Source organism: Borostomias antarcticus, assembly GCF_949987555.1.
Source record: "Borostomias antarcticus genome assembly, chromosome: 17".
Lineage (NCBI taxonomy): Eukaryota > Metazoa > Chordata > Actinopteri > Stomiiformes > Stomiidae > Borostomias > Borostomias antarcticus.
In genome coordinates this window covers 1,183,386-1,255,474 of record NC_140250.1, presented here as the reverse complement: position 1 = coordinate 1,255,474, position 72,089 = coordinate 1,183,386, and the positions used below count along the sequence as shown (strand labels likewise).

General features: G+C 45.9%; 1 protein-coding gene and 2 long non-coding RNA genes across 3 annotated transcripts in view; 2 read left to right on the top strand and 1 right to left on the bottom strand.

The window, feature by feature from the left end:
* Nucleotides 1-39,816: 39,816 nt before the first annotated feature.
* On the top strand, nucleotides 39,817-42,346 carry LOC311320056. Its single transcript, XR_014630835.1, has 4 exons — nucleotides 39,817-39,938; nucleotides 40,111-40,135; nucleotides 40,350-40,390; nucleotides 42,254-42,346. It is a non-coding gene; the product is annotated as an uncharacterized lncRNA (long non-coding RNA).
* A 9,738-nt stretch (nucleotides 42,347-52,084) lies between these two features.
* LOC311320494 lies at nucleotides 52,085-53,158 on the bottom strand. The gene is made up of 3 exons (XR_014630845.1): nucleotides 53,035-53,158; nucleotides 52,827-52,883; nucleotides 52,085-52,708 (listed from the first exon to the last, which is right to left on the bottom strand). It is a non-coding gene; the product is annotated as an uncharacterized lncRNA (long non-coding RNA).
* Nucleotides 53,159-69,320: 16,162 nt separating this feature from the next.
* The window catches only part of LOC311319911 (prostaglandin reductase 1-like), a gene marked incomplete at its 3' end in the record, with an annotated part of 4,548 nt that continues 1,779 nt past the window's right edge, over nucleotides 69,321-72,089 (top strand). The window contains exons 1-5 of the mRNA XM_084451541.1: nucleotides 69,321-69,438; nucleotides 69,733-69,778; nucleotides 70,406-70,465; nucleotides 71,014-71,181; nucleotides 71,809-72,082. Coding sequence (XP_084307667.1) covers nucleotides 69,333-69,438; nucleotides 69,733-69,778; nucleotides 70,406-70,465; nucleotides 71,014-71,181; nucleotides 71,809-72,082 — 654 coding nt within the window. The 5' untranslated portion in view covers nucleotides 69,321-69,332. The remainder of the gene's footprint in view (nucleotides 69,439-69,732; nucleotides 69,779-70,405; nucleotides 70,466-71,013; nucleotides 71,182-71,808; nucleotides 72,083-72,089) is intronic.

The window sequence follows — 72,089 nt, the reverse complement described above, 5'->3', positions numbered from 1 at the left end:
TTGGTAGTTCCTTTTCACTGGAATATATGTATTTGGTATGTTGAATACTCTGTATTGAGGACGTACTGTGTGGTAACACTACTAAAAGCACTTTAATTCAGAGCATGGTACTGTGCACCAAGGGACTAACTTCATGACTTATTGAGCTGTTATGTAGGGGTGTGTGTGTGTGTGTGTGTGTGTGTGTGTGTGTGTGTGTGCTGTATGACCGATAGTGCCCATATGATTGCATGCAGTCCATCTGCCAATTTTTATTTTATTTTTTTTAAAATATTTTTTAACACATGCCTGTTTGTGTATATACAGCACAGTCTGTGTACTTAGAAAATAAACTTTAATCCCATCCTCAAGACTGCAAGGCCATTTGGAATTGTACATTTCCTACGGGTGTCGTTGTTATATATATCCAAGTCATCCTGCACGCCCAGATAGCAAGCGGATCTGGGCAATAAACAGGCCAGATCTGGCCCTTGTGGCTTAGTTCCGGCCCATATATGGCCCAGATCCGCTTGCTACCTGGGCGGCTTCCTCCGCCAGCACCACCGCCATCACCATCATCATCATCGCCACGGAGAGAGAGGACCCCTCTGTTATGACTTTCCTACTGCCTGTATGACTGTGTGGATACCGTGTTCTCGAATGTCTACTGTATATACATACTGTACAATGCTGCTCACTCGGCTCACCTGCAATACCAGGGGTCCACCAGCCTAACTGTTAACACTACCACATGCCTGTTTTAATAAAGCTGCAGCCTTTTAAAACAGCTCGGCTTCGATTGGTCCTCTTTGAAGACTTCTGGTCACGTGACGTGAACTTCCCGCCTGCCCAAGCGCTCTTGCCCAAATCTGAAATGTGCTGTTGCTAAGTCTCTTCTCAAATTCCCTGACGTGATTTGACCTGTTCATGTTTTTGTAAGTGCGTGAATGATTTCTGAAGAATTCACAGCAATCTGCTCAGTGTCTCGCTATTAGAAAAGTGACTGCTGCAGTGCACTCGAGGTAGGCCTACTACATGTTGAGATCCGGGGTGAGTTCAATCTGAAAATGGTGTGCACCGTTTTGCTAGGCTACGGTTACCGGTTTAAACAACATGTTTCCTTGAAATGGTGTGCAATGGGCTATGAGGTACGTTTTCTCGTTTGGTGGGTGTGTCAGAGGTGTCGCCCAATCAGCAGACTGATAAATAAACCCCGCCGTATCTTCTCAGCTTCCACACATGTAGGCATGCGCCTACACCATAGAGCAAGCAAGCAGAGCAGGTGCATCTCCACTTTTCAAGGTGGGGGTGCAACAGTGTGTCCCCACTTTTTTCATCATCACTTTGCTTTTATGTAGTTTGTCTGTTTTTTGTTGTTGTTTTTTTTCTATTTGCCAATTTGTTTAGTCTAGAAATTACATTTATAGCATCCTCGTAGAAGACGCACCCCCCATCATGGACCTATTATTGACGGTCCCCATGCACGCGCTAGACGCTTTAAAGAAGTAAAGGGAAAAATCATGTTTAGCCCTGTTTTAAGGTTACTTAAAACATTACCCACTGTATTCATAAGTGTATTGCTGTCCTCACTGTAGAATGAGAAGGTGACCGTTACCGGTAAAGGAAGAGAGTTACCTGTAAAGGAAATATCAGCTGAAAGTGTAGGATAACATAAGAAATTAAGCCACATATACTTATATTAAATGCCCCCATCTTCTTTACAGAGTAGCACAAGTATTGTGTAACCAGTTTAGTGTATTTATAAGTGTATTGGTCTCCTTAATGTAGACTGATGAAGTGACCGTACGTAAAAGAGGCAGAGAGACCCAAGAGTCAAGGGTGACAGCACAGCCTGAGAGGCAGACAGACCCAAGAGTTACAGGTAAGAGAAATATCAGTCAGCTGAAAGTCTAGGACAACATGAGAAATCAAGCCACGAACAGTAACATGCGCCCCTCTTCTTTACAGAGTAGCATAAGTATTGTGTATTCAAACCAGTTTAGTGTATTCATAAGTTATATTGTCACTGTAACCTACGAATAATAGAGGAATTACAGTCATTGGGTTCTCCCTCTACACCGGCTCACATCCATTACTGTCAACAGGAAGTGCTGCAGACGTTTCCGGCACTGCATCGGTCGCGGCCACACAGCTGGGTTTTATGTATTTGAAGTTGCTGTTCGTTTCTTATTCAGCAGATGGTAACTGTGCGCTGTTGTGGGTCTTCTGGCAGCTTCTTCAGTCGTTATCACACGAGTGGGAACATATTTTCAGCAGTCAAAACTATATTTAGCCTATTGAAAGGGTCAACAAAAATGTTGAGTGTAAATATGTAAATAATCAGTACAACTTACTGCATGATCATCAACAACTTTATTTCTATAGCCTACTGTAGCACCTGTCATACAAAAATGATTTACAATAAAGGAATGACATGCATATAGTACTTCACGTAAAAATGGACGTAAAATAGCACAACAATGGGGGAAATAGGATGGACGATAAAACCAATACTGTAAAGTTAAGATAAAAAATAGTTGACAGGAAGAGCTAGTTCGCCGTGTGCATCTAAAGTTAAGTCTGTAACATGGCAGTCAAATCAGGCTTTTTTCCACACACCTGTTACTCACAACAACAGTTTTGGTTTTCATCAGGTGTGAATTATAGGGGGAACTAGTTTCAGAAGCATTTCCATTTCGTTTTTAGTATGCAAATCAGCGGGACACTTTTTTTCTTGTCTGGGGATTCACTGGTTAGATTTGTAAGTGTAAAGATTCTATTATTGAGGTAAACCCCCTCATTGTTCTTAGTATTTTTATATAAATTCCGATGACATTTGGAAACCATAAGTGGAAAATCTCACACATTGTGTGTGTGTAGGCTAGCCTACTGAGGGCGTGCCACAGAAGTGTCACAAAGAGACAGACTGAAAGGTGAGGAAGGAACATCCTGTTTGCCACTTGAAAGGTGAAGAATGAACATCTTGTTTTGCCAACTGGTCTTTTGTATCGTCGCAGGTAAGCTGCATTAAAATAAAATAAAAATATGTTAGTAATAATAATCATGGTGGAGTACAGGGTTGTGGTCTATTCTGTTTAAATTTGATCAATTCAGAGTGGAATAACAATTTGGCATTTTGAATTGGAACATAATTCACTTCAACCTTGGTGGGGTAAGGTTAGAGCCTTCATTGTAGAGAAGAACTGAATTTATTATTATTGTCTTTACTACTTATTTTTGTGAAGTAGTTAGCTCCAACTTCATACCCTGTTGTTTACATTATTTTCCGAATGTGTTCTGGTTAGGGTTAGAAGCCTAGTTCAAATATATCTATACGATTAACACAGTACCTTGACTGTCTGAATGTGATGAACAGCAGTAACAGCAAAGCCTCAATTCAATCTATATTTCTCCAAATGGGCGATTTTATAGGGGGGGGGGGGCATGGGGGGCAAGTGCCCCCCCTGATTGGCCAGACCAACTCTGCTCAAATTCACAAAAAAAAAGAAAAAAGAAAGAAAGAAAAGATATTTGTTTTTTTTAAACTAATTAACACAATTATTAAATACATAATTGTGGTTTGTACCAGTTTGTGTTAGGTCATCATTCATTCTAAAAGTGTATTTATTACTTAAACTAGGCTACCTTTAAAAAATATATATATTCATAATCCACCAATGGCACAACTCGTCCGTCGATCTCAACAATTTACAGTTTGATCTGTTACCGCAAAAAGAGAGATCTGACTACTGCTCAGTGCTCAACAAGGTACAACTAAGCCAACCTGCTCACAATGGTGAAAAGACCTATAAAAACAATTGACCACTTCTTCTTAAAAAAAAAAAAAAAACTGGCAATGAAGAAGCTACCACTGGAAATGACAGCGCAGCAGGTGCAATCGAATGCATAAGTGCTCCAGAGGCTATCGGAGCTAGCACTAGCACTAGCACTAGCACTAGCACTAGCACTAGCACTAGCACTAGCACTAGCACTAGCACTAGCACTAGCAACATCACCATCGGCGAGGAAGCTAGCACCAGCAGGCAGTTGTAGTTTGATGTTGTGATGTTGGGTATGGCCTAGTGCTCGGTCATAAAGTCATATTGACATGCTCGTGGTGTCTAGATGAAGTTTGATGCGTTGTGCATATTGAATTGTCATACGGATTTCTTATTAGCATACTGTTCACAACTGGTATTCTTTGTAAATAGATGGGACGAGACGGCAGAACTGTTTTTTTCCTCACATCAAAATGTTGCCCCCCCTACTCTCAGAGGGTAACATGTTGCCCCCCCCCTACTCTCAGAGGGTAACATGTTGCCCCCTCTACTCTCAGAGGGTAAAATGTTGCCCCCCCTACTCTCAGAGGGTAACATGTTGCCCCCCCTACTCTCAGAGGGTAAAATGTTGCCCCCCCTACTCTCAGAGGGTAAAATCGCCTATGTTTCTCCCTACAGGAATGAAAGCAGAGCGCCCCCCAACAGCCCAGTATGGGTTGAGGGGAAACACAGCCTGTCTGCCTCTTCCAAAAAAGGACCTCAAAGGGATCAAATGGACAGTCAATAAACATTCAAACCTTTCCACCTCTGTCATTGTCAGAGATGGAAAGGTCATTCAAAAATCTGGGAATAATTTTGAGCATACTGAGAGCCACGGTCTGTGTGTTAAGAGTTTGAAGAGTGGAGACAGCGGTATTTACACTGTGACGGGAGACCTAAACAACATGGAACTCAGGACCACTTACAGACTGACTGTGGAGGGTGAGTTAATGCAGCTTTTCTGGACTGACAATCTGCATACAAATGTTTGTATTTGGCTAGGGTATTGTAAGCCTAGTACTTCTTTACTGAAAGTTAGACAGTTTGAAGGACTGTTAATTGTCCACAAAAAAATATAGGGCACATTCCATCGTCTTTTGATGAGAGGTGTGGGGCATTTTTGGAGACTCAAGTGAAACCCAAATCTCTCTAAAGCTGGGTTGACATAGCCTACAGTTTTAGAACCGAGAAGGCATTCCGTTCAAAAACTGCTTAAAGGAGTAGTAAATGGAAAAATCATGTTTAGCCCTGTTTTAAGGTTACTTATGATCATATACAATGGTTCAGATCAAAAAGTTGACAAAACTAGCACTTTTGAGAAAGTCTGATAATTGCTCTACCACCGTTTAGGTCATACAATGGATGGGGATGGGCACATGTCCGCGGATATTTATAGTCTACACGTATGTGCTGCGACTAAATAGTTAAAAAAGCCTTTCCAGATGAACTAGAATCTTACTTTATGGCGAATTATATACCAGAACGCCAACTAACACCTCGGTGAGTTTCTTGTCTTTGAAATTGAGAGTTTAACATGTTTTTGAATGATTTTTCAAGGTGCACACCCACATCCATTGTATGACCAAAACGTTGGTAGAGCAATTATCAGACTTTCTCAAAAGTGCTAGTTTTGTCAACGTTTTGATCTGAACCATTGTATATGATCATAAGTAACCTTAAAACAGGGCTAAACATGATTTTCCCCTTTACTACTCCTTTAAAGCAAGTCTTGGCTGTTGTACTTCTGCCTATGTGAACTTGGCGTTAACTTCGTTGGTTCTCGTACTGTAGAAGCTGTCCATGTACCGGCTGTGAGGATGGAACATCTCCATTTCAACTCTACCACCGGGTCGTGCCGCTTCTCCGTCAACTGTTCCGTCGGAGCGGACTGGGGGGCCTTCATCTGCGACGAGCGACGCTGCGCACCCTCCCAGCGGCGATTGGCTCCGCCCACCATCGTCAACATCACCGTCTCCAGGGGCAACGGGACTGTCCAGTGTACAGCCAATAACCACGTTAGCACAGAGACGGACACACAACTTACCAATGACATATGTGAGTTCAATATCCATGCGCTCTGTTGTGAATGTTGTCTGGTTGTCCCTGTAGGGAACTCTCTGAAGAACACTTTAAGAAGGTTTGCCTGGTTCCTGCTAGAATCTTTTAATGGTCAAATGGTTCTAGACGGAACCTTTTATTGATAGTTCCACCTGGAAGCAAGAGTTCCCTTACAAGGACAGACGGAGAATCTAAAATAAAACACGATTCTGAGTGCATAAAGGAAGTCGGCTACATTTAAATATCTGTTCTTTGTGTAGACATTTGCGCTTTTCTTGTTTTAGTTAACTTAATTCTCTGTCGTTTTCCTCTGAAGAAGTATGGTCTTGGTGACTGACCCTGTTTAGACTTGATTTTTTAAACTGCGTTTTGGACGATCAGATCACAAGTGTGACAGCGAGACACATCATCGTTTACACCTGTGTGTGTCATGCGTCTCCAAATGTGTCCGGCTGACCACTTGTGTTCGTATATAGTAACCATAGTAACATTTCTGCCTGCGTGTGCAGCTGTTCCATGTAAACAAATCAATAATCTGTCAGTTTGACTGATTCAAAAAAATTGCACATGAAAGCAACCAAAGATGTTTGAAGAACTAATGTACATAGTAGGACTCTACCAACTGTGGATAGGACGGGAAGGAGAAAAATTAGCCTGCATTTTTTTTGTCGGGGACGCATCAGGACGCATTAGCGTTTAGTGCTAAAGATATTAGGCCTACTGTATGTGGTCAAATGCGTCCCAGACCACCTTGGCAAGTGGATTGAGGACCGTTTACACTTGCATTTAGTGCCGTCCACTTTGAATCGGATCGTCCAAAACGCACACTAAAACCAATTCTAAACGGGGTCTGCGAGACGTGGGCCTCCAGTTTAGCTGTGTCTCTGTGAATTTCTCAGGTGCAGTTGGAAACAGCAGCCTAGCCACGGCCACACTCTCGCAGGTCGGGCTAGTAAGGCTGCTTATCAGTGCGGTACTCCTGCTTCTCTTGGTCCTCACGGCGATGGCGCTGGTCATAAAGAAACGATGGCTATCTTCTCGAGACTCACCCCCACAGGTAGATGTAACCGTCACTGTCGCACACCTGACCCAACTCCAACTCATAGTTTTTTAAGCATTTTGAAAAAAGGCTGTTTACAGTAGGTTATACTGTAGACCTACCTCTTGTAACTTTATAACTTGCTGTTGGCGTACTGTGGTCGTTGAATGTGTTCATAACAGGAAGTTGCAAACCACCCGCTTCTCTCATTTTTGGAAACAGGAAGCTACGTCTGACAGGGACGCATCAGCAGGCACAAGGCCAGAGGAAGATCCGGTCTACAGCACTGTGAAGGCAGTCAAGATTAGCATTGCGCCTGACGCTGAGCTGAGCAACCCTGACTCTCAAGTAACATCAGTCTACAGCATAGTGCGGCGCAAACAAGCAGAGTCCCGACCTGGGCACAACCTGAAAGCTTTACCCGGAGAGAGGTCCGGACCGATGGAAACTGTGGACTCAGTGTATCACACTATACAGGCAGTGGGGCCACAGCGCCATCTAGTGGCTGAAGCGAGTGGTTCAGCAGGGGAGGCCGTGCAGCAAGAAATACCTGTGAAAGGGCGCCACCCTGTGGAGAATGTGAACAACTCGTCAGCGGATTTGGCCTTGCAAGGAGAATTGGACTAACTGTAGGCAGAAATGATTTACAGGTGTAGGCAGAAATGATTTACAGGATTGTTGAATGACCCGAAAGTGGAAGCACAGCACCACTAAAGGGAAAAGTATAGATATAGAAAATAATACAGTTACAGTCATTGTGCTGTGATGGCTCTAGGCTGAAAGTTGTGTGTGTGTGTGTGTGTGTGTGTGTGTGAGAAAGAGAGTGAGAGAGAGTGTGTGAGTGAACAGTGTGTGTGTGTGTGTGTAGGCTCTGCTGTATCTTCCTCCTCTCTGCTGTAGGGTGGCCTGGGTTAACATTAGCATCACTAAGAGACAACGAGTAGCCTACCACAGTAGCCTACTGGTGAAGTCTTTGCTGGCGAGGACTTGACATAGCTGGCAGCCTGGACCACACACTGAGGCTTGATCAACCTTAGGGTCGGGTCACCTGGGAGAGGTCGTCTGATATTCCGCAACGTCACGATTGAGACATGTATTAATCCGTAACCCCCGGCTACCACCGACGTTACAATAAAGACTTGACCTACCAGGAGACTGGACAGAAGTGCAGTGCGTTTCCGGGTCAGAGGTCAAAACGTCCGTGAGCAACTGAACGTTGATTCAATGATGGCTAGCTTGCAACTGAATAATAAAGTCACTCTGACCCTTTTTCTAGAAGCGTCTTTATTTGGTTTGAAAACCAGGGTCTTATTTACAGGATATAAAGAAGCAGTACAAAACAGACCATGTCATTATGCTGTACATGCTACATTGAGAGTTGGCCGTCCACGCAAGGACTCAAGGATCTTTATTTTGTCATAATGTATGTATATACATTATATATACATTCTGTTCTGGGCATTTAGATCAGGCAGTAGAGAGAGGGTGGGAGAAAACAACATGGGAGGCTATAGAAAGTAAAGTAGCTGAAGATGAGATTCAAATACCTGCAAGGGGAAACATAGCCTAGCCTAGCCTAGCCCAGTCCAACCTTGCCTAGCCTAGCCCAGTCCAACCTAGCCTAGCCTAGCCTAGCATAACCACCACCCAAAGGCTGGCTCTGGGAATATATTTTCTGGGTGGGCACAGGAGAGTTAAAAAATTCTAGACTGATTTGAAGCACATGTTTACAGCAATATTTCTATATTACAGCACGTGACTCAAACATAATTACTGGCATGGGCACCAGGAAACTTGGTGGGCCGTGCTCAAGTCTGCCCTCTCCTAGAGCCGGAGTTCTGTCCTCACTCTCAGCCACCTTGACTCTCACAGATCCTCTTAGAATCTCTGTTGCACCTGTTGTCAAAGATGCAATTTATCTTGATATTGCAAAATTGTCCTATTCTGGCGCAGTTCTCTGCTAAGTCCTGATCATTGTTGTTTGGTTCGCCATTGTCCCAGTACCTGGAATTAGAGAGATTGTATGATCTGTTTATCTCCTGTAATGGGAAGAACTAGCAAGACAGCTGTAATCAGTGAGACATATTCACAGACTACTGTAATGCAATGGTGTGTGTGTGTGTGTGTGTGTGTGTGTGTGTGTGTGTGTGTGTGTGAGTGTGTGTGCAATGCGTCCTTACTTCTCGGCGTCAGGTGCCGTCAGAGTTGTATTGTCCATCCAGACCCACTGGCCCTCATGCCCCTCATCCGTCATGCCAATCCAGTAACTGTTTCGGAAATCGGCATTTCCTACTTTGGATCTTATGAAGTCCTGAAGAGATGAACAGCACACTTTATTCATGGAAGGCAACTCGGGCAGAGAAAATGACTCAGATCAAACATGTCAGAATCCCAAATTTGAACTACAGTCAGGTCTGAAGATACAGATGATCAGTCAGTATGTACCGTAAACGCATTAAACCACATTCTAACACACAACCTTTTAGTCTTTCTTCCAGTCATTGGGGTGTAAACGTCCAGTTAGCAGGTTCTGACTCCACACACCAGGCTCAAGCCTCTACCGTTAGACTAAGAGTCCACACCAGGCTCAAGCCTCTACCGTTAGACTAAGAGTCCACACCAGGCTCAAGCCTCTACAGTTAGACTAAGAGTCCACACCAGGCTCAAGCCTCTACCGTTAGACTAAGAGTCCACACCAGGCTCAAGCCTCTACCGTTAGACTAAGAGTCCACACCAGGCTCAAGCCTCTACCGTTAGACTAAGAGTCCACACCAGGCTCAAGCCTCTACCGTTAGACTAACAGGAAACCCTCATTGTTCCTTGCATGTGTTCAGGTAGAGCTACAGAGCCTCACGCGGTTGTGGTTCCCGGCCGTCTCTGCCCCACGTTAAGCCCTCGGCCCTGCGTACCAGTTCCTCCGGACTGTTGATGATGACCAGGTGGCCCCCTGCCCGGATGCAGGCGTAGCGGCTCTCGTCCCAGGTCCCCTTGTCCGTAGAAAAGAAGTAGCACGATTTGCTGTGTAACACCCAGCCTTCGGCACAACTCCTGTTTTTCTTGCTCACAACTGACAGACAGGGTCAGAGAGGGGAGTGTTATTCAGTTGTGAAGGCAGAATACATAGGATACTATGCGCTACAATAGATTCTCTTTGCATGGTAATTCATTTTATGTATTTCAGCCATACATTATTATAGGATATAATATGAGATTTGTCAGGATAAGTATTAATACAATATCATACAGTAGGTTTATTTGAGGCATTTATGTGTATTTCACTGAAGAGGAAACATACTGAGTTTTTCCTAGTGTATTTTTGGTGTATTACCCTAGGCTATTGTATGTGGAGAGCAGAATGTGTGTATTACCAGGGTATTTAGGTATATTATGGTAGTTACAGTACTGTATGTGGAGAACAGGAGGTGTGTTTGTATATTTAGGTATATTACGGTAGTTACAGTACTGTATGTGGAGAACAGAAGGTGTGTATTACCAGGGTATTTAGGTATATTACGGTAGTTACAGTACTGTATGTGGAGAGCAGAAGGTGTTTCTTGTGTATTTAGGTATATTACGGTAGTTACAGTACTGTATGTGGAGAATAGAATGTGTGTATTTCTGGTGTATTTAGGTGTATTACGGTACTGTCAGATACAGCACTGTATGTGGAGAACAGAAGGTGCATTTTACCAGGGTACCTATTTAGCATTTACCATTAGACAGGCTCTAAGCAGAGCGGGTGGGTTTTTGGCCGTACATGTAGAGATCAGAGCTGCAGGAAAGAACCACTCACAGGGTAGAACCACTCACAGGGTAGAACCACTCACAGGGTAGAACCACTCACAGGATAGAACCACTCACAGGGTAGAACCACTCACAGGATAGAACCACTCACAGGGTAGAACCACTCACAGGGTAGAACCACTCACAGGGTAGAACCACTTACAGGATAGAACCACTCACAGGGTGGAACCACTCACAGGGTAGAACCACTCACAGGGTAGAACCACTCACAGGATAGAACCACTCACAGGGTAGAACCACTCACAGGAAAGAACCACTCACATGGTAGAACCACTCACAGGGTAGAACCACTTACAGGGCAGAACCACTCACAGGGTAGAACCACTGAACCAATGAAATGGTCACTGACCTGAGGTACAGTTTGACAGGTTTCCCCGGCAGCTCTGGAACATGGCGGACAGAAGGCCCCTCTGCTCTATAACGACAGAAACGGGACGAACAGGTTCTCATCACGTCTCAAAGCAGTAGAGCAGCACAGTAGCCAAGTACCTACTGGATATCTGTGAGCTATCTACAGTAAATGCATCTTCTTTGTTCTTCTTTCACACCTCTCTCTACCAGCTCTCACTAGCGTCACTGAGGCAACGTTCCCTCAGGACAATAACATGGATGTTCTACAAGAACAAACGGAGTGATTTTACGACCATACGGTGGAGATGTTCCTGGTTCACAGACAGTCGAGGGAGTTCAGCCGTTCAGAGGTTTTACCTGTGATGTTGCGGTTCTCCTCCTCCTGGAAACGGAGTTCCGCTGGGGGGGGGGGGGGGGGGGTTCCAAAAAGCAAACAGAGTGATTTTACTACAATGTGGTGGAGATGCTCCTGGTTCACAGAGAAAACAGCTAAGTTCAGCCGTTCAGAGGTTCTACCTGTGAGATTGTGGTTCCTCTCCTCCTGGGAACGGAGCTGTGATTTGTACCCATCCTGGTCCGCCCGGCTCCTCCCATCTGGAGCAGAACAGACATGGAGATGAGACTAAAGCTGTCTTCCGAATCGTTCCCTCACTCCCTATTCCCTATATGGGGTTCACCATGTAGTGAACTACCTAGGGTACGGAGAAAATGTGGGATTTGCTGTTCCCTGCAAATCAAGGTGAATTGTGGGTAATAAATAGTGGACTATATAGGGAACGAAAATTCCGTGGAGAATTCGGACACTACAAACAAAATGTCTGACGCCCTATATAGTGCACTATATAGTGAATAGGGAGCGATTCCGAACACAGCCACAGTACTGCATCGCCTGTCTGTCGAATGAGTTGCGAATGACTCCGCCCCCCCCCCCGGTACTTCACACGAGAGGATTCATGTTTTTTGAGAAACGAGACTGGATGTAGTGTCTATGCTCACACAGGGAGCCCAGAGACTGGATGTAGTGTCTATACTCACAAAGGGAGCCCAGAGACTGGATGTAGTGTCTATACTCACACAGGGAGCCCAGAGACTGGATGTAGTGTCTATACTCACAAAGGGAGCCCAGAGACTGGATGTAGTGTCTATACTCACACAGGGAGCCCAGAGACTGGATGTAGTGTCTATACTCACAAAGGGAGCCCAGAGACTGGATGTAGTGTCTATACTCACACAGGGAGCCAAGAGACTGGATGTAGTGTGTATACTCACACAGGGAGCCCAGAGACTGGATGTAGTGTCTATACTCACAAAGGGAGCCCAGAGACTGGATGTAGTGTGTATACTCACACAGGGACTGGATGTAGTGTCTATACTCACACAGGGAGCCCAGAGACTGGATGTAGTGTGTATACTCACACAGGGACTGGATGTAGTGTCTATACTCACACAGAGACTGGATGTAGTGTGTATACTCACCCAGAGACTGGATATAGTGTGTATACTCACCCAGAGACTGGATGTAGTGTCTATACTCACACAGGGACTGGATGTAGTGTCTATACTCACACAGGGACTGGATGTAGTGTCTATACTCACAAAGGGAGCCCAGAGACTGGATGTAGTGTCTATACTCACACAGGGACTGGATGTAGTGTCTATACTCACACAGAGACTGGATGTAGTGTGTATACTCACCCAGAGACTGGATGTAGTGTGTATACTCACCCAGAGACTGGATGTAGTGTGTATACTCACACAGGGAGCCCAGAGCGACGGCCAGGACCAGCAGCAGAGCACACAGGCCGAGCAGGAAGTAGAGCAGCAGCCTCGTGCCCCCCCCGGGGGTCGCGACCTTTGACCCCGGCGCGGCCGAGGGGTCGCCTTGGGCAGGGTCACTTCCTGGCAGAGGGAGGGAGGGAGGGAGGGGGGGGCAAATTACAGGGAACGAGAGGAGAAGAGATGAGGGAGCAAATTACGAGAGGAGAAGAGATGAAAGGAGCAGAAGGGAGGAGAGAATTTGCGAGGAGCGGGGAGACGAGCGGAGGGGTTGTGCACGGGGAGCAACGCGCAGACGCGCACGTGCAGAAACCCCCCTCCCCTCAAGCTACCCCCCCCCCCCCCAAAATCCGATTCTCCTCTCACAGTTCAGCCGTTCAGAGGTTCTACCTGTGAGATTGTGGTTCCTCTCCTCCTGGGAACGGAGCTGTGATTTGTACCCATCCTGGTCCGCCCGGCTCCTCCCATCTGGAGCAGAACAGACATGGAGATGAGACTAAAGCTGTCTTCCCAATCGTTCCCTCACTCCCTATTCCCTATATGGGGTTCACCATGTAGTGAACTACCTAGGGAACGGAGAAAATGTGGGATTTGCTGTTCCCTGCAAATCAAGGTGAATTGTGGGTAATAAATAGTGGACTATATAGGGAACGAAAATTCCGTGGAGAATTCGGACACTACAAACAAAATGGCTGACGCCCTATATAGTGCACTATATAGTGATATATATATACCCCCCCCCCGGTACTTCACACGAGAGGATTCATGTCTTTTGAGAAACAAGACTTGATGTAGTGTCTATACTCACAAAGGGAGCCCAGAGACTGGATGTAGTGTGTATACTCACAAAGGGAGCCCAGAGACTGGATGTAGTGTCTATACTCACAAAGGGAGCCCAGAGACTGGATGTAGTGTGTATACTCACACAGGGAGCCCAGAGACTGGATGTAGTGTCTATACTCACACAGGGAGCCCAGAGACTGGATGTAGTGTGTATACTCACACAGGGACTGGATGTAGTGTGTATACTACATCCATACTACACGATTCTCCTCTCACCTCTCCCCTTCTCCTGTGGCGCTGCACCTGCTGCCCGGACCTCCGAGTATGTCACGTTCTCTCCGTCCACTCCTGCGGTCAGAAAGGTTCGCATAAAAAATACTTCCCTCTTTCTGTGTGGCTCATCGGTTGCACCTAAAACAGCACTTCCTCATCGCGGGGGGGGGACGGACGGACGCGTTTTTGGAAAGAGTTACAGTGTATAATACACTTCCCCGCCTGGGTATCCACCCGCGTTTCAACACCATGCTCTTATTGCAGTAATTGAACAAAGTCGCCGAGTGTCCTTGCTGATTGGCTGTCTGCCTTTAAGGGAAGGGAAGGTTTTGTCCGGAATTGTCGGAAATTTGCTGTAACAAAGTGTGTGTGTGTACCAACACTCATTTCCATGTAGGTCGACATGTCCACTTACTTTGCATCCAGCTACACACCATACCGTATATTCAAAGTCAACACTCACTAAATCACTCTTGTACCTGTAGAATATCATGGGCAGTTGCTCTTCTAGCCAAATGAAGTACAATCATGAGACATGTTGCTATGGTGCAAGTTAAGAGACCGATCGTATTCGTAGTATAAATTGAAATAATAGACCTACACCTGTCTGAGGTGTGCTTTGTGTACTCACAATACTTGTGAGTGTTTGATCGATGAATTTGAGCCAAGTCTGTCTGTGATCAATACCCTGAGTTAGGCGATGAGAGAAAGAGAGGGAGGGAGAGGGAGAGAGAGGGAGGGAGAGAGAGGGAGGGAGAGGGAGAGAGATGGAGGGAGAGGGAGGGTTGAGTGTACCTTTGGGCTCGCCGCCTCTGTTGCCTACGGCGCCTTGGTCCTGGTGGCGGGTGAAATGGACGTCTGAGTAGACCACCTCGTCTGACATCATCGCACGCCGGGCTCCCCTCTCGCACTGTCAGAAGAAGAGGAAGGACAGAGCCGAAAAGAACAGTTAGTAGTTACCCACCTTCTTTCTCCACACCCACAGCTATGTACACACACACACACACACACACACACACACACACACACACACACACACACACACACACAACACACACACACACACACACACACACACAACACACACACACACACACACTCTCACACACACACACACACACACACACACACACACAACACACACACACACACACAAATACATGATGTATGCAAATACTGTATATTCACACATGAGTGCTTCATGGACTACAAACGCTCATGAATATATAAACACACGCACCAGTGTACGATGTGCACGCACACACGTACGCATGCACACAGTTGTGATGTTGCAAAGAAGAACTATTGACTTCCTATTTCCCCTGGGGTTAGCAAGGTGCGATTTATGAAAATCAGAGGGGAGGGGGGGGGGGGGGGGGGGTATATTTTTAGGACATAAAAATAACTAATTTCATAAAACGATGTGTTGACTGTGCTCATACACTTCTCAGTGGCTTTTTAAAATTATTTTTCGTTTCTCTTCCTCCAGAGTGCACCGTATGGCCTTTTCTATTGCCTCTCCCTCATCTGAGGTGGATTTCCACTCATTGACACTTCCTACTGATTAAGATCAGGACTCCCTTCAGATTGCAAGGTCGGAACTACCCGTCGCTATCGGCCTAATGTAACAAATATTTGGAAATGGACCGTTTTTCCATCAGTGCTGGATAAGACGTGGGTACACTGTGTCTGTGGATAAAGACTCGGAGTGGAGCAAAGTGGCGTAGCCCAAGTTAAAGGAGCGCCTAATTCTCTATAGTACGCTACCCTCGACTATAGGCTCCTGCTTTCTAGTGTATAGGTTTATATCCAGTGACCTAAAGATGTGGGCTAACCACAGTAAATGTGAGAGGATAACAGCCTATGTATAATACATTGGCTACATGTAAACTATTACGCAGCCTATTACAAGTGCTCTCGTAGTAGTGGAGGTTCCCGCCTCTTTCAAATGAGGCTGAGCGTTTACTCCGACTATTTTCAGATAAACTGTATTAATCAATGAGGGGTAACATTGATTACATTGACATTGAACTCAGCTCTGGACAGGGTTTAGAATCACCGTTGTTTCTTTACAGGAAACCACCACAGCATTGCTAGAGAGGTCGAGGTCCCTGGAGATGATCACCCTCTAGTCCAGTCTTGAGGGGTGGCGATGCCCAACCAACCTCCATTGCCTGAAATGCAGGAAAGAATGAGACAGGGAGACATGATAGCTTTTAGGGATGCTCCGATCGGAATTTTTTGGGCTGATACCGATCACCAATTATTTTCCTCAGGATCGGCCAATAACGATTTCTAAAAAAACACACAAAAAACGACTTCTCCTCTTAGAATGGTCTTACCCATATTATTGTATCGATATGATTACAGTCTTTGCTTGCATAGATTTAGATTAAGGTTGCCCATTATTATCACTTATTAACTGATGAATAGGCCCTCCAAATATTATTCTGTATATATCAGATTCAGTAGACTTCATACTTCAGTATAGAGAGTATACCATTCGGACCAATGACAAGTGAGTTGTTGTGTAATTGTTTTCCGTGACTTTTATTTTGGAATTCCTTAAAAGAAAGCTAGCGGACAAAAGTTTAGTTTCTGCTTGAGGGGCAACTAGTAGTGTCCTCTATCCTAATTTTAAACCGCAAAAATATCCAAACTACAGCTGATCAGAGATTTCGTTAACAAGTGATTAGCAGCAGCAGCTTTGGAGATATTTGGGCTGTATGAGGAGATCCTGGGAGAAAACTTGCGCAATTGGAATGGATGTTGGATGCTGTTGACATGACGTTATTCAACTGGAGATCAAGCAACGTTACATCCAACAGGATCTGTATTTATACCCTCGTCTGCTGTGGTTAGTCACTATTTCACGTTCTCACTTGAATTGACCCACTACTCTATAACATTTAGCTTGTAGCATCCAAGTTTGTACTTATATCTATGCCAATAACCAGTTAGTATTATCCAATAAGGTTTATTCTAGCCTGAACGTCAAACGCAGTCATTCTCCCCACCCCCCTTTTTGGAAAACTCCCCAGATCTGCACGATTCATGTAGTCTGACTCAACGGATGTAGGTTTTGGCAATAAACCTTGTCATTCGTTGTCACACTGCCCAATCAGTGGCGAGACTGGCGAAGCAAATTAATCTGATTCGGGCCGAGAGATTCTCTCGGCACCAATCAGATTCGATCCAGACTATTTTGCAAGAGCACCGTCGCTGCGTCCGGGGCTGGCTCCGCCCAAGACGACTGTGATTGGTTTAAAGAAATACTGCGTTTTTCCCTCCCTATTGCAGAATTGTAATATGTCCAGCCAGACCATGGATGTATTAATAGAACCAGATAGGGTCACTCCATTCACTGACTGCTCGAATAAGTGAAGCCCTGTTGAACCGCGCCATCTTTGAAAAAATGATTGAAAATATCAATGACGCGTTCTTGTAGTCCACGAACAGATTGCTCTCCCCACTATGAGTTAGCGATGAAAAGCGGCTTGCTTATTAATCTACTTTCGTCAAATATATCCGTTGGAAAACATATTTTTTTATCCAGGCATCTTAGTTTTAACAGTATAATTGTGACTGAACGTGTTTTGTTTGCTAACTCGCCTGGGACCAGGTCCCCTGGAGCTATTTCGCCTGGCTGCCCATCGCGTTGTTGTGAACAGAATGAATACCACCTGCTAGCAAACAAAACATGTTCAGTCACAATTATACTGTTAAAACTAAGATGCCTGGATAAAAAAAAAGTTTTCCAACTGATATATTTGACGAAAGTAGATTAATAAGCAAGCCGCTTTTCATCGCTAACTCAGAGCGGGGAGAGCCATGAAGGCAATCTGTTCGTGGACTACAAGAACGCGTCATTGATACCTTTGACTGGGCATGTCAAAGGTATCAGTAACACCTTTTTTTCAAAGATGGCGCGATTCAATAGGGCCTCACTTTAGATTTCGAATCCTGGGGGCCTGAGTCAGACCTATCTCCGGCGCTGGCACAGCGTAAATGAAGTGTGGAGATAGGTCTGGCTATGCAAGACTACGATTCATGTGAATGTACCAATTGACAACTTGATTGGGACTGCAGCGATACTCAATTGATTGTGTGCAGTGATTTAGCAGTGGACATTGCCTACACCTGTGCAGCTCTCTGGCCCTCCCCCTGTCCAAATTACACCTGCATGGTGATTCGCTCCTGACTGACTCTACAGCCGATAAAAGACAGAAGTGCGGCAGTCCTCGGCAGTCCAGACAGCAGATTGAAAACCTTGTGTGACCGTGACGGTGTTGGAGCTGGTGACAGACGGCAGCGGGCTACCAGGCAGCAGATTGGAAACTCGCGTGACAGCGACGGTGCGGAGCTGGTAACCGACGGCAACAGGACCGGAGCGCGGCACCAATTTGATGAGCACTTCAAGCGCTAACTCGTCTAGCTGGGCGCAACGCGCAGCGTGTGGCCTGGGTGACCGGGTGATCCAGTCCAGGGGAAGACGCGGCCGACGAGGACTCCATTGTAGCTGCAGTTGATACGCGCTCCAGACGTTAAGTACAGGAACGTCAGCATTCCCGATTATCTTGCGTGCCTGTGTTGTACTTCCCAATTTCTCTGCTTGACCCGAGGCTCCCCCCTCTGCCTGTTGATTTCAGGGCTATTGCAGTGCGCCACGGCAAGGACCGCCCAACTTCGCGCCAAAGACGAGGCCGCCAAGGACTTGATTGTAGCGGGCCATGCCCCCTTGAAAGACTCCTTTGGATTCGGACTTTGGATCCCAACCGTGACCGGTTTGACTGATTCAGTGACGTTCGCCCAGATTATACTTTAGTTCCTGCTTTTTAAGGATTGTTTTAACTAGTTGTGTAATAATAAAATCAACCCCATTTTTCTATTAGACCTGTCTCTTGTGTCTGTGTGGCTCGGTATCCTGAACTTGTGACACAAACACAATGGGTGCTGCAGCAGCTGTGCTGCTTGGCCCCCAATAATAGTGGTTTATGGCGGCCCCTGTTGGTGCAGGGCCCTTGGAATCAGCCTAACTTCTCCCCCTGTTACGACTCCCCTGATCACACCACTAGAGGGAGGCAAAGACCCAACTTACTGTCTGCTTCCAGGGTAACACCTACTGTACAAGTGAGGTGTTTGCCTTGCATAGCATGATGGACAGATTAGCAGTGATCTATTCAGACACTTTGTGGTGCATGAGAGAGGGAGAGAGCGAGGACGAGAGAGGGAGATAGATATATATATAGAGAGAAAGAGCACAGACAAGCCAGTGAGTGAATTTGCATGCATACTGTATGTCTTCGGTCAGAGGTGGGTAGAGCTGAACATGCTAGTTTCTTTTGTGGTCAGTGAGTCAGCAGAACTCAGACAGGCCTGCTATCGTTGATGTGTTGTGGAATTTTTTAATATCCAATTGCATAGACTAGTTCAATAGAGGTGTTTCATGAAAACTGCATATGAATCTATACATTTAGACCCCTCAGCCCTGACCCACACCCTGAACCAATTCTCAACCGTCTTTCAACCTCTTCCCTCTTCATTCTCTTCCTCCTCCTCTCCCATCCTCCTCCTCCTCTCCTCTCCTACTCCTCTCCTGTCCCTACTTGTCCCCTTCTCTCCTTCTCTTCCCTCCTTCGTCCTAGTAGTCTCAGACCCTGTGTAACTGTGATTAGTGTGGTGTGTGTTTGTAGTCCTCAGACCCTGTGTAACTGTGATTAGTGTGGTGTGTGTTTGTAGTCCTCAGACCCTGTGTAACTGTGATTAGTGTGGTGTGTGTTTGTAGTCCTCAGACCCTGTGTAACTGTGATTAGTGTGGTGTGTGTTTGTAGTCCTCAGACCCTGTGTAACTGTGATTAGTGTGGTGTGTGTTTGTAGTCCTCAGACCCTGTGTAACTGTGATTAGTGTGGTGTGTGTTTGTAGTCCTCAGACCCTGTGTAACTGTGATTAGTGTGGTGTGTGTTTGTAGTCCTCAGACCCTGTGTAACTGTGATTAGTGTGGTGTGTGTTTGTAGTCCTCAGACCCTGTGTAACTGTGATTAGTGTGATGTGTGTTTGTTAATGTAAAATCTCTGGTACTTCAGATTGGTGTCAATCATCTGATTGACTGATTGAATAACTGTCATGTATTCATGTATTCATTCATTGGTCAATGATAACACACAACAGAAAGCTGTATCAATGTGTTGTCTGTTGGGTTTTGTCCTAATGAGATGCTTCTCTCTGTCTTGGTTGTAGTGCTGAGTGCTCTGCTCTACTCTGGATGCGCTCAAGGTAATGGTTGATAAACTGCACAGTACCGACTAGATGCTCCCTCACTAGATCAAATCTATAACTCTAATCTCTCACTCTGATTGCTCCTAACCAGGGTTGCAAAGGGGCGGACATTTTCCAGTGAATTTCCATAAACTATCCAGAAATTTCCCATGGGAAGTTAAGCTTGGGAATTTAGGACATTTTGACTTTTTTTGTAGCCTATAGCAGGTTTTTTTCAACAACTTTTTATTTTATTTTATTAATTTATTTTGGGATTCAAGCATTTTCACCCAATTTGGTAGCCAATTAACCCTGACCTAGTGTCCAATTTCCCCCTACTAACTGTAGAGGATTCATCATACAGCCCGGCTGGTCAGCAGTACGAAGGGGAGAGACTCCTTGACTCTCTCAGCTCGCGACCGTAGTTCCCACACCAGACAGGGTTGCTGTTCTGTGACGACCCCTCGAGCCGAGACTAAACTGACCACCCTCGGGGATCCAGCCATACTCAGATCTGGTGACACCACCGGTCCCCAGTGGGCAGCTGCCCCGGAACACGATGCATTAGACCACCATGGACCCCTAGAACAGGGAACTAGACCCCCACGGACCCCTAGAACAGGGAACTAGACCACCACGGACCCCTAGAACAGGGAACTAGACCACCATGGACCCCTAGAACAGGGAACTAGACCCCCACGGACCCCTAGAACAGGGAACTAGACCCCCACGGACCCCTAGAACAGGGAACTAGACCACCACGGACCCCTAGAACAGGGAACTAGACCACCATGGACCCCTAGAACAGGGAACTAGACCACCATGGATCCCTAGAACAGGGAACTAGACCACCATGGACCCCTAGAACAGGGAACTAGACCCCACGGACCCCTAGAACAGGGAACTAGACCACCACGGACCCTAGAACAGGGAACTAGACCACCATGGACCCCTAGAACAGGGAACTAGACCACCATGGACCCCTAGAACAGGGAACTTAAATGTAGCCTAGTTGGGAAAAAACAAACAAAAAAATACCATTTGAAATCTTGCAGCATGATCTTGGTTAAAACAACCTGATCTGATTTAATGCAGATTCAGTTGAATTTCAACTCTGCACTGTGCATTCCCCCATCATGTGCACAGCTAATTCCTAAAATCCTGCACACTAAGAGGGCTGTAGAAAAATTAACAAACAAATAAGGTGACACAATATAACACCAGACTAACTGGGAGTATGAATCGGTGAAAATGGTAGTGAAGGAAAAGAAGAATATATTTTGTTAGTAGAGATGTCCATCCCTAAAGTATCTAAGTCAGATAAGGGTTGAATAGTGTTGATAAGAGTGGTGTGAAGTGTTAGACTGAGATTATACTGTATGTGAGCTGAACCAGACTAACCCTACAGTAGGTCTGAAACATATTCATAACAGCAGTGATGCACAAACTGTTGTTATATTCATGTTTCTCATGTCTCCTCAGCTCCGCCCACAGCATCAGTGAGACAGATCCTTGGTCCTACTGGTCCTCTCTACCCTGGAGACACAGTCTCTCTGCTGTGTGACATATCACAGCATGAAGACTGGAGCTACAGATGGTTTGAAAACAACAAAGTGATTCCCAGTGAGACTAATAAAACCATCTCCTTCAGTCTGACTAGAGGTCCAGTCCAGTACAGCTGTTCTGGGGATAGAAGTAGTCGACCCCTGACGTCGTACCTCAGTGGTGAACATGTCATAACTGCTACAGGTGAGTTACTACTGACAGCACAGTAACACATCAGCAACTAGACCTTCTGAACCTCCTGCCTTTTAGGACGTCACCATCACATTTCACATTACAGTTTATTGTTATGTTTTACTTAGTAAGTAAGTAAGTAAGCTTTATTTATATAGCGCTCTTCACAGCACGGATGCACAGAGTGCTTTACAGTAATAAATTAAAACCAAAGGCAATACAACACGAGACAAAGTTAAAACGACACACAGAACAGAAAAAACAACATTGCGAGCAGCAAGGTGTTATAGATGGCCGATGTCCTGTCTGAACATGTGTGTCTTAAGAGGTTTTTTGAACATGAGTTCAGTGGATGGCTCTCTCAGGGCCTGGGGAAGAGCGTTCCAGAGTCTTGGCGCCACCGCCTCAAATGCTCTGTCACCTTGGGTTTTTACTCTGGTCCGGGGCACCGCCAGGAGACCCTGGTCGGATGACCTCAGTGGCCGACTCAGAGAGTGAGGGTGTAAAAGTTCTGAGATGTAGGCCGGGGTCCGTCCGTGAAGAGCTCGGTGGGTGAACACCAGGACTTTGAACTGGATCCGGAGGTGAACTGGGAGCCAGTGCAGGGAGGCCAGGATGGGGGTGATGTGGCATGTCTTCTTTGACCTGGTGAGTAGTCTTGCAGCGGCGTTTTGGACTAGCTGAAGTTGTCCCACAGAGGATTTGTTGAGGCAGGACATGGACAGACATTTCTAATTCAGTATGTGATACAATGGACCGGAGTTTGGCAATATTTCTGAGGTGGAAAAAACAGAATCGCCTTAGGGATTTGACATGTTTGTCCAAGGGCATAGCTTGATCAAAGAAGACACCCAGGTTTCTAACAGAGGGCCTAACATTTCCCTTGAGGGACCCCATGTGGTTTACCACTGTAGCGGCAGTCTTGTCATTCGCAACGATCAGCACTTCAGTCTTGGAGGCATTCAATTGCAGGAAGTTATCCGCCCTCCATTGGTCAATGGCCGACAGACAGTCATGTAGGATGCTGAGTCCCTCGACTTTACCGGGTTTAAAAGAGAACTGGAGTTGGATGTCGTCAGCATACAGATGATATTTGACACCCTTGAATGTGCTGATGAGAAGACCGAGGGGGAGCATGTAACGGGCAAACAGAGTTGGTGCCAGCACGGATCCCTGTGGCACACCACACGACAAGGGATAGGGGGCCGATTTAAAGGGACCAACAGCCACAGAGAAACTTCTCTCTCTGAGGTAGGAGGCAAACCAACTAAGAGCACTCCCTGTGATGCCCACCCACTCCCTGAGCCTATCCAGCAGGATGCCGTGGTCCACCGTGTCCAACGCTGCGCTGAGGTCTAGCAGGACCAGAACGGAACATTGGCCGGCGTCAGATGACATCATGATGTCATTGGAGACCCTGAGGAGGGCAGTTTCCGTGGAATGTTGCTTGCAGAACCCGGATTGAAATTTGCCTGAGATGTTATGGTTGGTTAGATAGGTGGTGAGTTGGTTTGCCACCACTTTCTCCAGCACCTTCGAGACAAAGGACAGCTTAGAGATGGGCCTGTAGTTGCTTGGTAGGGAGGGGTCCAGATTGGGCTTCTTGAGCAGCGGCTGAACAACCGCCTGCTTAAAAAGGGCTGGAACCGTACCTGAGGCTAGGGACCTATTTATGATGGTGAGAAGACTGGGGCCCACAGAGGTCATAACTTCCTTCAGCATCGACGTTGGTAAAATGTCTAGAGGGCTTGAGGAAGGTTTCATGGAGCACACCAAGACTGTTAGGTCCTTTAGGGAGATACAAGAAAAGCTGCTCAGCTACTTACTGAATCTACGGTATGTTATTGATGATGCATCAGGAAATGGAGTCTCCATGGCGGACACTGACAAGCTGACAGTACAAGACATCTGGACACGAGAGTTAGACTTTTATGTAAATGTTTGGTTGTTGGATTTTGATTCATCTCTGTTTTTCACAGCTCTGCCTAAAGCTGCCCTGACTGTGAGACCAAACCCTGTCTACCCTGGAGAGTCTTATCTCACTCTGAGCTGTTTAGTAGAGTCTGGCTCAGACTGGACCTACAAGTGGTTCAAAGACAACACAGAGATACTAGAGCTCCAGTCTGGTAGATACCGTGTAGCTGGAACCTCTCTCACCATCAGTCCAGCTGACTCTTCTGACCAGGGTGACTACACCTGCAAAGGAGAGATACAGTCCAGATCCATATCCTCAGTCACCAGTGATTCAGTTCATCTTGTTGTGAATGGTAAGACATTAGAAAGAATGTAGTCCAAACTATGTGCTCATATTCGGTATGATTGATTATCCCACTGTGTATATGTGAAGTGAGCCAGACTAACCCTACAGTAGGTCTTGATATTTACTGAAACGTATTCATAACAGCAGTGATGATAACTGTTGTTATATTCATGTTTCTCATGTCTCCTCAGCTCCGCCCACAGTGACAGTGAGACAGATCTCTGGTCCTGCTGGTCCTCTCTACCCTGGAGACACAGTCTCTCTGCTGTGTGACATATCACAGCATGAAGACTGGAGCTACTGGTGGTACGGATACAATTACCCTCGTGGCTATGAGAAAGGGAAAACCATCTCCTTCAGTCTGACTAATGGTACAGTCCGGTACAGCTGTGTTGGATATATAGGAAGTCGACCCAGTTTTGAATACCGCAGTGGTGAACATGTCATAACTACTATAGGTGAGTTACTACTGACAGCACAGTAACACATCAGCAACTAGACTTTCTGAACCTCCTGCAACAGGAAATGGATTCAGTCTCCATGGCTGATACTGATAAGCTGACAGTGCAAGACATCTGGACATAAGAATTGGAATTATATGTAAATATCTGTTCATTTTAGTTTGATTCATCTCTGTTTTCCACAGCTCTGCCTGAAGCTGCCCTGACTGTGAGACCAAACCCTTTCTACCCTGGAGAGACCGTCACTCTGAGCTGTTCAGTAGAGTCTGGCTCAGGCTGGACCTACAAGTGGTTCAAAGACAACGCAAAGAAACCAGTGCTCCAGTCTGGTAGATACCGTGTAGCTGGAGACACCCTGACCATCAGTCCAGCTGACTCTTCTGATAGAGGAGTGTACCAGTGTACAGGGAAGAGAGGGTCCCGACCTCAGACATCACAGCCAAGCAACACCATCTCTGTCTCTGTAAAAGGTGGGCGACAATTACAGCAACTAGAACTTCTGAACCTCCTGCCTTTTGGAGTTCACGATAACTCACATTACAGTTCTATTGTTATGCTTTACTTAGTGTATCTACGGTATGTTAATGATCATGAAGCAGGAATTTGATTTAGTCTCCATGGCTCTGACACACTGAATTATATGTAAATGTCTGGTTATTGTAGTTTGATTCATCTCTTTTTTCCACAGATCTGCCTAAAGCTACCCTGACTGTGAGACCAACCTCTGTCTACCCTGGAGAGACCGTCACTCTGAGCTGTTCAGTAGAGTCTGGCTCAGACTGGACCTACAGGTGGTTCAAAGACAACTCAGAGATACCAGTGCTCCAGTCTGGTAGATACCGTGTAGCTGGAGACACCCTGACCATCAGTCCAGCTGACACTTCTGGCCGGGGTTACTACGGGTGTAGCGGAGAGAAAACATCCAGACCCACATCTTCATCTGCCAGTGAAAAGAGATATTTTCATGTGTATGGTGAGTATTATTATTATTATTATTATTGAAACAAAACAACCCTGACTCTTTAAAACTGTTGTTGGCATGCCTGGAAGATGTCAAAGCATGGTTAGCTTTAAACTTTTTATGTTTTAATGACAGTAAAACCGAAGTCATGGTGTTTGGTCCCAGCAATGCCCATGTGTTTCCTCCTGCTGATCTAGGCCCTTTTAAACATTTTGTGAAGCCAACTGCCACTAATTTAGGGCTGAAAATTGACTGTGACCTAAAGATGGACAAACAAATTAATGCCGTAGTAGGAAAGAGTCTTTTCCAGCTCAGGAGGCTGTCCAAGTTCAAACCTTTTTTATCACGCTGTGTTTTTGAACATGTAATACATGCTTTTATGACTTCTCGTCTCGATTACTGCAATGCTTTGTATGTTGGTGTCAGTCAGGCCTCTCTCTCTCGCCTGCAGTTAGTCCAGAGCGCTGCCGCTCATCTGCTAACTGGTACACGTAAGCAAGAGCACATTACCCCGGTACTGGCTTCGCTCCACTGGCTTCCTGTGCGTTTTAGGACTGATTTTAAAATCTTGCTGTTTACTTTTAAGTGCCTAAATGGCTTGGCACCCATCTACCTCTCAGAACTGCTGGAACCCTATGCTCCTTCAAGGTCCCTCAGGTCCTCTGATCAGCTTCTCCTGGTTGTCCCCATTGATGATAATCTCTGATAATAACATGTTATGACATTGATGATAATGTCTGTTTTCCACAGCTCTGCCTAAAGCTGCCCTGACTGTGAGACCAACCTCTGTCTACCCTGGAGAGACCGTCACTCTGAGCTGTTTAGTAGAGTCTGGCTCAGACTGGACCTACAGGTGGTTCAAAGACAACATAGAGATACCAGTGCTCCAGTCTGGTAGATACCGTGTAGCTGGAGCCTCTCTCACCATCAGTCCAGTTGACTCTTCTGATAGAGGAGTGTACCAGTGTACAGGGAAGAGAGGGTCCCGACCTCTGACATCACAGCCAAGCAACACCATCTCTGTCTCTGTAAAAGGTGGGCGACAATTACAGCAACTAGAACTTCTGAACCTCCTGCCTTTTGGAGTTCACGATAACTCACATTACAGTTCTATTGTTATGCTTTACTTAGTGTTTCTACGGTATGTTATTGATCATGAAGCAGGAATTTGATTTAGTCTCCATGGCCCTGACAAATTGAATTCTATGTAAATGTCTGGTTATTGTAGTTTGATTCATCTGTTTTCCACAGCTCTGCCTGAAGCTGCCCTGGCTGTGAGACCAACCTCTGTCTACCCTGGAGAGACCGTCACTCTGAGCTGTTCAGTAGAGTCTGGCTCAGACTGGACCTACAGGTGGTTCAAAGACAACTCAGAGATACCAGTGCTCCAGTCTGGTAGATACCGTGTAGCTGGAGACACCCTGACCATCAGTCCAGCTGACTCTTCTGACCAGGGTGACTACGGGTGTAGCGGAGAGAAAACATCCAGACCCACATCTTCATCTGCCAGTGAAAAGATATATCTTAATGTGTATGGTGAGTATTATTATAATAATCATAATTATTATTGTTATTATTGGTATTATTATTGGTATTATTAGGTGGGCTAGCTTGTAGAAGCTAGTGATATTCCCACTATTTCTTTCTTTCTTTCTTATTATTATTCTAGTTCTCCCCACTTTTTTGAACCTTAACTATTTCTTCATACTTTGTGCTAGAAACTTCATTCAAACATTAAAATGTTCATGATGTTTAGCTGTTTCAGGGAACCATTCAGATTTTTGATATATTTTATAGTTTTTTAGTAATTTAACTTTTAAAACTATTTTTTGTCCCATTGAAACTGCTTGAAACTGCTTTTGGAATGTTCAGTAACTTTATGTTTTTAGAGTGGTGGCAGCAGTTGCTTTGAAAATATTCACACATTTTGTAAACTGCTGGCACTCCTACAGTTTTGACAGCTCACACACATTATATATCAACATGTTCACGCAACTGTGCTGATTCGTACAATGTAAGTATCTAAGTGTGTGTCTAAGGATCTGTGTTTTCGCTGTATGACGATTTGTTCGGCAACTTCGCTCCCCATTGAAACGTATGGCACCGCACTCTAACCTTTGAGCTGTTAATTTTTCATTTTTTACCCTTTTTCTAACTTGTCGTTATACCTACAATTTTAACAGCTCCTACACATATTATATATTGAAATTTTCACACAACTGTGCTGATTCATACAATGTAAGTATCTAAGCTGTGTGACTTACCGTTTTTGAGGTGTGACGATTTGTTCGGCAACTGCGCTCCCCAATTGAAACATATGGTGCCGCACTAACTTTTGAGCTGCTCCTTTTTCTAGCTTGTCGCCATGCCTACAGTCTTTAAGCTATACAGACATATTATACATAGAAATGTTCTGCAAGTTCTCAGGATTCCTATGGTGTCAATATATAAGCTGTAACATTTATAGTTTTCGCAATAGAGCTGTCTGAAGCGGACCATGTCTAGGATCAGAGTGTCAGTTGGGATTAGAGTGGTGGCAGCTGTTGCTTTTTTTGAATTTGTGTGCATGTGCAGCCTCTCTTAAAGGTACAGGCACCCTTTTATAACTAATGTGGTAGCACCGAACTCAGCCAAAGTGGAATAGAGACACATGATCTTCACTGGTGGGGGCCGGTGGGTAGCCCGGAGAGGAGTACTACTTGTTGTGCGGTACGACTGGGGGGAACCAAGAAGGCAGCAGAGGACAGGCAGGAACCGTTCAGCCCGAGGGCGTAGTATTTTTGCGGAAAAGGGGTATGCGGGAGAGTGTGTGATGCACTGGTGGGCTTGAATATGGGGTCTGTGTCTAACTATGTGTGGGGCGTGTAGGCTATGTGTTTTGTTAACTCTGTGCAAAAGGAGATGGCAGGCAGGTGTTGTAAGATGTGCGTGCGCCGAAAACAATGTCCAAATCCGAGATCCAAAAAGGGGAGTCCGAGAGGCGAGGGTCGCACCTGGAAGTCAGTCCGTGGGGTCCAGGGGCAAGGGGGGGCGCTCAGGGGTTCCGGGGACGGAAGGGGCCGTAGAGACGCGGGAGAGACAGGGATCCAGGGAGACACGAGGAGCGGGGCCGTGGAGACGCGGGAGAGGCAGGGATCCAGGGAGACACGAGGAGCGGGGGCCGTGGAGACGCGGGAGAGGCAGGGATCCAGGGAGACACGAGGAGCAGGGTCCGTGGAGACGCGGGAGAGACAGGGATCCAGGGAGACACGAGGAGCGGAGGCCGTGGAGACGCGGGAGAGGGTCCGTGGGACACTAGGAGGAAAAACCAAAAAGACAGACGGGGTAAGACAAGGCTCAGGGGATACTTCAATACTAAGGCGTTGAAACAGAGCTTGCACCGGGTACATTTGGCTACGTTCTGGCGACGAGCAGCAGGTCTGGCAGGGTCTTATAGCCGGGTGCTAATCAGCATCAGCTGCGTTGATTGCAGATGGGGACCGGCTGGGTCGTCGCCTAGCCAACGCTCTCAGAGAGCGTGCAGAGGTGGAGGGCTAAACAGGTGAGGGGGTAGAGGGGTGAACAGGTGAGGGGGTAGAGGGTGAACAGGTGAGGGGGTAGAGGGTGAACAGGTGAGGGGGTAGAGGGGTGAACAGGTGAGGGGGTAGAGGGTGAACAGGTGTGGGGGTAGAGGGGTGAACAGGTGCGGGGGTAGAGGGGTGAACAGGTGCGGGGGTAGAGGGGTGAACAGGTGCGGGGGTAGAGGGTGAACAGGTGTGGGGGTAGAGGGTGAACAGGTGGGGGGGTAGAGGGGTGAACAGGTGCGGGGGTAGAGGGGTGAACAGGTGTGGGGGTAGAGGGGTGAACAGGTGCGGGGGTAGAGGGGTGAACAGGTGTGGGGGTAGAGGGGTGAACAGGTGGAGGGGTAGAGGGGTGAACAGGTGCGGGGGTAGAGGGGTGAACAGGTGTGGGGGTAGAGGGCTGATGAGGCTGTGTGGGTGAGGCAGGCTGGGGACCCACAACACTCATGTTTATAGTAGCAGAGTTATTTGGATAGTAAACCCATGTCTACATTAGCAGAGTAATGTGTATATAGATATATACAGCTATATTACTGGAGATAGTAAAAATGTGCACACAGAGCTTGACACAATTCACCAGATGACATTGACGATAATGAACATGTTATGACATTGATGATAATGTATGATAATGTCTGTTTTTCACAGCTCTGCCTGAAGCTGCCCTGACTGTGAGACCAAACCCTGTCTACCCTGGAGAGACCGTCACTCTGAGCTGTTCAGTAGAGTCTGGCTCAGACTGGACCTACAAGTGGTTCAAAGACAACACAGAGACACCAGTGCTCCAGTCTGGTAGATACCGTGTAGCTGGAACCTCTCTCACCATCAGTCCAGCTGACTCTTCTGATAGAGGAGTGTACCAGTGTACAGGGAAGAGAGGGTCCCGACCTCTGACATCACAGCCAAGCAACACCATCTCTGTCTCTGTAAAAGGTGGGTGACAATTCAATTGGTTTTGCATGTTTGATAGTGTTACATAGTACCAAATACAGTATATATACAGTACTGTATTCTTTGTTTCCAAATGAAATCAGTATCATTGTAGTGTTCCACAAGTCTTCTTGCTAAGGGCCTCCTCCTGATGTATCAACTAACATTTAGTTACAAACAGGAAAATGTCACCCAGTTTCAAATTCAAGAAATGAGTTTATTCTCTCTCACATGACACAGAGAATCAGCCAATGGCCACGCTTCGTTCAGACAAGACAGACATCTATACAGGAGAGGAAGTGACTCTGACCTGCGCTGTGGGAGGTTCCTCTGTGTGGAGGTTTTACTGGTACAGACACACCAAAGACTCTGAACCCAGGGCCACGTCTTATTCTTCAACCTTCACTTTCACTCCTGCCACTGAGTCAGAGGGGGGTCAGTTCTGGTGTAGAGGGGGGAGAGGAGACCCAGTCTACTACACCCAGTACAGCAGCCCCGTCCTCATCAATGTTACTGGTGAGTCTAAACAGACCGTGAGTCTAGCACTCTAACAGAGTGTTGCTTGTGGTTGTGTCCAGGGAAACAAGATGCTCTGTTGACCCTGCAGCCTGGCCAGCAGCAGACAGACAAACACATACAGTAGGGGCGAATTCACTAAAGGATTGCGCAGCTTTTCCTGACGCAAAACCTGTGCAAATAAGTCAAAAATGACCTTTGCTATTGACAAAGCCCTCGCAAAGGGTGATATACGGTGTTAACTGCGTTGCCTTCGTCATAGCGTTTCTCTGCGCCGGTGTTATTAGCTGATATTTAAATTAGGTAATATGGGCGGACAATGTTCCTCTTTCTATGCAAATGAACATTTTTGCAAAATACGCCCAATTCACAAAGATCAGCGCCAATTGCTTAACGCAGTTAAAGTGAAATTAATTCCGTTTTCAGAGACGTGGTGGTATTTAAGAGCGAGGGGTGTAATGGCCAGCCTTTCCACTGATCATGGCAGCAGTGATTGTTTCGAGGCGAAGACATCGCAATGCCAGGCATGTTGTTCGTGAGAGAATATTTAGAAGAAGAATGTCACTATTTGATTTAACACTAGAACCACCACGGCTCACTATATAGCCTACCTTTATCGGCCAGTAGCCGTTCAATGGACGTACCGTAAGAACGCATATTCTTTTACGGTATACGGTCTTAGGATTGTACTGTACAACTCAAGGCTTAATGTTGTCCTTTCATACTACTCACAAAATGACTGTATGGCAATAAAATAACACAACAAAATGTTATCTTCGCACTTTAACAAGAATAGTACATTATACTGTAGCCTACACTTCACAAAAGGAAAAAAAATCAATGAAACGGCTACAAGAACAGCATTTTGGTCAAGGATCCAAATAAAACAGTAGCCTACTGTACAGATGCAGCATAGAACGTAGATACATAATAATTATCTAATTAATAATTATCTAAGTTAATATATGAGAATGCATCGCTTTTTACGGTAGGGTAGGCCTATACTGTACGTCTTGTGATTACAGATGCAGCATAGAACTTTGATGTTTAATAATTATCTACTAAAATTTATAATTATCTAGTTGATATATGAATAAAACAATAAGCCGTTTTATTGGCTATGGGCTAATAGTTGTAGGCTATACACGAGTTGATGCGCTCTGCTCTTACGCGCGGTTGAGGCGGCAGCTCAAATACACTTCGCACACATCCTCTGCACCTTGGCAGTGCAACTGCCACAGACAGCTTTGGTGCACTTCATGCATTGGTAGACAGTTCTGTTCTTGCTGCAGCTTGTCTTCACCCTGCAGGTATTTTGGGGGGGGGTATTCTTCTGTGGACACTGCAGGGCTTGGACGCCAGAGTGCGCAGAGCTCTTCAGCCAACTGGAGGATGAAGTCGCGTCTGGGGAGGCTCTGTAGACTATGCGTCTCTCCACCAGTCCCCAGCGAGTCCAAGCTCCCTCAATGAATAATACTTATTTATGATAGCCTACATAGCGCGAAACTGTGCATATAATAGGCTATACGCGAAACTGCGCAATCCCTATAGCCGTTCATTGAACGGCTGGCGGCTGATATAGGTATAAATTAAAAAAACATATAAAATATTTTTTTTATTTGAATGGTCTTGAACTTATTTTGCTTTTGTATCATAGGTGACGGCAGGTATCATCTTCAGCCATGGATGATGACTCCCGTGCGTAATCCTTCCAACGTTGGAGAGGCGGCGTACAACCGGGCTCACATCAGGACGCGCGGTGTGATTGAGTGCACATTTGGAATCCTGAAAAGCCGTTTAGATGCCTAGATCGTACCGGTGGGGCAATGTTATACACTCCCCCAAAAGTCTGCCAGATCATCGTAGCGTGCTGCATCTTGGATAACATAAAATTACCATTTTTCCTTTGTTCGTTTTTTCAAATCATTCCACCTTCGTTTGCAGTCTTCCGCGTTTACACACACCAATGGCACTGACTGATTGGTAAATTAAACCCCAAATATGATTTTTTGCTGCAGCCGTGATATTTTTTGCGGAGAGCTGTGAGACATGTTTTTGAACCTCATCCGTGAGGACTTCAAGTTCGGAGCACATAGCTGGAGCAACAGACGCAATGTAATGGTGCAATAAACGTCCGCAATTCCGCTTTAGTGAATTCGCCCCATAGTGTTTTTACAGTCATATGCATTTGATGAAAATGTTATGTATTTACAAAGATCACCTTGTTGTGTCATCATTAGGATGTAAATGTGTATTTCCTCATACTGTGTTTGCTTGAACAGCGAAATCCTATGCCGTTGTGATCCAGCAGCCCAACTGGGACCAGACATTCTCAGGAGAGAGCGTCACCCTCAGGTGTGACATACAGGGGACAGTGGACACAGACTGGGACTATGAATGGTCAACAACTCGCTCCACACAGCCAAGCAGGGGAGGTCAGGAATACAGGATCAGCAAAGCTCTTGTGTCTCACAGTGGTGACTACAAGTGTAGAGGTAAACACAGAATAAACAAGCAGGATTCTGAGTGGAGCACTGTTCTCAAACTGAGTGTTAAAGGTAAGTCACTTCTTTTCTTGTACGTTTTTTCTAGTTTGTTAAATTGTGATCAAAACTTAGTAGTATTTAATATTCCTGAATATTTCGGAATATTTTGCCATGGTTTAATAATGAGACAGATCCCACTGCACAGGAAATAGGCCTGTTGTACGTAGCAACAAAAGACAAGAGGTTTTACCAGTCTCTCATTGATGTTATGTGTTATAAACAGGTTTTGCCAGTCTCATTGATGTTATGTGTTATAAACAGGTTTTGCTAGTCTCTCATTGATGTTATGTGTTATAAATGTTTAGAGCCTGTGATGTCTTACAGCTCGTCCCCGGCCTGTCCTGAGTGTCTCTCCCCCGTGGCTGAATCCTGGAGACTCAGTGACTCTGAGCTGTGAGGTTAAAGACTCGTCTACAGGCTGGAGGTTCTCCTTCTACAGAGCGGTTCCCTACACAGATGGACTACCTTCTCTGTCTGATAAGTCCTACTCTCTAGAGCTCCTCTCTGACAGCGACGGGACGACAGGGACCTCCTACCCTCTCACCTCTGCTGGTCCTGCTCTCACAGGAAGATATGTGTGTAGAGGTGGGAGAGGAGACACAGTCTATCACACTGATTTCAGCGAACCACGGTTTCTCTGGTCTGGAGGTGTGTTTGTGGTTTTCAACCCCAGTTTGAACGCCTGCCTTTCTTTCTATTTCTATCCCTGTCTTTTGTCTCTCTGTCCATCTTTTCAATTCACTTTGGCTTTATTCACATTGCCAAAGCAACTGCATTCAAATCCAACTATCTATCTCTCTCTCTCTCTCTCTCTCTCTCTCTCTCTCTTTCTCTTTCTCTTTCCATCCATCCACCCACCAGATCTGCAGTCTTCAGTTTCTCTCAGTGTGAGCCCCAACTGGTCTCAGTACTTGACCTCTGAGTCTCTCTCTCTGAGCTGTGAGTTGAAGGGGATCTTGTTTGGATGGAAACTGAAGATGTTCTCAGACAGAGAGGAGCCAGGATGTCCATCTAGCCAGGGATCAATAAAAGGATCCACCTGCACCATCAGCTCTTTAAAATCACAGAACAGTGGTGTGTTCTGGTGTGAATCTCTCTCAGGAGAGTTCAGTAATGCTGTCAACATCACAGTGCATGGTGAGTTCACGCGACCTTATTCACTCATTGTTAATTTCTCACTTTGTTTGATAGAGACTGACTTTGAAACAGCACAGTGTGTGTTATCATGACCTCAGTAAATCAACTGATAGGTCACTGTATAGTCATGTGATCCTGTTTTCCAGCCGGCCCTGTGATTCTGGAGAGCCCTGTCCATCCTGTCACGGAGGGAGACTCTCTGACTCTTCGCTGCAAACACAGAACACCCCCCTCAAACCCCAACGTGGACTTCTACAAAGATGGTGAGCTGATCAGGAGCGAGACCTCAGGAGAGATGAGCATCCCTGCAGTATCCCAGTCAGACCAAGGCCTCTACAAGTGTAAATACTCAGACTCTGGAGAGTCCCCAGAGAGCTGGCTGACAGTGAGAGGTGAGTCAACGTTTTCTGAACTAGCATTACACCAATTTTTAAATATTTTAATCGTAAGAACACACACTCCACTATTCAGTCAAGACGCAGGACCGCACACTACACAATTTCAGAGTGACGATTCATTCCAGGGAAATGCGATCTCATTGGCTATTGTGGGTTTCCGCTCAGCATTCCATCGCTGTCCCAAGGATAAATATCTAAATTGTTTGATATTTACGATTCAAAATCGGAGAGCCTCCGATCAGTCGGGAACGTTAAGATTAGGTCGATAAACACCTCACACTACAGGATCATTTGAGCAGATAATCGGTTCCGACAAGCCTTGATTCGGGAACGCCCCCCCTGATTGTCGGGAGGGGTGAATCAGAGCTAAAATCGGGCTTAAAATCCTCTAGTCTGCACCCGGCGTAACAAACACTATTGAATGCATATTCTGTAGGTCTCTCTGATAACCGTGTGGTGCTCTGTATTGATGAATATTGATGAATTTGGTTGATTTTCAGAGAAATGTTGGTTTAATCTGATCCTGTTAGCTGTTCCTAATTATTATGATTGACCTCTGAGTATGGCTGTAGCTGGAGCTTTCTGTAAGGAATGGTGACCCTCTTCCATAGACTTATGAGATAAAGATGACATTCCATGGCTGGTACACTCTGTGCCAAACAGCAATTGTTGTGGTTAGCGCCAAGGCGGCGTAGGTTAACTTGACCAAAAAAGGCCACAGAAGAGACCAGAAAGACAGTCTTATCGGAGAAGAGACGAGGGGGGGGGGGGGACACCCGAACCATAAGAACCTTGCTCGAGCTCCGATGCTTTGATTTGAGTCCAGACAGCATACAGAGGTCAACTGTACATTAGACTAAGCCATGGTCTTTTGTATAGGGATGGGACATGATCTTCGAAAAATCGAATAGTCATTAAATTATTAAAAATCGATTTTATAATTTGATAATCGTTTGTTCGTCTTGTCTTATAAAAAACTAGTTGCCTTGTTTTTTGCAGCGCGAGACGAGAGAGAAAGGCACGCGCGGAAGACAGTTTAACCTAGGATGCGTAGGCGTCGTTACGCAGCGCGTGAGGTCAGGGGAGACTCGAGCGGAACAGACAGCGGCTCACGCAGCCAACGAAAGGTCCGTGTGGAACCTTATACCTCCATGGTGTGGAACGGCAAAACTGTCTTTTTTTTTTCTTCTTTTTTTTCTTTTTATAAATCTTTATTAATCAAGGTACAAAACAGTACAAAATGTACAGTACAAAACAATACAAATTAGCAACAATCAATCAATACAAAGAATGAAATAAAACACATTTAAAAATAATACAAGAGCCAGGGTACATATATCAAGCCTTTCACACAAACAAATCAAAGAAGGTGCACAAACTCACTGTCTTCGTAGCCTTCTTATTATTGGAGGAAAAAATAGTCTTTATGTATTGTTTGGTTACATTTTCTAGAATTTTGAACAGGGGTTTAGAGTTAGTAAATTTGGATTTGTGAATGTGAAATTTTGCTAAAAGAACTATTAGGTTAATAATATAATATTCTTTGGTTTTAACGGCAAAACTGTCGAATGTGTACTTGAGTGAACCCGCAACGTCATACCCTCGGAGAGGGTCTTTTCCGCGGCAGGACTTATCGTCAATAGACTGCGCACCTGTCTCCATCCCGACCATGTCGATATGCTCATATTTCTAAATAAAAATAAGAAGAAATAGGATAGGCCCTATTGGCCGGAAAAGTCGCTCAGACGAGCAATGATGAGATGCGATTTTAGAAGAAAAATCGATTTTTGCCCAGCGATTTTCGAATAGCAGATTTGCCAGAAAGTCCCTACTTTTGTATGTCAAACCTTCTGGAATAAACAGCTTTTGATGTCGCCCAAATCCCGTGTTGAAGAGATTCATTTGGAATGAACCTGAGAAAAGAGACACTGGACTGTGTGGTATTGTGTGAGATTGGGGGCCGTCTTTTATTGAAATCAAAACACAACGCAGAGCTTAATAAGGACAATGATAAAAGACAACGAAAGTCAACAGTATATCTCCAATGGCAGTTGTGTACCGGGAAACAAGAGACTGTTGCCTCTGCAGCCTGGCCAGCAGCAGATAGACAAACACATAGTGTTTTTACAGTCATATGCATTTGATGAAAATGTTCTGTATTTACAAAGAGCACCGTATTGTGTTATCATTAGGATGTAAATGTGTTTCCTCATGCTGTGTTTGTTTGAACAGCGAGACCCTTTGCCGTTGTGACCCAGCAGCCCAACTGGAACCAGACATTCTCAGGAGAGAGCGTCACCCTCAGGTGTGACATACAGGGGACAGTGGACACAGACTGGGACTATGAATGGTCAACAACTCGCTCCACAAGGCCAAGTAGGGGAGGTCAGGAATACAGGATCAGCAAAGCTCTTGTGTCTCACAGTGGTGACTACAAGTGTAGAGGTAAACACAGAATAAACAAGCAGGATTCTGAGTGGAGCACTGTTCTCAAACTGAGTGTTAAAGGTAAGTCACTTATTTTCTTGTACGTTTTTTCTAGTTTGTTAAATTGTGATCAAAACTTAGTAGTATTTAATATTCCTGAATATTTCGGAATATTTTGCCATGGTTTAATAATGAGACAGATCCCACTGCACAGGAAATAGGCCTGTTGTACGTAACAACAAAAGACAAGAGGTTTTACCAGTCTCTCATTGATGTTATGTGTTATAAACAGGTTTTGCTAGTCTCTCATTGATGTTATGTGTTATAAATGTTTAGAGCCTGTGATGTCTTACAGCTCGTCCCCGGCCTGTCCTGAGTGTCTCTCCCCCGTGGCTGAATCCTGGAGACTCAGTGACTCTGAGCTGTGAGGTTGAAGACTCGTCTACAGGCTGGAGGTTCTCCTTCTACAGAGCGGTTCCCTACACAGATGGACTACCTTCTCTGTCTGATAAGTCCTACTCTCTAGAGCTCCTCTCTGACAGCGACGGGACGACAGGGACCTCCTACCCTCTCACCTCTGCTGGTCCTGCTCTCACAGGAAGATATGTGTGTAGAGGTGGGAGAGGAGACACAGTCTATCACACTGATTTCAGCGAACCACGGTTTCTCTGGTCTGGAGGTGTGTTTGTGGTTTTCAACCCCAGTTTGAACGCCTGCCTTTCTTTCTTTTTCTGTCCCTGTCTTTGTCTCTGTCCATCTTTTCAATTCACTTTGGCTTTATTAAAGGATAATGTTCGTTTTTGACAACCTGGACATAATATACACAAGCATATTATAAGACGTTTGACTCACCGAGATAACTTTGGTGTAATTCGGAGGCCTGTAGAAGAAATTTAAAATCCAGCGCGAGCCAGTATATCCATGTAATGGTGGCGGACGGGGCACTGAGGATGCAGCTTCTAAAAAATCTATTTTCTGCCGCAAAATGGTTGTTTTCATCAATCTGTAGTTATGAATCGCTAGTTGTGCTTACATAGAGCGAGAGCTTGTTGTGGTTTTCACATGCCTCTGTAATATGATCTTTAGAAACGTCTTTAGAAACAAAATACAGCTTCCCCACTTGCTCCAGCACACATGCGCACAGCGCGCAGACTGGCTATTCTCCGTCTGTAGGCTACACTCACGGCTCACATTCTCTACGCTACGATCGGCTTGTTGGTGCCTGGAATATTGTGTGCAATATGGCTGAATATTTATCAGATTATAAGGATATAGAAGAGGACTTAGAATATGATGGAAGCCGATCGTAGCGTAGAGAATCTGAGCCGTGAGTGTAGCCTACAGACGGAGAATAGCCAGTCTGCGCTCTGTGTGCATGCGTGCTGGAGCAAGTGGGGAAGCTGTATTTCGTTTCTAAAGACGTTTCTAAAGATCATATTACAGAGGCATGTGAAAACCACAACAAGCTCTCGCTCTATGTAAGCACAACTAGCGATTCATAACTACAGATTGATGAAAACAACTGTTTCGTGGCAGAAAATAGATTTTTTAGAAGCTGCATTTTCAGTGCCCTGTCCGCCGCAATTAAATGGATATACTTGGCTCGCGCCGTCATTTAAAATTTCTTCTACAGGCCTCCGAATTACACCAAAGATATCTCGGTGAGTCAAACGTCTCTTAATATGCCGTTAATAAGGTCCAGGTTGTCAAAAACAAACATTATCTTTAACATTGCCAAAGCAACAGCATTCAAATCCAACAAACTCTCTCTCTCTCTCTCTCTCTCTCTCTCTCTCTCTCTCTCTCTCCATCCATCAGATCTGCAGTCTTCAGTTTCTCTGAGTGTGAGCCCCGACCGGTCTCAGCACTTGACCTCTGAGTCTCTCTCTCTGAGCTGTGAGTTGAAGGGGATCTTATTTGGATGGAAACTGAAGATGTTCTCAGACAGAGAGGAGCCAGGATGTCCATCTAGCCAGGGATCAATAAAAGGATCCACCTGCACCATCAGCTCTTTAAAAGCACAGAACAGTGGTGTGTTCTGGTGTGAATCTCTCTCAGGAGAGTTCAGTAATGCTGTCAACATCACAGTGCATGGTGAGTTCACGCCACCTTATTCATTAATTGTTCATTTCTGACTTTGTTTGATAGAGAATGACTTTGAAACAGTACAGTGTGTGTTATCATGACCTCAGTAAATCAACTGATTGGTCACTGTATAGTCATGTGATCCTGTTTTCCAGCCGGCCCTGTGATTCTGGAGAGCCCTGTCCATCCTGTCACTGAGGGAGACTCTCTGACTCTTCGCTGCAAACACAGAACACCCCCCTCAAACCCCAACGTGGACTTCTACAAAGATGGTGAGCTGATCAGGAGCGAGACCTCAGGAGAGATGAGCATCCCTGCAGTATCCCAGTCAGACCAAGGCCTCTACAAGTGTAAATACTCAGACTCTGGAGAGTTCCCAGAGAGCTGGCTGACAGTGAGAGGTGAGTCAACGTTTTATGAACTAGCATTACACTAACAAACACTACTGAATGCATCTTCTGTAGGTCTCTCCAATAACAGTGTAGTGTTCTGTACGGTATGTCTCTCCACTGACTGTGTGGTGTTCTGTAATGTATATCTCTCCAATAACAGCTTGGTGTTGTGTATATCTCTCCAATAACAGCTTGGTGTTGTGTATGTCTCTCCAATAACAGCTTGCTGTTCTGTATGTCTCTTCAATGACAGTGTGGCTTTCTGTAGTCTCTCCAGGCGCTGGTCATGGGCGTGTCTCTTTCCCAGTATCACTGGTGGTTGGACTGGTCGTGACTGGGGCTCTACTGGTCATCATCATACTGCTGTTACTAGGCTACCGAAAGGTCAAAGGTGAGATCATTAGTGAAGCTGTCTGCCTCCCATCAGTGGTCCAATATCTAGATGATTACACACACGGCCTTCTACTGATTTCAAGATCGTTTTAAATAATTTGGTTTGAGGCAAATTAGACTACATAACGACTATTTAATAACAATGAAACCGGCAACATGTTGTGTTCCAGGTTCCCGGTCTGGCCGAAGCTCCATGTGAGTATCCTTCTCATCTCTCTCAACTATGACTGTAGAATGACAGGTTCCTCTCACACTACTGAGCTGAACAGAGCTGAGCTGACTGTTTACACATCAGTATGGTCAGTACAGCTGTGAAAGAGAGGAACATGTGTAAAGAATGACAGTTTATAGAACATCACCATATGGATCAGGTCGCCACCTCAGTGTGAAAAGATCTCTCTCCTCCCAGGTCCCCCCAGCCCCAGAGCACCAATCAGGACCCTCTGCAAGGTCAGTCTTTCAGCCAATCACATTCTCTCTCCATAATTTTGTCTTGCACAATGGAATCAATGGGCTGTTTCCCAAATATGCAAACCATACCCACTTATTACTCCAGACAGACTCAAGTCAATGCTAAACTGAAGTATTTTGAATCAAATCCAACTTTATTTATGTTTTTACAAAGGCAACACTGCTTCACAGAAAGAAAGGGAGGGGGGGTACTGCTCCTAATCCTAATTTTCCAGGGGGAAGCAGAAGACCAGTACATCCATTTGAGCCAATATAGGAGAACTGAATAGTATTTCCACCCAGGTCTGCAAGACACAGCCGTTTTCAAACAGTTCCACAGTTATTCAATTCATAAAAAAGAATATGTATGGATTGTATTTTGCATGCATGTATGTATGTATGTGTGTGTGTGTGTGTGTGTGTGTGTGTGTGTGTGTGTGTTTGTGTGTGTGTGTGTATGTATGTATGTATGTATGTATGTATTGTGGCAACCCGAACACGCCACGGCCGGTCCTGGCCAGCCAGCTCTGGGGGTCACCACCCCTAGAGGAGCACCCAGCCCTCCAGCACCCTGGCCAGCCAGCTCTGGGGGTCACCACCCCTAGAGGAGCACCCAGCCCTCCAGCACCCTGGCCAGCCAGCTCTGGGGGTCACCACCCCTAGAGGAGCACCCAGCCCTCCAGCACCCTGGCCAGCCAGCTCTGGGGGTCACCACCCCTAGAGGAGCACCCAGCCCTCCAGCACCCTGGCCAGCCAGCGCTGGGGGTCACCACCCCTAGAGGAGCACCCAGCCCTCCAGCACCCTGGCCAGCCAGCTCTGGGGGTCACCACCCCTAGAGGAGCACCCAGCCCTCCAGCACCCTGGCCAGCCAGCTCTGGGGGTCACCACCCCTAGAGGAGCACCCAGCCCTCCAGCACCCTGGCCAGCCAGCGCTGGGGGTCACCACCCCTAGAGGAGCACCCAGCCCTCCAGCACCCTGGCCAGCCAGCTCTGGGGGTCACCACCCCTAGAGGAGCACCCAGCCCTCCAGCACCCTGGCCAGCCAGCTCTGGGGGTCACCACCCCTAGAGGAGCACCCAGCCCTCCAGCACCCTGGACAGCAACAGGTCAATCAGCTTCAGCACCCTGGTCAGCGGTGGAAGGCGGGGAGAGGGAGAAGCCGCAGGCTGAGCAGCTGCAGCCACTCCCGCAATCAGCCTGGCGGCAGGTGCCCTGCATCAGCTCCACAGCACAGAAGGACCAGCACAGGACAGGTGCTCAGGAGACCAGTGACAGGTAGACAGACTGCGCAAGGACTGTGTTTTTTTGGCTGTGTTGCACCGGAGGTCTAACCTTTGTCTCCCTGTGCCCCAGAACGGACCGGAGTAAGCTGAGCCCACCGGAGACCTGCCGTGGAGGACCGGTAACCCCTGGACCGGGACCGTGGTTTTGCTTACCGTCCGCCCTTGTGTTTAACCCCGTCGTTTGACGGGGGGTATTTTTGTTGGACATTATTTCAGTTAATTAAACCGCCCACTGGTTGAGACGGCTTGGTCTCCTCTTCTCTCCCCTGGGGGTCTCTCTCCCCTGGGGTCTCTCTCCCCTGGGGGTTACTATCGCCTGTGTGCTCTCTGGGTTGCCACAGTATGTATGTATATGTGTGTGTGTGTTGTGTATATATCATAAACCTTTTTAATGTGTGTATGTATATACAGTATACAAGTAAGATCCATTCAAAATGTGTAGGATATACTGTATACAGTATATATAATATGATATATACAGTACTGTGCAAAAGTAGTAGGCCGCCACCAAAGAAAATAATGTTGTTTGTTGTTGTAATGTGAAAAAAAGCTGTGTTTTTTTGTCTTTTCATGCCTCAGACACAGTCGCTGGACCCAGTGATGTGACCTCCTCCCAGATTGGGCTCAGAAACCTCCGCAAACCAGAGAGAAAGGAAGGTGACTCAATGTTCAGTCAATCAATAGTTTTAATTACACATTACATTCAAGATTTCTGTTATTCGTCTCATGTACTGTACCCGTGTTGAGCGTGAGGGGGGATGAGGTGTGGTTTCCTACCTTCACCACCTGGGGTCAGGCTGACAGGAAGTCCAAGATCCACTTGGAGAGAGCGTCGTTTTGCCCCCGGACCCTGAGCTTGGTGTTGAGTCTGGGTGGGGTTATAGAGTTGAAAGCTGAACTGTAGGCAATGAACAGCAGTCTCACACAACCCGACACGTTCCCCTTGCTCTTGTCTAGGTGGGATAGGGTGTGGAGGATGTGAGCGATTTCATCTTCTGTGGATCTGTTGGGTCTGTATGTGAGCTGTAGGGGGTCTAGTGTGCTGGGCAGTGAGGAGCAGATGTGTTCCCTGACCAGCTTCTCAGAGCACTTCATCACCACGGAGGTGAGAGCTACCGGGCGGTAGTCATTGAGGCAGGCTGGTCTTGGCCTCTTGGGTACGGGGATGATGGAGGACTTCTTGAAGCATGTGGGGACGATGGACTGGACCAGGGACAGCTTGAGTATCACTGTGGACACAGGAGCCAGTTGGTCGGCGCATCTAACAATCTACAGTACAATCCTGCAAATTAAATATAATTTATGATAGATATTGGAGGATTCAAAGATTCACTTTACTGAACTTTGTGTCAATCAAGAAAAATACATCAGTCCAAACATAACATTCATCATGTTTCTTCAATGACCTCTGGTGCAAATAGCATATAAAAACCCAGAAAAAGTGAAAATAACCATGTTACTCCTTTAAGTCTTTTCAATGAAAGATTTCCTCAGATCAGGACTAGTCCTAATATTTGTTTATTTGTTTCTTGTAAAGTTAATAATAGTATTTCAATCACATCACATACTGATGTGTAGCATGGCTCCAAATGCCTTGTGGCCAATCACAATGTGCTTTAGCATGTTGTATAAGTTAAATAGCATAATGTTAATTACATCATTATACTTCTGTGTAGTATCATGTTAATTTCGTCATATGTTTCATATATGTTAATTCCATCATATTACTGATGTATAGTATATGTTAGTTTGATTTGATTTGATTGATTGATTGATTAATGACATCATAATACTGATGTATAGTATATGTTAATGACATCATAATACTGATGTAGTTACTGTAATCTATCCATGTGGTACATCCTCCAGGGTGGTTAATTCCATCATAATACTGATGTAGTAACTGTAATCTATCCATGTGGTCCAGTATTTCCTCCAGGCTCGTCCGCCCTGGCAGAACCTGATCCAGTCACTCTGAAGTGAGGCCAGGCTGAGGGTCCAGATCAGGTACTGAACTGAACCAATGCTGAGAGAGAGACAATCTTCTTCAATCTTAGTTTTCTTTGTGCAGTGGTGAATGTCTACAATGTGATCATAAAACATTTGTTTATTGGTCATAATGTATTTTATTTATTTAACCTTTATTTACCCAGGCAAGCAATTAAGAACAAATTCTTATATACAAAAGCAGCCTGAGGAACGGGGAAATGGGAGGCTGAAAATAAACATGTTATGTGTACATCATTTACATCAACAATAATAAAATACATAAACATACAAAAATAATGATAGAAATAGAATAATACGAGAGGTTAAGTATAAATACTGTAGCATCATAATAGGTGAGAGAGAGCGAGAGCGAGAGAGAGAGAGAGAGAGAGGGAGGCCTTTGCAAGAGGATGGCATGTTCCACTGAATCAAACGCCTTGGCTAAATCAATAAAGGCAGTGACGCAGACCTGCTTGGAGTCCAAGGAAGTCACCATGTCATCCAAGACCTTAAGGGTAGTTGTAATGTACCCGTGGCCCGGCTGGAACCCAGACTGCAAATTGGACAGGATGTTGTTTGAGGACAAGAAATGGCTGTTCGTGAATCAACCTCTCCAGGACCTTGGCCAAGCAGGGCAAGATGAAATAGGCCTGAAGCAGTTGGGGTCAGAGCCAGAGCCACCTTTAAAGAGCGGGAAAACCAGTGCGGATTTCCGTCAGGCAGGAAGACAGACTGCACCAAAGACAGGTTGAACAGCCGTGTGATGGGAATGGGAATGATTTCGGCAGCAGCTTACAAGAACAAGGGTTCGAGACCATCAGAGCCAGCTGACTTGTTAGAGTCATGCTTGGTGAGCTCCTCTAGAACTTCAGAAGCCAAGACAGGTTTAAAATGGAAGACTGCAGAGCTGGGAGGAGAAGGAGGGGACTGTGAGGATCCAGCGGTGGGGTCCGCAGCAGACAAGACAGGAGCCGAGTTGAGGTCTGCAGCAGACAAGACAGGAGCCAAGTTGATAAAATGGTTGAAAAGTGAGGCCATATGAGACTTGTCAGTGACAACAGTATCACCAAATGTCATAGAGCTGGGAAGATGAGGAGAAGCAAGTCTATTTTCCATAGATTTGACCGTTTTCCAAAACTTCTTGGCATCAGAGCCACATGACGCAAAGCTATCCAAGAAATAATTTATTTTGGCTTTCCTGACCGCTTGAGTGGTTTTATTTCTACACCGCCTAAAGGCAAGCCAGGCGGCAGGACACTGAGAGGAACGTGCTTTCCGCCATAAGATGTTATTTTGGCGGATTAGTTTAGCCAAGTCATGGGAGAACCAGGGACTGAAGCAATTCTTTATCCTGCGTATTTTGAGTGAGGCATGCTTATCGATGATCAAGCTAAGAGTATTCTTCAGTTAGGACCACGCAGCATCAACTGTGGTAAAAGAGTTAATCCTGTCCCAGTTCACTGCTGCAATGTCAAGGAGAACGTTTTCCATGTTGAACTTTTTCAAAGAGCGCTTGGTCACAGTCAGTGGTGGCCGCTTGAACGAGGAGCCAGAGCGGATGCAAGCGATGGCACAGTGGTCACTCAGATCATGACTGAAGACACCAGATTGATAATTAGATGGAGTGTTAGTGAGGATGATGTCGATCAGTGTGGCAGATGAAGGAGATTTCAGATTATGTCTAGTGGGCTGATAATTTGAGTGAGGTTCAAGGCATCAAATTGTTGTGTAACCGTGTCTGGGGGGTTAGTTATGTCCAGTTCAGGTCACCCAGGAGGACAAACTCAGAGGTGATGTGTGGGGCCAGGAGTTCGCTAAGTGCGGTTAGAGTACATGCAAGAGCAGAGGGTGGTCTGTAGCAGACCGCAACAGAAAGAGAGAAGTTAGACGACAGTTTGATTTTCAGAAGTAATAACTCAAATTGCTTGGGGACAGACTTTGACAAAATAACAGAGCATTGCAAGTGGTCCTTTAAATACATGGCTACACCACCACCCTTAGTGACTCTGTCCTGCCGGAATACATTGTAGTCTGGGATAAGAGTTTCTGGGATACTAACACTTTTTTCCTTAGCCATGATTCAGAGATCGCCAAGACATCCGGATTAGCAGTGTGTACCCAAGATTTTAACAGGTCAAGTTTAGGTAAAAGACTGCGGATGTTAACATGTAAGAAGCCCAAGGAGGTGCGATCACAAAAATGATTAAATGAGATATTGGAAATGGCTGGAATAACAATAGGAGTGCCAGGGTTAGGGTGTACATTGCCAGAGATAAATGACAAGAGGATGATTAGAATACGTCTGAGAACAAACGTACCATAACATTACCTTCGTTTTTTTAACATGGGGGGGTTTGGGTGGAATTAAGAGAGGCAGGTCAATGAACCAATGAACAATAGTACATGATGTGTGACTGGTTTGTTTTTCAGGTCCTAGAAGGATGGAGGAGAGGCACCTGTGGTGGGACCACCTGGGCATGACTGAGAAGCAGAATAATGAGCAAGTCACGCACACACACACACACACACACACACACACACACACACACACGCACACACACACACACACACACATTCAGTGTTAATAATAGCTAGTATCTGTATGAAAGGGACCAAATATTAACGCAGCTGCTTTGCAATATGTGTACCAGTAGCCTATGTGGAGTGTGTGGAATTCATTCAATTCAGTTCAATTCAACTCTGTTCAGTTCAGTTCAGCGGGGTGTGAATTAGGGGGGAGCTGAGCTAGATCCCCCCCTTAAACCAAATAGGGAAATTAGTGGAGAGAGTCTCAGGGTGCAACGTTAGGGATTATCAGGGAGACAAATAATAACATTACAAACTGAGTGTTGTCTTCTGGCCGGAGGACAATGCGCTGGTTCTCTGGTTCTCTGGTTCTCTGTGGTGTGAAGGAGATGCGCTGGTTCTCTGGTTCTCTGTGGTGTGAAGGAGATGCGCTGGTTCTCTGGTTCTCTGTGGTGTGAAGGAGATGCGCTGGTTCTCTGGTTCTCTGTGGGGTGAAGGAGATGCGCTGGTTCTCTGGTTCTCTGTGGGGTGAAGGAGATGCGCTGGTTCTCTGGTTCTCTGTGGTGTGAAGGAGATGCGCTGGTTCTCTGGTTCTCTGTGGTGTGAAGGGGATGTGCTGGTTCTCTGGTTCTCTGTGGTGTGAAGGAGATGCGCTGGTTCTCTGGTTCTCTGGTTCTCTGGTTCTCTGTGGTGTGAAGGAGATGCGCTGGTTCTCTGGTTCTCTGTGGTGTGAAGGAGATGCGCTGGTTCTCTGGTTCTCTGTGGTGTGAAGGAGATGCGCTGGTTCTCTGGTTCTCTGTGGTGTGAAGGAGATGTGCTGGTTCTCTGGTTCTCTGGTTCTCTGGTTCTCTGGTTCTCTGTGGTGTGAAGGAGATGTGCTGGTTCTCTGGTTCTCTGGTTCTCTGTGGGGTGAAGGAGATGCGCTGGTTCTCTGGTTCTCTGGTTCTCTGTGGTGTGAAGGAGATGCGCTGGTTCTCTGGTTCTCTGTGGTGTGAAGGAGATGCGCTGGTTCTCTGGTTCTCTGTGGTGTGAAGGAGATGCGCTGGTTCTCTGGTTCTCTGTGGTGTGAAGGAGATGCGCTGGTTCTCTGGTTCTCTGTGGTGTGAAGGAGATGCGCTGGTTCTCTGGTTCTCTGGTTCTCTGGTTCTCTGTGGTGTGAAGGAGATGCGCTGGTTCTCTGGTTCTCTGTGGTGTGAAGGAGATGCGCTGGTTCTCTGGTTCTCTGTGGTGTGAAGGAGATGCGCTGGTTCTCTGGTTCTCTGTGGTGTGAAGGAGATGTGCTGGTTCTCTGGTTCTCTGGTTCTCTGGTTCTCTGGTTCTCTGTGGTGTGAAGGAGATGTGCTGGTTCTCTGGTTCTCTGGTTCTCTGTGGGGTGAAGGAGATGCGCTGGTTCTCTGGTTCTCTGTGGGGTGAAGGAGATGCGCTGGTTCTCTGGTTCTCTGGTTCTCTGTGGTGTGAAGGAGATGCGCTGGTTCTCTGGTTCTCTGTGGTGTGAAGGAGATGCGCTGGTTCTCTGGTTCTCTGTGGTGTGAAGGAGATGCGCTGGTTCTCTGGTTCTCTGGTTCTCTGGTTCTCTGTGGGGTGAAGGAGATGCGCTGGTTCTCTGGTTCTCTGTGGTGTGAAGGAGATGTGCTGGTTCTCTGGTTCTCTGGTTCTCTGGTTCTCTGGTTCTCTGTGGTGTGAAGGAGATGTGCTGGTTCTCTGGTTCTCTGGTTCTCTGTGGGGTGAAGGAGATGCGCTGGTTCTCTGGTTCTCTGTGGGGTGAAGGAGATGCGCTGGTTCTCTGGTTCTCTGGTTCTCTGTGGTGTGAAGGAGATGCGCTGGTTCTCTGGTTCTCTGTGGTGTGAAGGAGATGCGCTGGTTCTCTGGTTCTCTGTGGTGTGAAGGAGATGCGCTGGTTCTCTGGTTCTCTGTGGGGTGAAGGAGATGCGCTGGTTCTCTGGTTCTCTGTGGGGTGAAGGAGATGCGCTGGTTCTCTGGTTCTCTGGTGTGAAGGAGATGCGCTGGTTCTCTGGTTCTCTGGTTCTCTGGTTCTCTGGTTCTCTGTGGTGTGAAGGAGATGCCTCTGCGTGCCGAGAAGCCGTGGAGGAGTTCAGAGAGCGCAAGACGTCACACACTCACGTTATGAAATCATTTATTGCGAACGTTTAGCTTAAGTATTGCAGAAATGCCTTCATGTTGCCAATTGATTACTCATTTTATCATATAATGCTACAATTTACCACTGATGTCGTAAGATTCAAAATGACACACTTGTGTAAATAATATTGAAATTATTAGGCTATGCTGTATGATGCATATTGAGAGATTTATCTATTTGTGTTTTTATTTTGAGAGTGTTATGGGTATTAACATTTGTTACATGTACATCTTGTGTTTTCATCCAATCACTGGATCCTGTTCTGTGAATCCTGTAGGCTACCGGTAGAGTGAGCTCATAAAGTACAGAGTACTACTAGAGTACCTTGAAAAACTGTATTAGAGTACCTTGAAAAACTGTATTAGAGTACCTTGAAAAACTGTAAAATTAAAGGCAAAAAAATTCTCCACACTTTGTTGATGCTGTGCGTGCGCTGGAGAAAAGTCTGGCTGGACTCATTACCACTCTATTTCTTTAAACCAATCACAATCGTCTTGGGCGGAGCTGTTGCTAGGTTGTTGTTGTTTCACGTAGTCTGGATTGGATCTGATTGGGCAGGGTCAGATTCCGCTGCCACTGATTGGGCAGTAATGAACTAATCACACAGTTTAGCCCCAAACACTTCATCTGGTGAGTCAGATTAGATCTCCTCCAAAAGCCTCAGTATAATTTGCACACTGCAGTTCAATTTAGTTCATTTTAATTCAGTTTAGTTCAATAGTTCAATTCAATTTAAAGAAGTGTATTTATCCCAGAGGGTTAATTTTAAGCATTTTAAGAAGATTACTTTTTATTATTTTTATAGTATTGCTATGGCATTTGTGATTTTAACATGTTTTTTTACTGTATGAATTGCATCTATTCCTGATTACTGTTTATTATCCAGATAATGTATCAGTACATTTTATGAATATTATTAGAATGTAGCTTCTTTACATGGGCAGCGTTTTCTAGTATTAACAGCTTGTTTAATAAAAACCTTTTTAATCAATGAGAATGTGTTGTGTGCTTTATGATCAGATAACCAACCAATCTTGTTTTTGCCACTTTAAACTTATTGAATGAGTTTTCCATGTACAGGAGCAGATGAATGTTACAGGGCATGTGCTGGTACAGTGTGTGTGTGTGTGTGTGTGTGTGTGTGTGTGTGTGTGTGTGTGTGTGTGTGTGTGTGTGTGTGTGTGAGAGAGAGAGTCTGTGTCTGTGTGTAAGAGAGAAAATAAGTGAAACAAAGAGCATGAATAGATTTTACAGTATAGAAATATGAAGTGTAAAGTGTAGTACTCAGTGTTAAAGAACCGGTTAAGTTCATTGGCTCGTTCTTGACTCCCCCCACAGCTGGTCCTGAAGCACCCAGCCCAGTGATTCTTTTCACCCCCTCCACTCCCACTCTTCCTTGGTGCTGTTTAGTTCAGGTTTACCCTCCACCCTCTCTCTCTAGCTTTTTCTGGCCCTCCACAGCTCCCTCTTCAGTTCCTTCTGGACTGACATGGCCTCCTCTCTGTCCTCAGTCATGAAGGCTTTAATGCCGTTGTTAATCCGTGGTTTGTTGTTGCAGAAGCATCGTACCTTTTTGGTGGGTATGACGCGTCCCTTACAGAAGCTGATGATGTGAGTCGTGCAGCAGCAGAGAGCGTCCACGTCCTCCCTGTTGTCCTCTGTGGACAGATCTCAGTCCGTGGTCTGGAGACGGTCCTGTAGGTTCTCCACAGCCTCTCTCCTCCACACCTCCGCCTCCAGTCCTGCTGGTAGCCGACTGCCGCCAAGCTACAGGGGTGTACCAGGGGACTAGATGAATCAAGCTACAGGCGTGTACCAGGGGACTAGATGAATCAAGCTACAGGCGTGTACCAGGGGACTAGATGAATCAAGCTACAGGCGTGTACCAGGGGACTAGATGAATCAAGCTACAGGCGTGTACCAGGGGACTAGATGAATCAAGCTACAGGCGTGTACCAGGGGACTAGATGAATCAAGCTACAGGCGTGTACCAGGGGACTAGATGAATCAAGCTACAGGCGTGTACCAGGGGACTAGATGAATCAAGCTACAGGCGTGTACCAGGGGACTAGATGAATCAAGCTACAGGCGTGTACCAGGGGACTAGATGAATCAAGCTACAGGCGTGTACCAGGGGACTAGATGATTCAAGCTACAGGCGTGTACCAGGGGACTAGATGAATCAAGCTACAGGCGTGTACCAGGGGACTAGATGATTCAAGCTACAGGCGTGTACCAGGGGACTAGATGAATCAAGCTACAGGCGTGTACCAGGGGACTAGATGAATCAAGCTACAGGGGTGTACCAGGGGACTAGATGATTCAAGCTACAGGCGTGTACCAGGGGACTAGATGAATCAAGCTACAGGCGTGTACCAGGGGACTAGATGAATCAAGCTACAGGCGTGTACCAGGGGACTAGATGAATCAAGCTACAGGCGTGTACCAGGGGACTAGATGAATCAAGCTACAGGCGTGTACCAGGGGACTAGATGAATCAAGCTACAGGCGTGTACCAGGGGACTAGATGAATCAAGCTACAGGCGTGTACCAGGGGACTAGATGATTCAAGCTACAGGCGTGTACCAGGGGACTAGATGAATCAAGCTACAGGCGTGTACCAGGGGACTAGATGATTCAAGCTACAGGCGTGTACCAGGGGACTAGATGAATCAAGCTACAGGCGTGTACCAGGGGACTAGATGAATCAAGCTACAGGGGTGTACCAGGGGACTAGATGATTCAAGCTACAGGCGTGTACCAGGGGACTAGATGAATCAAGCTACAGGCGTGTACCAGGGGACTAGATGAATCAAGCTACAGGCGTGTACCAGGGGACTAGATGAATCAAGCTACAGGCGTGTACCAGGGGACTAGATGAATCAAGCTACAGGCGTGTACCAGGGGACTAGATGAATCAAGCTACAGGCGTGTACCAGGGGACTAGATGAATCAAGCTACAGGCGTGTACCAGGGGACTAGATGATTCAAGCTACAGGCGTGTACCAGGGGACTAGATGAATCAAGCTACAGGCGTGTACCAGGGGACTAGATGAATCAAGCTACAGGCGTGTACCAGGGGACCAGATGAATCAAGCTACAGGCGTGTACCAGGGGAAGTGTGTATGCCTTACACACAGAATAAAGAGTGCCTTACTTTTCTTGATATCAAGACAGGAATCTTTTTTGCTTGGCAGCCATGTGCTCCACTGTGACCTCAGGTTACTATGGCTACCAAAGAATGTTGAAAAAATGGTTGTACTGTGCATTATGCACTGCGATGGTGATGACAGCGATATTACAGGACAGGTAGATATTGAACAAAATAAAGTACAATATGCATATGTATGCTTACAGTAATGTATGCATGCAATATATTAGTTTAAGTAACACTGATGTAATATACTTTTTAAACATTTAAAATGAATAATGTTTGAGATATGGCATTAGATTTGAAGTCTAGGCCTGTCTTTGTCGATACTAGCTAATGATACGCACATGTGTTTTAATGGAAATACACCCCGGGTAGGCTACTGAAATTAGCTCAGAATCTGGGAAATCAAAAGTTGATCAAGGAAGACTTTAAGGGACATGTCAAGATTGGTTTGAACATTAAGCTCACACAACACATTCTCAATGATGAAAAAGGTATTTATTAAAAGAGCTGGTAATGCTAGAAAACACTGCTCATGTAAAAAAGCAAAATTCAAATATTATTCATAAAATGTACTGATACATCATCTGGATATAAGAAGTATACATCAATTGATCAATACTATGTTCATACAGTAGTAAAACATGTTAAAATGCACACACGCCATCGAAATACTATAAAAATGCATAAAATCCTTAAAAGTGCTCTGTTTAAAATTCTTAAAAGTAACCCTCTGGAATAAACACACTTTTTTGAATTGAATTGAATTGCATTGAATGAATTCCACACACTCCACATACAGATATGTACACTTGACACAGAGCAGTTGCGTTAACAGTTGGTCCCTTTCACACAGATACCAGCTATTAAACTCTACATGCATTTATTTATTTTATTTGACCTTTATTTAGCCAGGGGAGCCCATTGAGACCAAGGTCTCATTCCCAACGGTGCCCTATTTACACAGCATACATCATAAACAGTATAAAAACAATTAACAATAAAAAAATCACACATTTTACACATTTAAATAAAATGACAACATTTTCCAAAACGTTGGACCTCGGCGAAGGCCAGACCGTTCTGCGTTAGTGAAACAGGATGTGATCTCGCGAGAACGGGATGGTCGTAGCAGGCTCGCGCTGTCCCCAGACGACACCGTCACTGACACTAGCAGGATATGACATCGACATCTACATCCGGTGGAAACGCTCTGCCGCAACAGCTGGAAGACAGTATCAACATGTACTGTAACGTTGCACGTTTGCACAGTTCAAAACAGATGTTCTCACTTCCCTCAGATTCATTAGGCCAGTGATGAACAAAATGGAGGACATTCTTACCCGGGTTCGGTCTAGTTGTCACCGTTGAATACACGGTGTCGTCCTCAGCTGGCTTCCCTGAGGAGGAACACAACACACGTCAAAAACACCTTTGTGATTCCAGGGTTAATAGATCTGGGGGATACACCAAACGGACAGACAGTTACTACAGTAATAACAACGATATACATCAGTAATATGATGTAAATTAACATATTGATGATAGTACCTTATCTACAGTTTAGACTCTGCCCGTCTATTCGCCATGTGCAGTAGGCTATAACCCAGGGCTGCCAAGTTTGACCAAAAGTTTGGAGTGAGATTACCCCCCCACCCCGCTATGTAGATTTAGGTAGCGGTCTTTGGACACAAAGGACGACTGGGAGGCGAAAATAGCGATCCTTTCCGTTATTTCAAAATAAGGGTCCCATGAACATTGAACAGCTAGTATTTATGGATTGGTCATTTCTCCACATGAGAATTGTGAAGTGTGGCGTGTGAGCGTGAGAATAGGCTGAAATGCGTGTGTCTCCTATAGCCTATGGTTCACACGTATACAGTAGGCCTATAGTCTGGTTCACACGTATACAGTAGGCCTATAGTCTATGGTTCACACGTATACAGTAGGCCTATAGTCTATGGTTCACACGTATACAGTAGGCCTATAGCCTATGGTTCACATGTATACAGTAGGCCTATAGTCTATGGTTCACACGTATACAGTAGGCCTTTAGCCTATGGTTCACACGTATACAGTAGGCCTATAGCCTATGGTTCACACGTATACAGTAGGCCTATAGTCTATGGTTCACACGTATACAGCAGACCTACTAGGAGCTTGCCTAGGGTAATGGCGTACGCAGATGAAGACGACATAGGACAGGGTGAAGTACAGGACAGCGCAAAGACATGACAGTGCAAATGCGATACAAAAAACTGTGAATTAAAAATATAGTGCAAATACAAAATACAATAATAACCAATAAAAAGCAAGACACAATGCAGAGGTGGTCATGTGCGTTAGCAAGTCAGAGGACCAGAGATCCATCCCAGAGGGTGGAAGCAATACTGATAACCGACACACAACCCCTGTAACAGATGCATGCTGGGTACAGTAATCTGGCTACTGTATGTTCAAAGCAAAGCCAAAGTGAGGGGTGTGATGGAGAGAATGGAGGGAGGGATTACTTTTCTTCTTCTTGGCTTTTAGGCCCTTGAGGTCAATCTGGGAATAGGTCACATCGTCTCCACCTGCAGCGCCACCTACAGTACGACACATGGCACAACAGGTCAACAGGTACTGTAACGTTGCACGTTTGCACAGTTCCAAACAGATGTTCTCACTTCCCTCAGATTCAGTGGGCCAGTGATGAACAAAATGGAGGACATTCTTACCCGGGGTCGGTCTAGTTGCCACCGTTGAATACACGGTGTCGTCCTCAGCTGGCTTCCCTGAGGAGGAACACAACACACGTCAAAAACACCTTTGTGATTCCAGGGTTAATAGATGTGGGGGATACACCAAACAGACAGACAGTTACTACAGTAATAACAACAATATACATCAGTTATATGAAGTAAATTAACATATTGATGATAGTACCTTATCTACAGTTTAGACTTTCTCTAACCCCTAATCTCTGGACAGCATTTGCACATATATTGAAATAGAAGTCAAATACGCTTTGTGGAAGATGTGTAATCAACATTCAAAGCAAAGCCCAAAGTGAGGGGTGTGATGGAGAGAATGGAGGGAGGGATTACTTTTCTTCTTCTTGGCTTTTAGGCCCTTGAGGTCAATCTGGGCATAGGTCACATCGTCTCCACCTGCAGCGCCACCTACAGTACGACACATGGCACAGCAGTTCCAAACAGATGTTCTCACTTCCCTCGGATTCATTAGGCCAGTGATGAACAAAATGGAGGACATTCTTACCCGGGGTCGGTCCAGTTGCCACCGTTGAATACACGGTGTCGTCCTTCTGCTCTGCTGGCTTCCCTGAGGAGGAACACGTGAAAAACACATACTTTTGTGATTCTAAGATACTACAGTACCCTTCCATTTCAGTACAGCGAGCCTTTGAATTACCCAGTGTCACTCATAATTTATGCAGAACTGTACTGTTGACTTTTCGATGGCATGTCATGTATGTTGTTTTACAGTTATGTACAGATGTTATGATACACTAATGTGATGTGTATTTAACACTATTATATTGAATCACCTGTCTTTCTCCTGGGTTTGCCAAGGTTCTTGAGTGGAATCTGGGAGGAGGTCACATCACTGGGTCCAGCGCCTGTGTCTGAGACAGGAAAAGACAAGAACACAAGATCAAGAACAGAAGAATCAATAATATTATGCAATACTGATTCCTCATGAATAATATGAATAGTTAAATGGCAGTAATGATATTGTCCTTTTGAAGAGATATGGCAGCAACTATAGAGATTAGAACAACTCTTTATTTCATGTCAAATGTCCTCTACAGGCCACTGTACAGTTGTCATTGTCACCAGAGGCATCATCAAGTGTCTGAAAGATGGCGCCACCTCCTGGTCAGTAAGGAGAGAGACAAGTTGAGATGTAGGGAATCGTCCCCAATTCAATTTAATTAGTAAATAATCTATCCAATTGAGATCTGTTTGAAAACTGCTGTATTTTGTATACCTGAGTAGAACTAGTACTTGAAACACTTCAGCGTTTACTTGAATCTGCCTGGGTTTGCTCATTTTGGAACCACTATTTCAATTGTGGCAGACAAAAGCAATCAAGCACAAAAAAGTAAATAAAGTATTTCAAATTGTATTTCCACACTGTTTTGGTTTTGCGTGCATAGTATGGAGAGAGAATGTGATTGGCTGAAAGACTGACCTTGATCTTGCTGCAGAGGGTCCTGATTGGTGCTCTGGGGCTGGGGGGACCTGGGAGGAGAGAGATCTTTTCACACTGAGGTGGCGACCTGATCCATATGGTGATGTTCTATAAACTGTCATTCTTTACACATGTTCCTCTCTTTCACAGCTGTACTGACCATACTGATGTGTAAACAGTCAGCTCAGCTCTGTTCAGCTCAGTAGTGTGAGAGGAACCTGTCATTCTACAGTCATAGTTGAGAGAGATGAGAAGGATACTCACATGGAGCTTCGGCCAGACCGGGAACCTGGAACACAACATGTTTCCGGTTTCATTGTTGTTAAATAGTCGCTATGTAGTCTAATTTGCCTCAAAACCAAATTATTTCAAACGATCTTGAAATCAGTAGAAGGCCGTGTGTGTAATCATCTAGATATTGGACCACTGATGGGAGGCAGACAGCTTCACTAATGATCTCACCTTTGACCTTTCGGTAGCCTAGTAACAGCAGTATGATGATGACCAGTAGAGCCCCAGTCACGACCAGTCCAACCACCAGTGATACTGGGAAAGAGACACGCCCATGACCAGCGCCTGGAGAGACTACAGAAAGCCACACTGTCATTGAAGAGACATACAGAACAGCAAGCTGTTATTGGAGAGATATACAGAACACCACAGCAATGGGAGAGACATACAGAACACCACACTGTTATTGGAGAGACCTACAGAAGATGCATTCAGTAGTGTTTGTTAGTGTAATGCTAGTTCAGAAAACGTTGACTCACCTCTCACTGTCAGCCAGCTCTCTGGGGACTCTCCAGAGTCTGAGTATTTACACTTGTAGAGGCCTTGGTCTGACTGGGATACTGCAGGGATGCTCATCTCTCCTGAGGTCTCGCTCCTGATCAGCTCACCATCTTTGTAGAAGTCCACGTTGGGGTTTGAGGGGGGTGTTCTGTGTTTGCAGCGAAGAGTCAGAGAGTCTCCCTCCGTGAAAGGATGGACAGGGCTCTCCAGAATCACAGGGCCGGCTGGAAAACAGGATCACATGACTATACAGTGACCTATCAGTTGATTTACTGAGGTCATGATAACACACACTGTACTGTTTCAAAGTCATTCTCAATCAAACAAAGTGAGAAATTAACAATGAGTGAATAAGGTAGCGTGAACTCACCATGCACTGTGATGTTGACAGCATTACTGAACTCTCCTGAGAGAGATTCACACCAGAACACACCACTGTTCTGTGATTTTAAAGAGCTGATGGTGCAGGTGGATCCTTTTATTGATCCCTGGCTAGATGGACATCCTGGCTCCTCTCTGTCTGAGAACATCTTCAGTTTCCATCCAAACAAGTTCCCCTTCAACTCACAGATCAGAGAGAGAGACTCAGAGGTCAAGTGCTGAGACCGGTCGGGGCTCACACTGAGAGAAACTGAAGACTGCAGATCTGGTGGGTGGATGGATGGAAAGAGAAAGAGAAAGAGAGAGAGAGAGAGAGAGAGAGAGAGAGGAGAGAGAGAGAAGAGAGAGAGAATCAGAGTTAGCAAATGTTAGATAGCCCTCCATTGTCACCGAGTCAAAGAGAGAGAGAGAGAGAGAGGAAGAGAGAGAGAGAGGTTGTTGGATTTGAACACTGTTGCTTTGGCAATGTGAATAAAGCCAAAGTGAATTGAAAAGATGGACAGAGAGACAAAAGACAGGGATAGAAAAAGAAAGAAAGGCAGGCGTTCAAACTGGGGTTGAAAACCACAAACACACCTCCAGACCAGAGAAACCGTGGTTCGCTGAAATCAGTGTGATAGACTGTGTGTCCTCTCCCACCTCTACACACATATCTTCCTGTGAGAGCAGGACCAGCAGAGGTGAGAGGGTAGGAGGTCCCTGTCGTCCCGTCGCTGTCAGAGAGGAGCTCTAGAGAGTAGGACTTATCAGACAGAGAAGGTAGTCCATCTGTGTAGGGAACCGCTCTGTAGAAGGAGAACCTCCAGCCTGTAGACGAGTCTTTAACCTCACAGCTCAGAGTCACTGAGTCTCCAGGATTCACCCACGGGGGAGAGACACTCAGGACAGGCCGGGGACGAGCTGTAAGACATCACAGGCTCTAAACATTTATAACACATAACATCAATGAGACTGGCAAAACCTGTTGTCTTTTGTTGTTACGTACAACAGGCCTATTTCCTGTGCAGTGGGATCTGTCTCATTATTAAACCATGACAAAATATTCAGAAATATTCAGGAATATTAAATACTACTAAGTTTTGGTCACAATTTGACAAACTAGAAAAAAATGAATAAGAAAAGAAGTGACTTACGTTTAACACTCAGTTTGAGAACAGTGCTCCACTCAGAATCCTGCTTGTTTATTCTGTGTTTACCTCTACACTTGTAGTCACCACTGTGAGACACAAGAGCTTTGCTGATCCTGTATTCCTGACCTCCCCTGCTTGGCTGTGTGGAGCGAGTTGTTGACCATTCATAGTCCCAGTCTGTGTCCACTGTCCCCTGTATGTCACACCTGAGGGTGACGTTCTCTCCTGAGAATGTCTGGTTCCAGTTGGGCTGCTGGGTCACAACGGCATAGGGTCTCGCTGTTCAAGCAAACACAGCATGAGGAAACACACAGTTACATCCTAATGATAACACAAAAAGGTGATCTTTGTAAATACAGAACATTTTCATCAAATGCATATGACTGTAAAAACACTATGAGTTTGTTTGGCTGCTGCTGGCCAGGCTGCCGGGTCAACAGAGCATCTTGTTTCCCTGGACACAACCACAAGCAACACTCTGTTAGAGTGCTAGACTCACCGTCTGTTTAGACTCACCAGTAACATTGATGTGGACGGAGCTGCTGTACTGGGTGTAGTAGACTGGGTCTCCTCTCCCCCCTCTACACCAGAACTGACCCCCTTCTGACTCAGTGGCAGGAGTGAAAGTGAAGGTTGAAGAATAAGACGTGGCCCTGGGTTCAGAGTCTTTGGTGTGTCTGTACCAGTAAAACCTCCACACAGAGGAACCTCCCACAGCGCAGGTCAGAGTCACTTCCTCTCCTGTATAGATGTCTGTCTTGTCTGAACGAAGCGTGGCCATTGGCTGATTCTCTGTGTCATGTGAGAGAGAATAAACTCATTTCTTGAACTTGAAACTGGGTGACATTTTCCTGTTTGTAACTAAATGTTAGTTGATACATCAGGAGGAGGCCCTTGGCAAGAAGACTTGTGGAACACTACAATGATACTGATTTCATTTGGAAACAAAGAATACAGTACTTTATATATACTGTATTTGGTACTATGTAACACTATCAAACACGCAAAACCAATTGAATTGTCACCCACCTTTTACAGAGACAGAGATGGTGCTGCTTGGCTGTGATGTCAGAGGTCGGGACCCTCTCTTCCCTGTACACTGGTACACTCCTCTATCAGAAGATCCAGCTGGACTGATGGTGAGAGAGGTTCCAGCTACACGGTATCTACCAGACTGGAGCACTGGTATCTCTATGTTGTCTTTGAACCACCTGTAGGTCCAGTCTGAGCCAGACTCTACTGAACAGCTCAGAGTGACGGTCTCTCCAGGGTAGACAGGGTTTGGTCTCACAGTCAGGGCAGCTTTAGGCAGATCTGTGGAAAACAGAGATGAATCAAACTATAATGAACAGACATTTACATAGAATTCAGTTTGTCAGTGCCATGGAGATTTAATCAAATTCATGCTTCATGATCAATAACATACCGTAGATACACTAAGTAAAGCATAACAATAGAACTGTAATGTGAGTTATCGTGAACTCCAAAAGGCAGGAGGTTCAGAAGTTCTAGTTGCTGTAATTGTCGCCCACCTTTTACAGAGACAGAGATGGTGTTGCTTGGCTGTGATGTCAGAGGTCGGGACCCTCTCTTCCCTGTACACTGGTACACTCCTCTATCAGAAGATCCAGCTGGACTGATGGTGAGAGAGGCTCCACTTATACGTCGTCTACCAGACCTGAACCAGGACCAACCGCTCACTTCTCTTCCGTTGAAGGTCCATGTGTATCCCCAGTCTTGGAACGATGGCGCTGAACAAGGCAGAGTGACCTTCTCTCCAACGTACACCACCAAGGCTGGATCTACAGTCAGAGTAGCTGCAGGTAGAGCTGTGAAAACAGTGTCCAAAGACATCCAGAAATTCAGAGAAAAAAGGGAATGTTGAGATTTTTTATCATGCCTGCCAAAGACAAAAAGGGTATTCAGGGTTTGGTCTCACAGTCAGGGCAGCTTTAGGCAGAGCTGTGGAAAACAGAGATGAATCAAAATACAAACAACCAGACATTTACATAAAAGTCTAACTCTTATGTCCAGATGTCTTGCATTGTCAGTTTATCAGTGTCCGCCATGGAGACTGAATCCATTTCCTGTTGCATCATCAATAACATACCGTAGATACGGTAAGTAAAACATAACAATAAACTGTCATGTGAAATGTGATGGTGACGTCCTAAAAGGCAGGAGGTTCAGAAGGTCTAGTTGCTGATGTGTTACTGTGCTGTCAGTAGTAACTCACCTGTAGCAGTTATGACATGTTCACCACTGCGGTATTGAACACCGGGTCGACCTCTTAGATATCCACCACAGTAGTACCGGACTGTACCACTAGTCAGGATGAAGGAGATGGTTTTACTGGTCTCTTTGCGAATAGCGTGAAGGTTTTTATACCATCTGTAGCTCCAGTCTTCATGCTGTGATATGTCACACTGCAGAGAGACTGTGTCTCCAGGGTAGAGAGGACCAGCAGGACCAGAGATCTGTCTCACTGTCACTGTGGGCGGAGCTGAGGAGACATGAGAAACATGAATATAACAACAGTTATCATCACTGCTGTTATGAATACGTTTCAGTAAATATCAAGACCTACTGTAGGGTTAGTCTGGCTCACTTCACATATACACAGTGGGATAATCAATCATACCGAATATGAGCACATAGTTTGGACTAACAAAGAGATGTGAGAGAGAATGAGTTACTTACCTGCTACAGTCAGCGTCACTCTATCACTCCAGCCAGAGAGCGCCCGGGTGTTTTTGTGTTTACCTAAACACATGTATTTACCACTGTGGCTCTCCTTAGCAGGACTGAGTTCATGCTCTTTGGTGTCAGTTTTAAAATCAGAACGATCCTTCCTCCATGTGTACGTCCAGTCAGTGGCGTCTCCCTCCCTTATCTCACAGCTGAGAGTAACCGTCTCTCCACTAAATATCTGCTGCGCGTCAGGCTGCAGGGTCAACACAGGCTTCCCTAAACCCAACCACAAACAACAATGTACAATCACCTCACAAAGCTTATTGATGCACAGACAGTCTGCATGAATGTACTGAGAACACACCAGTGAGAGAACACATACATACAAGCTAGTGGAACTGAAACAGACATTTGTTCTGTGATGAACAGATGTAAAGAAATAGATGAGGAACGTCATATTAGGAGAAAATGTCCGCCCCTTTGCAACCCTGGTTAGGAGCAATCAGAGTGAGAGATTAGAGTTATAGATTTGATCTAGTGAGGGAGCATCTAGTCGGTACTGTGCAGTTTATCAACCATTACCTTGAGCGCATCCAGAGTAGAGCAGAGCACTCAGCACTACAACCAAGACAGAGAGAAGCATCTCATTAGGACAAAACCCAACAGACAACACATTGATACAGCTTTCTGTTGTGTGTTATCATTGACCAATGAATGAATACATGAATACATGACAGTTATTCAATCAGTCAATCAGATGATTGACACCAATCTGAAGTACCAGAGATTTTACATTAACAAACACACACCACACTAATCACAGTTACACAGGGTCTGAGGACTACAAACACACACCACACTAATCACAGTTACACAGGGTCTGAGGACTACAAACACACACCACACTAATCACAGTAACACAGGGTCTGAGGACTACAAACACACACCACACTAATCACAGTTACACAGGGTCTGAGGACTACAAACACACACCACACTAATCACAGTTACACAGGGTCTAGACCCAGACCCAGAGTGAAGACATACAGAATGCATGCAAATTCACTCACTGGCTTGTCTGTGTGCTCTCTCTCTCTTTCTCTCTCTCGCGCTCTCGTTCTCTCTCTCTCTCTCTCTCTCTCATACAACACAAAGTGTCTGGATAGAGCACTGCTAATCTGCCCATCATGCTATGCAAGGCAAACTATTATTCATGAAATGCATAACTTCCTTACCCCTCACTTGTACAGTAGGTGTGTTACCCTGGAAGCAGACAGTAAGTTGGGTCTTTGCCTCCCTCTAGTGGTGTGATCAGGGGAGTCGTAACAAGAGGAGAAGTTAGGATGATTCCAAGGGCCTTGCACCAACAGGGCCCCCATAAACTATTATTATTATTATTAGGTGGGCTAGCTTGTAAAAGCTAGCCCAACTTGTGATATTCCAACTATTTCTTTTTTTCTTTCTTATTATTATTCTCCCCGTTTTTTTGGCCCTCAACTACTTCTTTATACCTTTTGCTAGAAACTTCATTCAAATTTAAAATGTTCATGATGTTTAGCTGTTACCCGGATCCATTCAGATTTTTATATTTTTTATAGTCTTTTAGTAATTTAACTTTTAATAGTAATTTTTGTGCCATTGGAACTGCTGGTGGAATGTTCAGTATCATTACTGTGATGGTTCGGTGTGGGACCCAGGCGCAACAGGAATGGAGGAGGCAAGGAACGGTTAAGCCCGGAGGGGCGATTTAATAAGGTAACACAAAGGGGGAGCCACAAAAAGGATGCCACAAAAATATAATAGGGGAGAAAAAATAGGAGCCACCAAACTGCCACTAAATAATAAAAATGTCCTTGGCTCAAGGGAGCCGGAGGGATCCGGAGGTGGAGCAGGGTGAGGGCTCTGCTAGCTGGTACACTCAGCAGAGGGGGTCCGGGACACTGGAGAGACGAGGAGGAGAGGCAGGGTGAGTGATGGTAATCACGAGCAGGGAACGAGAAAGCACTACAAAATACAGGTAAGTACAATCGTAGGCTATACTTTACCACATAAGTTCATGGTAAGATCTGGCGATGAGTGGAGAGTAGACCAGGTTCTTGTAGGGGTTGAAGGTGATTGCAGAACGAGGGACAGGTGTGGTGCTGAATGGGAAACCGGTGAGTAGAGCCGCGCCCGCGTCATCGTCGGAGACGAGCGCGCCGTTCTTGTCGTTGCGCACGGGCCGATGTGCTGGGCATGTCGGGATCCGACTCTTCGTCACCGGAGTGGGAGGAGACTGCCGAGTCCGCGGAGCTGGCCGGAGACGGGGAACGCCCGGTAGTGAGGGGAAACTCCGGAGAGTCAGAACGTTGTATGCCCGGGCCGATGCGACGTGCGGTAGAGCGCGTAGGACGCCCCGAGCGCGCAGCGAGCCCAGAGGGGAGAGAGGGAGGCGGTTGTGGAGGCGAGGGCATGCGAGCCGTAACAATTACATTACATTACATACTACTGTAACACAGCATCTGAGTAATTACACCATAATAACCACAGTTACACATCTGAGTACTGCAAACACACACTACCCTTATCACAGTTACACATCTGAGTACTGCAAACACACAATATCGCAGTTACACATCTGAGTACTGCAAACACACACTACCCTTATCACAGTTACACATCTGAGTACTGCAAACACACACTACCCTTATCACAGTTACACATCTGAGTACTGCAAACACACACTACCCTTATCACAGTTACACATCTGAGTACTGCAAACACACACTACCCTTATCACAGTTACACATCTGAGTACTGCAAACACACACTACCCTTATCACAGTTACACATCTGAGTACTGCAAACACACACTACCCTTATCACAGTTACACATCTGAGTACTGCAAACACACACTACCCTAATCACAGTTACACATCTGAGTACTGCAAACACACACTACCCTTATCACAGTTACACATCTGAGGACTGCAAACACACACTACCCTTATCACAGTCATCAGGGACTGCTGCAGACTACACTTTCAAATTATTTATAGCTTCAGTTCTGAGGTCTTGTATCTATTTACACATGCTCCCTTTCTCTAACTCACTTTCTCTCTTTCCCTCTCTCTCTCTTACACACACACATACACACACATACACACACACACACACACACACCCTACATGTGCACAAACGACACAGAATCCCAGTACTCACAGAGCAGAGCACCAGGCCAGGTGCGCCCCATTCTCTAATGCCGATGAGAATGTGTCTGTCTCTGAACCACAGCTTTTATCTGACCTGCTACTTCCTCTTACGCCCCTGCAGCTAGCTAGAGAGAGAGATAGAGAGAGAGAAAGAAAGAGAGGGGCGAGCAAGAGAGAGGGGCTAAAAGAGAGGGGGAATGAAAGAAAGACATATTCCAAAAAAGTTAATATCCAAAAAAGTTAATATCCCAAAAAGTTCATATGCCCAAAAAGGATTTTAGAGTGGGTGAAGAGAGGGAGGAGAGGGAGGAGGAGGAGGTGAGGGGAGGAGAGGAGGATGGAGGAGGAGGAGGAGGAGGTGGGGTGAAGAGGAGGAGGAGAGGAGAAGGGAGAGGGGTGCAAAGGAAAGACTGTTCAGAATGAGTTCAAGAAAAACTCTATTGAACTCTCTTCTGTGCAAATGGGTGTTTTACAAATAGTACGACTAACAAGACTCGATCTGATAAGATCTTGATCTGCATAGTCGTCATAAACCCAGACCACTGAGTTCTGTGGAAAGACGTGGGTGATAATTTCACACAGGAAACTGAGACTTGCCTGTGTGTCCGTCAGCTCTTAACATTCTTCACCCTGGCTGGCAGAAGCAACATTTGAGCATCGATCAAAATAGATTAAAAAAAAAAAAAGGTTCCCTTTTCTCCTTCAGCTTGATAAAAAAAGATGCTTCAACTTGTACAGTATGGTGAATTTACCCCATCAATATACAATTAAAAGTATATGACCTCATTAGTGATTAACTATGTATTAGAGGCCTATTGTTGTCAGCCCAACGTGATAATTCGTGGAGTAGTGCTACTCTCACACCCAACCCCCAACCTGGAGTCACTCAACATGGAGGCCCCTGGGTTAGTCTGCCTCCTACCCTCCAACTACTGTTTCACCTCCCGGAGGTATCTGGTCTGCCTCCTACCCTCCAACTACTGTTTCACCTCCCGGGGGTATCTGGTCTGCCTCCTACCCTCCAACTACTGTTTCACCTCCCGGGGGTATCTGGTCTGCCTCCTACCCTCCAGCTACTGTTTCACCTCCCGGGGGTATCTGGTCTGCCTCCTACCCTCCAACTACTGTTTCACCTCCCGGGGGTATCTGGTCTGCCTCCTACCCTCCAACTACTGTTTCACCTCCCGGGGGTATCTGGTCTGCCTCCTACCCTCCAACTACTGTTTCATCTCCCGGGGGTATCTGGTCTGCCTCCTACCCTCCAACTACTGTTTCACCTCCCGGGGGTATCTGGTCTGCCTCCTACCCTCCAACTACTGTTTCACCTCCCGGGGGTATCTGGTCTGCCTCCAACCCTCCAACTACTGTTTCACCTCCGGAGGGTATCTGCACCCTCTATGCTCACGATGACGTCTTAACAGACCAATAGCAGGCCTCTCTGAGTACTGTTGTCTCTCTGCCCACAAAGGAAACCGCCATGTTCAGCTCTACCCTCTCTCTCCCTCCCTCCCTCCCTCTCTCTCTCTCTCTCTCTCCCCCCCCTCCCCCTCTCTCTCTCTCTCTTCTCAGAAACCCCAACCACTCACACAACTATTGTCTGTTCATCAAGGTGTTCTTGTGACTTGTTGCCCAAGTCTAGACTAGAGATTGCCGTACGTCATCCTCTCAGCTGAGATGCTGATTGGCTGTAACCTGCTATCCGTCAGGAACTGCCCGCCTCCAGGGCCCTGACAACTCAACTGTAAAAACACTCAAGAACAAAGACGTCCGTTGACATATAACTCCATGACTAGGGACTACAAGTGCAGAACCAGTGCGTTCATACAGCGGGTCTATGGAACCATCCGTAAACACCTGCACACACTCAGCATATTTACTGTCAGTATACCTATAAAACTCAGACACCAAATCTGCATTGGCTTGCCTTGCTTTAACATGTAACAACGTGAAGTCCACCTCCATTGGTTCCAGAACCCACACAGGGGTCGCTGGCCACACCACCGTCGGGCTGAACTCCAGCCCATACACCCCCGGGTCCCTCGCTGCTGCATCCCGTCCAGCCGAAACTAGCCTTACCAGTGCCCCCCCCCCTTTCCCAGAAGGCCTGTAACACCGAATTGGTGGGTGCTTGTCTCCATGCCCCCTCAGATTCACCCAGTAGTTGACTTTGAGCTGCTTCCTCCGTAACTCCAGCGGCATCTCGCCTGCCTTGACTTGTATGTAGGATAACACAGGAGACGTCCTTGGCCCTTGCTGCCCCTTACACAATCTGAGAGCCCGGACCTGGATCACATCCAACCGCCCTAACACCGTTCTGAGAGCCCGGGCCTGGATCACATCCAACCTCCCTAACACCGTTCTGAGAGCCTGGGCCTGGATCACATCCAACCGCCCTAACACCGTTCTGAGAGCCCGGGCCTGGATCACATCCAACCGCCCTAACACCGTTCTGAGAGCCCGGGCCTGGATCACAACCAACCTCCCTAACACCGTTCTGAGAGCCCGGGCCTGGATCACATCCAACCGCCCTAACACCGTTCTGAGAGCCCGGGCCTGGATCACGTCCAACCTCCCTAACACCGTTCTGAGAGCCCGGGCCTGGATCACGTCCAACCTCCCTAACACCGTTCTGAGAGCCCGGGCCTGGATCACGTCCAACCTCCCTAACACCGTTCTGAGAGCCCGGCCTGGATCACATCCAACCTCCCTAACACCGTTCTCGCCGCAGAGCCATATACCACACTCCCATAATCCATCCGTGACCTAATCAGAGCAACATAAATATATTTCAAGGAGGCCACATCAGCTCCCCAATACAAACCTACAAGGCACCTCATCACATTCAAAACTTTCTTGCACCTATCTACCAAAAGAGTAACGTGGCTCTCGTGAGCTTAACAACCGCATCTCCCCCAATCCTCTTTCGTTTAAAGAACATGACTTTGGACTTTTCAACAGAAAATTTAAAACCCCATGCTTCCCCCCACATCTCAACTTGATGTAGGCTACACGCAATTTATGCACTAGGCTACATGGTTCATCTTCCTACCTCGTTTCCACAGATCCCCATCGTCCATCTGCCCACATCCATCGCCACACCCCCAAAGATATCATTTATCATAATAGTGAACAAAATTGGACTAATCACACTCCCCTGCGGTGTCCCATTTCCTACCACAAACTAATTGGACATGTCCGAGCCTACCTTCACCTGAATGGTTCTCCCATCTAAAAAGTCCATCACCCAATTAAAGACCCTCCCCCAAATCACTGCAGTCAAGTGAGCCGCACTTTTTTCTTCCACGGTCAAGTGAGCCGCACTTTTTTTTTTTTTTAATTCAAAACAAGAACGGGGTGCGTGCCTATTAGTAGTATTACGGTAAAACGTTGAAACGGTTTCTGCACTAGATATTTATATCGTCGCTGCTTCTTTTTCTTACACTGATATTGCTAATCGCACATTGGGACATAAATTTATATAATTAAGATATAATGTAGAATAAATAAATGTATGTATTTCGAAATTAGGTAGGCTAGACGCAGAACCCCCATCCCCATGGCATGCGACTTCATCAGCAACCCCTCCCTCCTCAGCATGTCACACGCTTTTTCGACATCAAAGAAAATTGCAGCTACAGTTCCTCTATTAACTTGCGCTTTCCTCACATCATCCTCTAAACACACAACTGAATCTAATGATGCCTACCCCTCCCCTCCCTAAACCCACTCTGACACCCTGCAAAGATCTCCTGTCTCTCTAACCAATACATCAGTCGTTCATTCACCATCCGTCCCATCAGTTTACATACGTGCGAAGTTAAAGCAATTGGCCTATAGTTCGTGGGTATGCTAGCATCTTTCCCAGGCTTTCCAATAGGACCAATAACCGCCTCTTTCCAACTAACAGGAACACTACCTCCCCCCCACACCTTATTATACAGCAACAACAATTAGTTCAGACCACCGGTACTTAAGTGCTTTATCATCACATAACATATGTCATCATGTCTTGATGTCTGAGAGTGCCGGGCACAGTGCATTTCATTGTATTTTATAAATACACATGACAATAAAAGCCTTGAACTCGAACATCCTTCCCCGGGGCAGTCATACCAGCTTTAGCCAGCGCCCCTTGCAACTCCCCCAATGTGAATGGAGCACTCAGCACCTCTCCAGTACCCCTGCGCGTCCCTCTCATGGATGTATTAAAGGTACCCAATGTAGTTTTTGACCACTAGTATGCGCTCTAGAGCAAATTTGAGAAGGTGGTCCCCGAAAATCGCGTACTACGTCATTGAGTCAATACATGGGAGCACATAATAGTGACGTTTCACACATCTTTGTTTTCAAAACATTAGCTAAATATCATTTTGCAAAGAAATTAAAAGGTAGGAACGACATTCAAGTGATTCAACATGTTTATTAGACTACATGGAACCATATAAAAGAGGAATTTCAAAAATAAACAAAGAACGGATTGTTTTGATTCACGTTTCGTTGGGTACCTTTAATAGAACCTCTGATCCGTCATCTTATTAAACCCGCCCCCTATGAGATACAGAGGAGGCGGTGCACCGGTGCACGGGCTTGCTTATTCCCTCAAAAAGCATTTAGAACGCAAACGCCGGTTTTTAGCATCTTTGCATGGAGAAGGTCGACTCGTAAGTATGCACTTGTTACCTAGGTAGCTGCATTCAAATATTGCAGTGGGCGCTTTTTACTGTACGATGGTGAGAAACGCCACGACCATTTTTGGCAGTCTACGGTAACGTTACGTCGCTGTTGTGAGGGGCTATACTGTTACAGAAGGTTTGCAAATCGTATCTAGATAGATATGAGATTGGCTTGGTGATTTATATCTCATGCATTTGTTTATTAAATAGCAGATATTGTTCTAAGAAGCAGATTTGTGACCAACAATAGGTTGGGTAATTTATTCAGTGAAATAAGCGTGAACGGTTGTGGTAACGTTACTCAATGCGTTCAGCGCGGCCAGCTGCAGCAAAGCTCTACTTCGTTCAAACTAGTTTCCACCTTCCTGCTTATGTGGGTGTGCAGAGGATAATCTGTAGTGAATTCATAACTTTCTTTGAAGCTCTTACAGTCGTTTTATTATATTGACACTGACTTTAGGCTCAGGTTTCTAATACCGCTCAAGCTAGATCAAGAGCGCAATAGCTTTGTGCCATCTGGCTTTTAAATGACTCATCTGATTGATCCTTGTGTTCTATATTTATAATATACTGTAGTACATCGTTATGCCGTTGTATTTCAGGACTGTGTGTGTACATGTTTTCATCATTATAAGTTATGTATGTTTTAACTCAAATGCCACACATTAAGTTTGCTCTGGGAAAAATAAAGTAGTTCTATTATTCTATACAGACACCATTTCTCTTCACCAGAACCCGAAGCCAGTAACACGAATAGTGTTTGCCAACTCTCCACAGTTGTCCCAAACAGAGAACCATGGTTCAAGCCAAGACCTGGATCCTGAAGCGGCACTTTGAGGGCTTCCCCAAAGACCACGACTTTGAGCTGAAGCTAGAGCAGCTTCCCGAGCCTAAAGATGGAGGTAGATGGCAGAGATGACAGCATATCATATCTGAATTGGCTTTGTGCACCAGCTCCATTACTTCCTGAAAGTGACTTGGCATCTTTATTTCCTGTCCTATATGATTGGATTAAGTGATTAATCAGGTGTGCGCTGGGTCTGCCGCACACCTGATTAATCACTTAATCCAATCATATAGGACAGGAAATAAAGATGCCAAGTGACTTTCAGGAAGTAGTGGAGCTGGTGCACAGGGCCTATTGTCTGAGCTGGTGAAATCATGTTAAAATATGCTTTTTTATCTGTCTGTCTCAGAGGTCCTCCTGGAGGCATTGTTCCTCAGTGTGGATCCGTACATGAGGTAAGGGGGGGGGGGGAGATGTGGGGAAGGAGAGCAGATCTGGGCCGAAATACTATTTGAAATACTTTAAATTACTTTAGCGTTTGCTTGGGTCTGCCTCTGCCTGGACAGTTGAATTGAATTTTGAATTTATTCCTTGAGTGCAAAATCACACCGAGGTGCCTCGATGCACTTTACAACAAAATTAAAAACAACACATGAAATGAACAAGACAAGAACACGGACAGACAGACAAATGTGAAAGCACATGGACAGAAAACGACAAGTAATATACCGTACAAGCGTCAGAGTTATCAGTCAACCCCCCCCTCCATGAAACTGGTCTGTTCTGTTCTGGTCCGTCTCTCAATCCCACCCCCCTGCTGTTGCTGACCCCCCTCAGATTAGTAATTCAAATAATATTTGGGACCAGGATTGGGAATAATCCCCTTGGTAACATGTCTATTGAACCGTGTTCAAATCCAGCAGTATGGGAGGAACGTCTTCACACAGGAGTATTGTTTGCTGGAGCGTAGTTTGAGCTTTTGAAGTCTTTTCTCATCCTCAAGAGTTCATTTAGTGAAACCGTCTTTGGGTTCCAAAACATCTGGTTCTCTCTCTGTCTCCATCACTCCTGCTTTTCTCCAGGCCGTTCAGCAGGGTCCGCATGGAGGCAGGGGACGTGATGATCGGAACCCAAGTGGCCAAGTAAGGAAAACAAACACACACACACACACACACACACAGTGCCTTTAATCATAACCATCGTGTGACACGCATGGCTAATGTTTACTGGAAGAAGAATGGCTCGTGCACCTTGTGTCAATTAGATTGTTCCCTTATGACTCGGGATGGAAGAAAACAGTTTGGACATTCTTGGCTGGACGTTCAAAAGAAACGTTTTCTGTACAAACTGATCCCGTATGTTTCCTTGATACTCCTCGTTAGTAAGCCTGGATAACCCCCCCCCCCCCCCCTCTCAGAACAAGATTCACTCCCCCCTCTGAAATGGTTACTTCAGTTCAGCCGCAAGGCCACTTGTCACTGAAAGTGTATCTTTTCGTCTCTCTCCCCTTAAAATACGAGTCACCCTGGACACATCTTCCTGCCTACCCAGAATTCATTGCGCTTACTATGCTTCACGCGCTCTAGTGCTTTGTCATCAACACTTATATTAGCACACATATATTCACCTCACAAGGTAACGTCTTGTTGTTTGTTTGTTTGTTTGTTTGTTTGTTTGTTTGTTTCCCCAGGGTGATCCAGAGCAACAACCCCGCCTTCCCAGTGGGCTTTCATGTGATTGGCCGGTGTGGCTGGAGGAGCCACTCGGTATCGGATGGGAGCGGCCTCACCCCCCTGCTGTCTGACTGGCCTCAGGACGTCCCCCTGTCCCTCGCCCTGGGGGGCATCGGCATGCCCGGGTGAATGAATGAATGAATGAAACTTTTATTTAATACGGACATCACAATTCCATTGGAACAGTTACGGTGGACAGACCAGATGCATTGCTTAAGTGTTTGTAGCACAAGTGCTAATTTTCAACACCAGTCCATAGGAGGCTTTTGGCCTGAGAGGGGACTAGATCTATTTCAACCATTTTAATAATAATCTAGGCCTACTACTCTTGTGTGTGTCCCCAATAAAGACCCGTTTGTCTGTGATGGGACATGCTGGATGGCTGTAGCTCAGGCTAGGTCTGAGGCTGGGTTTACAGAAGGTGACAGACAGTCAATAATACAGTCTCACTGTCAGATGCATAGGGCTCCATTTCTAATATTCATAAGGGGTAATAGAACCTGAGGTAGGTAAGTGAGGACGTTTCCCTCCCTCAACAAACCGCTACACTGCCAGAGAGAGCAGATACGCTGCCAGAGAGAGCAGCTGTGTGGTCTCCTCATTTGGCCGAATAAACATCAGAGGCCCCCAGATGTCATAGCAAAGCCTCCAGCCCTCAAGCTGCCCAGGTGGCTACAGCGGCTTTTATAGAGAAAAATAACCTGTCCTCCTCCACGCCTCCCCCCCCCCCCCCCCCCCCACACACACCCCAGGTTGACGGCGCTGTACGGGCTGGAGGAGGTGCTGGGGGTTCGGGCGGGGGAGACCCTGCTGGTGAACGCGGCGGCCGGCGCCGTGGGCTCGGCGGTGGGGCAGATCGCCAAGATCAAGGGCTGCAAGGTGGTGGGCGCGGCCGGCTCGGACGCCAAGGTGGCCTTCCTCAGGGAGCTGGGCTTCGACCACGCCTTCAACTACAAGACGGCGCCGTCGCTGGAGGAGGAGCTGAGGGCCGCCGCGCCGCACGGATACGACGGCTACTTCGAAAATGTAGGCT